At 37.4% G+C, this 72,089-nt stretch overlaps 3 protein-coding genes and 1 non-coding gene across 4 annotated transcripts; 1 reads left to right on the plus strand and 3 right to left on the minus strand.

Moving 5' to 3' along the window:
* The first annotated feature begins 15,899 nt into the window (after nt 1-15,899).
* On the plus strand, nt 15,900-18,259 carry LOC104111350 (premnaspirodiene oxygenase-like). The gene is made up of 2 exons (XM_009621030.2): nt 15,900-16,812; nt 17,455-18,259. The coding sequence occupies exons 1-2, from the start codon at nt 15,904-15,906 to the stop codon at nt 18,073-18,075; spliced, it is 1,530 nt and encodes a 509-aa protein (XP_009619325.1). The 5' UTR covers nt 15,900-15,903; the 3' UTR covers nt 18,076-18,259.
* Nucleotides 18,260-20,161: 1,902 nt separating this feature from the next.
* LOC104111351 ((2Z,6Z)-farnesyl diphosphate synthase CPT6, chloroplastic-like) lies at nt 20,162-22,206 on the minus strand. Its single transcript, XM_009621031.2, has 3 exons — nt 21,862-22,206; nt 21,023-21,078; nt 20,162-20,903 (listed from the first exon to the last, which is right to left on the minus strand). Exons 1-3 carry the CDS (start codon nt 22,198-22,200, stop codon nt 20,456-20,458), a joined length of 843 nt encoding a protein of 280 aa, XP_009619326.1. The 5' UTR covers nt 22,201-22,206; the 3' UTR covers nt 20,162-20,455.
* Nucleotides 22,207-37,234: 15,028 nt separating this feature from the next.
* On the minus strand, nt 37,235-38,656 carry LOC138899354 (uncharacterized). The gene has a single exon (XM_070185520.1). The coding sequence runs from the start codon at nt 38,654-38,656 to the stop codon at nt 37,235-37,237; it is 1,422 nt and encodes a 473-aa protein (XP_070041621.1).
* Nucleotides 38,657-58,141: 19,485 nt separating this feature from the next.
* On the minus strand, nt 58,142-58,248 carry LOC117276014 (small nucleolar RNA R71). The gene has a single exon (XR_004506238.1). It is a non-coding gene; the product is annotated as a small nucleolar RNA R71 (small nucleolar RNA).
* Between the last annotated feature and the right edge of the window lie 13,841 nt (nt 58,249-72,089).

Raw genomic sequence — 72,089 nt, forward strand, 5'->3', positions numbered from 1 at the left:
AAAAGAAAACTCGCAAATGCGAAAACTGTTGGCCCAGCTTCTCTTCGCATTTGCGATGAGAAACTCGCAAATGCGAACCTCTCAGAGGTCGAAATTGCGATGCCTGCAATAATATCAGATGCACCAATAGTATTTTCCAAGCCAAATCTCACTCTGTAGCCTATCCGAAACTCACCTGAGCCCTCGGAGCTCTAAACCAAAGGTGCACACAAGTCTAAATATATCATACGAGATCGCTCGCGCGATAAAATCGCTACAATAACACCTAGAAAGACGAATTTAGCACCAAACCAAATGAAATTCTCAAAAACACATTAAAATTTCTATTTTCTCAACTCGACGTCCGAATCACGTCAAACCAACTCTGTATCTCACCAAATTTTACAGACAAGTCTTAAATATTATAATGAACATGTATCGTACTCCGAAACTAAAATACGGACCCAGTACTAACAATGCCAAACATCAATCAATTCTTAAAAATATTAGATTTTTCAGACTTTTAATTTTCATAAAAAATTCATAACTCGAGCTAGGGACCTCCGAATTCGATTTCGGGCATATACCCAGGTCCCATAATTCGATACGGACTCAACTGGATCGTCATAATATGGATCCGGGCCCGTTTACCAAAAATATTGACCAAAGTCAACTCAACTAATGTTTTAAGGTAAAAATTCTTATTTTTATCAGTTTTTAACATATAAACTTTCTGGGCCAATACCCGGACTGTGCATGCAAATCGAGGAGAAAAGTGAGATTTTTAAGGCTTAAGAGTGTAGTATCGAGTTCAAAAATATAAGATGACCTTTTGGGTCATCACAAGTAGTAATAAAGTTAGGAGTCGTTTGGTATGAGGTAAAAGAAGTTATAATGCTGGTATAAAAATTTAATACCGCCTTAATACTTTGTTGGTTAGCAAACCTGGCATAAGTTATTCCGGGATTAAAATTAGTACCGAGATAACTTATACCTTCTTCTTAGAAATTATGCAATTGTCATTTTTAATACAACATACCAAACAGTGGATAAAAAATAATACCAGGATAACTAATCCCACCATAACTAATCCTAACATAACTTATCCCAGCATAACTTATCCCGACATAAACCGTATTCAAACCAAACAACCCCTAAGAGTGTCCAATTTTTATCCCTCTAGTATGTTCCAAATGATTAAAAACAGGAACTTTAATCTTATTTATTTTCTACTTTGTTATAAATTTAATGAAACTTACCTTTTATTTTTATGTATTTTTAATTTATTATAAAGAAGAAATAGTAAAATAGCAGTTACCAATGAAAAAAAATAGAAAGAAACAATTATTGCATGGAATTGGTGATATTTGAAACCAAAAAAACAGGAAAAAGAAAAACTTAAAAGAAAGGGGAGGTAAATATATTTTAAAAAATAGTGAGGAGGTAAGTGTAATTGCATAAAGTTAGAGTGAAACAACAAGTAAGGAAAAGTTTGTAACTAACTAGTATTGTAGATTACCTTAATCTTCTTCTTTTAAATTGGTTGCGAAGGATTTCCTTAATTTTATTTTAAAAAGAATGAAAATTCAAAATAATATTTTCAATTAATGTCACTTAACCACTTACTAATATTCTATTCCTTGATGCTAATTGCTTTATCAATAAGATCTGAAATTTTGAATGGGCAAATCCTTCATCTGCAACAAATAATGTAGATTTTTCTATCTGATTTCTGATCATGTAATATTTATTATATTTTATGGGAAAGGGTTCAAATATATTCCTAACGTTTTAAATTTATTTTATATATGCACTTCGTTTACCTCCGGCTCGTAGGAACTCCCACTAACGATTTTACACCATCAAAAAAATTAATCCATGTAGGATATATTTGGACCCTTTTAATTATTCAAAGATATATTTTGACATTCGCAATTGTTCTGGGGCATGTTTCAAATTATAGTAGAAGTGTCATGACCCTAAATTCTCACCTTCGGGACCGTGATGGCGCCTAACATTTCACTTGCTAGGCAAGCCAACGTTAGAATAATTTAACCATTTTTAACAATTCATCTTAATTAAATAGTAATAAAATTAATAACTGGAATAATATCCGAATTTAGGTGAACAAACCAAAATAAATACGATGTCTAAATACCATCTCAGAACTGGAGTCACAAGTACACGAGTTTCTAGAATAATACAAACAAGGGTCTGAATAAAAATAAAGTTGTTTGAAAAAAAGTACGCAGCTAGGATAAAGTAGAAGGGGACTTTAGAGCTAAGAACGATGTGCAGCTATACCTCAAGTCTCCTTTGATAGCTGAATTCGAGCAAATCTACAGTACGCTGTTGGGACCAACTCCGGTATCTGCACAAGAAGTGCAGAGTGTAGTATGAGTACAACCGACCCCATGTACTCTGTAAGTGTCGAGCCTAACATCGACGAAGTAGTGACGAGGCTAAAGCAGGTCGCTAATAATAATAATAATAATAATAATAATAATAATAATAATAATAATAATAATAATAATAATAATAATAATAATAATAATAATAATAATAATAATAATAATATGCATAGAAGTAAGACAAGTAAATCATATCAATGATTGAAGTCAATTCAGCAGTCATAAACCTTCAATTAATTTCCGTTGCGGCGTGCAACCCGCTCCAACAATATAAACTTAGAATAAAATTCGTTGCGGCGTGCAACCCGTTCCAACAATAAAATCTTTCAATTTAATTCCGTTGCGGCGTGTAACCCGCTCCAACAATATAAACTTTCAATAAATTCCGTTGCGGCGTGCAACCCAATCCAACTATATAAACTTAAAATAAATCCATTGCGGCGTGCAACCCGTTCCACCAATATAATTAAACAACTATTAAATATAAAAATACTCCAATAAATACTACACTTAATAAGAAATTATTAGGCAACAAAGCATACAATAATTATGATTTATTTAGGAAACAAATAATGACAAGTAGCAATTAATTGTGAAAATTAAGGAGAAAATAGGCAATTTAATATTTAAAATGTTAAATGTCAAATAACAATTATGACACATAATTCAAATAAGCATGTAGCAATTATATCATGAATCCAAGACATAATATTGGACGAGGAATATGATAGAAATAATTAATATAATAAGTAATTTATGATTTAAAATAATTTATGATTTTCATATAAATATGCAAACAATCAATTTGACGACGTATAGGCACTTGTCACCTCGCCTATACGTCATTATACATGAAATTCACTTAACATATAACTCAAGCGTTCTATTCCCTCAAGTCAAGGTTAACCATGACACTTACCTTGCTTCGCAACCAAATTCAAGATTCCAATAAGCCTTTGCTTAACGAATTGGTGTCCGAAAACTTCAAATCTAGTCACAAACAATCCAATATACTCAACATGAATCGTAGGAATTAACTCCATATGAAATTACAAATTTTTCGAATTAAAATTCGAAATTCATCTAAAAAATCAACAGTGGATCCCACATCTCGAATCTCGAAAAAACTCACAAAATCGGAACACCCGTTCCGAGGCGAATCCAATCATACAAAAATAATCAAATTCCGATGTCAAATGGAAATCATAAATTTTTGTTTTTTGGAAAGTTTTACAAAAATTTTACTTTCTTCCATCTAAATTCGAAATAAATGATGAATATAAATATGGATTTATGAAATATAATCACTTTCGGGTATAGAACAATTACCTAAGTCGAAGTCATGAAAAACCCCTTTGAAATCGCCCAAATCCGAGACTCAAAACTCAAAAATGAATAAATATGGCTAACACTCGATTTTTAAGCATTATGTTCAGCATTTTCGCATCTGCGGACAAATTTCCACATTTGCGGACTCGCATTTGCGAGACAAGGCTCGCACTTGCGGAACAAGGCATCCAAGCAGAGGACCGCATTTGTGGACCTTCACATCGCAGAAGTGACTGTGTAGAAGCGCGAAGGAAGCCGCAGAAGCGAGGACGATCGCATCTGCGATCATGGCATCGCAGAAACGGACGCGCACCTGCATCCCAAGCTTCGCATCTCCCCTAGACTCAAAGTCACAGAAGCGACACTACCTCTACAGAAGCAATCACGCAGGTGCAAAACACCAGAACCAGACCTATAAGTTGTAACCAAAATAGTCTAAAACACATCTGAAACTCACCCGAGCCACTCGGGACCTCGTTCAAATATTTCAACAAGTCCTGTAACATATTATGGACTTACTCGGGGTTTCATATCATGTCAAATAACGTCGAAATCAAAATTCATACCTCGATTCAGACTTATGAGTTTCAAACTTTTCACTTTACAAAACTCGTGCCGAAACGTATTAAATGAATCCAGAATGAATTCAAATTTGGCGCACAAGTCATAAATGACATAACGGAGCTATTCCAACTCTCGGAATCTCATTCCGAGTCCAATATCGATAAAAGTCAATTTGTGGTCAAACTTTAAAATCTTTAAGCTTTCAAACTTCTAATTTTCAATAATTGGCTATAACTCGAACTAGGGACCTCCAAATTAAATTTCGGGCATATGCCCAAGTCCCAAATCACGATCTTATTCCACTATATATATATATATATATATATATATATATATATATATATATATGTGTGTGTATGTGTATGTGTATGTGTGTCTGTGTGTGTTGCAGCGCATAACCCGATCCCACCATATAATAAGAATCAATATCAAAATTCACCCTTATTTCACCATATCAATCCACCCTTATTTTACATATTGCGGCGTGCAACCCGATCCCACCATATCAGTACAAATTCACCCTTATTTCACCATATCAATCTACCCTTATTTTACATGTTGCGGTCCCGCCATATCATTATCAATAAATCAATGAGTACAATTAAATTAACAACTCGAATTACAAGAACCTCTACGATTAACGAATATGAAGCTAAATCAGAAAGGAAACCTCGTACCAAATTGAGGATTCACCATATTTAATATTAAACGGTAAGACAAGTCCAGTAAATAGCAATTAAAGGGTGCAAATAAGTCAACTAAAGGTCTAACATTTTTAACACGAGAAAAATGATTAACAAGTAGCAAATAAAGGTATGGAAGGAATTTAAAGCATATAACAGTTAAGGCATAGAAGGAAATAATTAAGGAAATGTGGAAAATCAGAGAAACAAGCAATTCGGCAGCATATAAGCACTCATCACCTCGAATATACGCCGCAACACATTAATTTTACATATCACATAGACCGAGGGTTCCTAATTCCCTCAAATAAAGATTAAACCCAACACTTATCTCACTCTGCAATCAATTCAAAATTCAACCACGGCCTTTACTTTCGAACAAGCCTCCAAACCAATCAAATATAATAAATTGCTGACCAAACGATTCAAAATAAGCTTTAGAAACTATTCACAAATAAAAAAGATTCAATTTAGGTCATTATTAAAAAAAGTCAACAAAAGTCAATCCCGTGGGCCCGCTTGGTCAAATCCCCGAAATTCGGACCAAAACTTGATTACCCATTCACCCCCGAGCCCGGTTATATAATTTGTTTCGAAATCCGACCTCAATTTGAGGTCTAAATTCTAATTTTACAAAAATCCCTAATTCTACCCAATTCCTCAATTTCTACTATGGAAATTCTAGATTTAATGATGAAAACTTAGGAAATGTAATGGGCAATTGAAAGAAAGTAGATTAAGGTCACTTACCAAAGAATTTAAGAAGAAGAGCTCTTGGGAAAATCGCCTCTAAGGTGTTTAGGGTTGAGAATTTGAAAGAATGGGCTAAAATCCCGTCTAACTTAGCTTTTGACCAGGCGCAGATGTGATCCCCTGCTGCCCAGCCATTCTTCGCAAATGTGAGGAAGTAGTTCGCAAATGCGAACTTGGCGGGAATTTTAACAGTTCACAAATGCAAACATGGACCTCGCAAATGCGAGCTCAGAGGTTGCACCAGAACCAGATCCTCACCAGCTATTTTCTTAAGTCCATACTATTCTGAAGCCTATCTAAAACTCACCCGAGCCCTCGGGGCTCCAAACTAAATATGCACACAAGTTCAAAAATATCATACAAACTCGCTCGCGCGATCAAAACACCAAAATAATACCTAGAACTATGAATTGGATACCAAATCGAATGAAACATTCAATAAGGCTTAAGAACTTATATTTTAACAATCTGACATCAGAATCACGTCAATTCAACCTCGTTTTGCACACAATTTTGCAAGCAAGTCATAAATACAGTAATGAACATATACCTAGTTTTGCAACCAAAATCCGGACCCGATAACAATAAAGTCAAACATCAGTCAAATTTAAAATTTCTTTAAACTTCAAATTTTCAACAAATTGTGATAACTCAAGCTAGGGACCTCCGAATTCGATTACACCGGGACCGTCAAAATACGGATCCGGGTTCGATTGCTCAAAACATTGACCAAAGTCAACTCAAATAAATTTTTAAGGCACGAATTCATATTTTAATCAATTTTTCACATAAGAGCCTTCTGAAAAAAGACACTGACTACGCACGCAAATCGAGAAATACTAAAAGGAGCTATTTGAGATTTTGAAATACAGAATTAAAGGTTAAAGCTCTAGATGACCTATCGGGTTATCACAGTAAAAAATAAGTTTTTAAAATAAAATATGAATAATGATATCCTATCCTCGCATATTTTCTAACAAATCTTGTAGGAAGAAGAAATTATGAAAAGAAAGAAAGAGGCTCAAAGACAAGAGAATAAAGCAAATCCATAGTTACACACATCATCTTCATATTCGCAAATGTGGAATATACATTTGGGCTTATGGAAAGAGATAATTAGAGATGAAAAGGAGCATAGTTGCATATGTGAAATCTATATACGAAAGGTTACATTTGCATACATGGAACCTACATTTGCAAGTCTAACTCATGAAGTCAAGAATGGAAGCAAAAGAGTTATAGATGCATGTGTGGAATCTATATTTGCAAAGGTCACATTCGCGTACATGGAACCTACATTTGCAAGACTAACTCATGAAGTCAAGAGTGAAGCACGAGTGACATAGTTGCATATATGGAATCTACATACACAAAGGTTACTTCGCATATATGGATTTCACATTCGCAAAAGTGGAACATGACAAAATCTACTCATCTTTTCCTATAAATAGCAAGCTCTCTTTGTATAAGGACATCCAATCTTTGTAAGACAAGAACTAGTCTTGGTCTTCTTTTCTTTTAGTAAAAATATTTCCTTAGTCTTTTAAATATTTCTAATCTTCTAAATATCTTTTTTAGCTTTTCTTACTCCATAATGGAGTAATCTCTTTTCGTTGGGATAGTTGATGAAGCTTGACATATTTTATAATACTATCTCAGTTTTTATATATTCTTGGCTTGAAACATTTTATTTATATTCCATACTATGTTGAAATGATGGTTTTTAATTACTTTATTATCACGTCAATATATATTTTATCTCTAAGTTACTCATATATTAATTTTGTAATTCTCGCGGGGCAAAATTAATATAAAATAACTAATGAATAAAATAGTAGAGTAAAAGTAATTTTTTAGTAAATTATTATTTCAAGTCAGTAATCTTGCTTGCCTCAGTTTTAATTCTCACGGAGGAATTATTGTAGGCAAGATTATTGATCCTTAATAAAAATATCCTCACAAAGTTTTTACTTTCTTTTAGCATAATTCAAGCAAGAAAAATATTTTTATTTAAACGTCACTGGTCTTAAGTTGATTAATTAACATAATTCTCACAGAGTGTTAAGTTATTTCTTAGTGAGCAAAATATAATTGTATTAGAAATAAGTAATTATTATTTAAATAAATAAATGTAGAAATTGAGATTTTATTATAGTAGTATTATCAAGTGAATTCAATGATTCCCAACTCTTTTTAAAATTATAAATCATTCAAAAGTTATTTGTTTTGTTTAAGTAATTAACAAGTTTTAAACCTCACTCACTTTTCATCAATTTGATTCTCTCAAATAGTAGTTAAAATATTACAAGTCTGTAGCATAGATTATCCAGTCTATGTGGGACAACATCTTAAACTATAATAGAATTTGACAGAGTACGAGCAGGAAATTCCAATACACATTGGCCTTGTCAAGGCCGATCTTTAAAACTAAGGTAGCACGTTTTACTATTTTCTCGTTAAAAATCTTGCTGAAAAACCCACTTCGGACAAAATCGATTCAAGGAAAAAAGAGTACAACACGTGCTTTCAGACCTAATAGTCATATTCGTCCCTAGCCGACTACTTACATACGTTAGTCCGTAATGTAACTAAATAAAAAGAGAATTAAGTTTGTACCTTAGCAGTAGTACCGCTTTAAGTGTGCCACGTTCCAGCTATTCGGTAGTTGTACACTGTTTCCCGATTCGAGTTGATACGAGCCTTTGTCGTCTATTCCGACGACTCGATACAGTCCTTCCTAATTTGGGCCCAGTTTTCCTTCGTTTTAGCTCTTGGTGTGTAGTATTACCTTTCTCAATACCAAGTCCCCGACTTGAAAATATTGGAGGTTGGCTCTTCGGTTGTAGTACCTCCCCACTCGTTGCTTTTGGGCGTCTAACCGGACCAGGGAGGCTTCCCGCCCTTCGTCCAACAATTCCATGCTCGAGGTCATGGCCTCGATGTTTGACTCTTTAGTAGCATACTAAAACCTGAGGCTCGGTTCTCCTACCTCGACTGATATTAAGGCTTCAGCTTCGTAGACTCTAGAGAATGGGGTCGCCCCGGTACTTGACTTCGAAGTCGTACGGTATGCCCACAAGACTTCGGATAAGATTTCCTTCCACTTTCTTTTATAACCGGTCAACCTCTTTTTCAGGTTTCAGAATATAGTTTTGTTTGTCGACTCCGCTTGCCCGTTCCCACTATGGTGGTAAGGATTTGATAATAACTTACTTACTTTGCTGTCGACGAATTATTTTTCGTTATCGCAAATGATCTCGGCTGGTATACCAAATCGATATATTATGTGATCCCATATGAAGTTGATGACTTCTTTCTCTCGGACCTTCTCGAACTCCTGAGCCTCGACCCATTTGGAAATATAATCGGTCATGAATAATATGAATTGAACCTTAACGGGTGCCCATGGCAGGGGACCGACGATGTCCATTCCCACCTTCATAAACGGCTATGGTGACAGGACCGGGTGGAGCATTGCTCCCGGCTGATGAATCATCGGGGCGTGTCAGTGGCACTCGTCGCATTTTCACACGAAGTCTTTTGCATCCTTCTCCATTTCATTCTAGTAGTAGTCGGCTCTAATCATCTTCCGAACTAAGGATTCTCTCCCCGAATGGTTCTCGCAAGTGCCCTTGTGAACTTCTCTCATGGAATATTCGGTCTCTCCCGACCCTAAGCATCTGACCAGTGGACCGAAGAAGGATCTCCTGAACAATGCCCTTCGACTAAGCAAAATCTGGCATCCTTGGTGCGTATGGCTCTCGATTCCTTGGGATCCGAAGGCAATTTTCCTGTCTTCAGGTAGTCTATGTATTTGTTTCTCCAATCACAAGTCAAACTTATCGAGTTTACTTTGGCGTGACCTTCTTCTACCACTATGTTCATCAGTTGTACCACTGCCCCCGAGCTGAATTCGTTGGAGTCTACGGACGATCCCTTGTTGACCAGTGCATCAGCCTAACTATTTTGATCCTATTGTACATGTTGCAGATTCCATTCCTTGAATTGATGTAGGCTCAATTGTAATTTGTCCAAGTACCTCCGCATTCGTTGTTCTTTTACTTCGAACGTTCCGTTGACTTGATTTACTATGAGGAGGGAGTCGCATTTGGCTTCGATCACTTCGTCCCCAAGGTTCTTAGCCAGTTCTAGACTTGCAATCATGCCCTTATACTCGGCTTCATTCTTAGTCAATTTTACAGTTCTAATAGACTGCCTGATTAAACTTCCTGCATGTGGTTTTAACACGATACCGAGCCTGGACCCCTTCGCGTTGGAGGCACCTTCTGTGAATAGGGTCAAAATTCCCAAGTTAGGCCCCGAGATGAGCATTAATTCTTTTTAGACTTCAGGTATTAAGCCCAGCATAAAGTCGGTCACGAAATCTGCCAAACTTTGAGATTTTATGGTCGTTTGGGGTCGGTACTTGATATCATACCCGCTAATCTCCACGACCCATTTAGCTAACTAGCTCGAGAGCTCGGGCTAGTGCATGATACTCCTTAGTGGGTAGGAGGTTACAACACATATGGGGTGGCATTGAAAGTATGGTTTTAGCTTCCTGGAAGCGCTTAACAAGACGAGCGCTAACTTTTCTAGGTGAGGATACCTTTATTCGGCATCGCCTAGTGTTCTACTAACACAGTAAATAGGAAATTCCATACCTTCTTTCTCCCGGACTAAGACACCACTTACCGCCACCTTGGAAACCGCCAAGTACAGGTACAACAGTTCGCCTACCTTCGGAGTGTACAGCAGAGGGGGCTCGTTAGGTATCGTTCGAGTTCTTCCAAAGCTTGCTGGCATTCCAGAGTCTAAGAAAAATTACTCTTCTTTTTCAATAGTGAGAATAACCGATGGCTCTTGTCCGAAGACCTCGAGATGAACCAGCCAATGCAGTTATACGCCCTGTTAGTCTTTGAACCTCTTTGACATTGTACGCTACGGTGATGTCCTCTATGGCCTTTATTTTGTTGGGGTTGATCTATATCACCCGATTAGATACCATGAACCCGAGGAATTTGCCCGAATCGACCCCAAATGCACACTTCTCCTGGTTTAGCTTTATGTTGTATTTTCTTAGTATGTCAAAGGCTTCCTTTGCTCGCAGGTACTTGAACAACATATCGTTAATATAAGCTTCCATTGATTTCCCTGTCTGTTCTTCAAACATCCGGTTTACTAGGCGTTGGTAGGTGGCACCGACGTTCTTTAATCCAAACACCATTACGTTATAGCAGTAGGTGTCGAATTTAGTTATGAAAGAAGTATTTTCTTGATTGTCCAGGTCTAACCGAACTTGGTTGTACCCGGAGTAGGCATCGAGAAAACTGAGTATCTCGTTCCCGGTCGATCATTCGATTGATGTTAGGTAAAGGGAAAGAATCGTTTGGGCATGCTTTGTTTAAGTCTTTATAATCCACACACATCCTTAGTTTATTTCCTTTTTTAGGTACTACCACTACGTTAGCTAACCAATCTGTGCATTTAACTTCCTAGATGGATCCTATTTTTAGAAGTTTGGATATCTCATCCTTGATGAACGCATGTTTGATCTCGCACTGCGAACTCCTCTTCTGCTTAACCAGATGAAACTTCGGGTCCAAACTCAGCTTGTGAGTGGTTACCTCCAGTGGGATACTTGTCATGTCAAGATGGGACCAAGCAAAATAATTGGTGTTAGCTTTAAGAAAATCAATAAGGTTTTTCCTAAACTCTGGGGTTAACCCCGTGCCCAGGTATACCTTTCGATCTGGTAGATGCTCGATTAATATGACTTGCTCCAACTCTTCAACCGTTGATTTGGTGGCGTTGGTGTCATCGGGGCCTTTGAATGATCTCGAGACATCGTAATTATCCTCTTCGTATATTCAACTTTCATTCTATTTCTCCGGTTTGACTAAGGCAGGTATCGGTAATTGCTATTTAATCTCTCCCCTTTTGGTCGGTTCCATGTTCCTTGATGTTGAAACCGCGTGCACCGGGATCACTTCGTCGACGACAAATATTTCCCTTGCAGTCGGCTGTTATCCGTACACCGTTTTGACTCTGGGAAGTTTTAGCGCCTGGTGCAAGGTCGAGGGTACCGCCCTTATGTTGTGGAACCATGGCCTTCCAAATAGGGCGTTGTACCTCATGTCCCCTTCGATCACGTAAAAATTTGTTTCTTGGGTTGTCCTGGCGATGTTTACCTATAAAGTTATCTCTCATTTTGTGGTTTCACATGCCATGTTGAATCCATTCAATACCAAGACTGACGGCAAGATTTGATCCTGTAACCCCAATTGTTCTACGACCCTTGATCTGATGATGTTGGTCGAGCTACCTGGATCAACCAACATACATTTAACTTGAGATTTATTGATAAGTACAGATATTACTAGTGCATCCTTGTGAGGTTGTATAATGCCCTCGGCATTTTTATCGCTGAATGAAATGCCTCCCTCAGGAACGTAATCCCGGGTGCATTTTTCCCTCGTAATAGACACCTTAGTGCATTTTATCATTGGCCCTTGGGGGACTTTGACTCCCCCTATGATCATGTTGAGGCTCCTCTTGTTCGACCTGTTTGTTGGTGTCCCTATTTCTGAAGTGATTTTTGGTTCATTCACTTAGGAAGTCTCGGAGGTGCCCATGGTTGAATAGTCGAGCAACCTTTTCTCTTAGTTGTCGGCAATCCTCGGTCCTATGACTGTGAGTGTTATGATATTTACACATCAAGTTAGGATCTCTCTGGGCTGGATCGGACTGCAACGGTCGTGGCCACTTGATCTCTTTGATGCGCCCTATGGCCGACACGATGCTTACAGCGTCTACGTCGAAGTTATATTTCGATAACCTCGGTGCCTACCTGCTCCCGAGTGACCTATCGAATCAATTCTTGCTCATTAGACCTCAGCCACTAGGCCCTCGATTTCTTTTATTCTCGTTCCTTGTAGGGTGATGCCCGGATCCATTTCCCCTTCAGTCCGCATTGTATGGTTGATACCGATCTCGGACCGATCTTGGCTCTTGACCAATGGATCTCTTAAATCTATCATCGGCCCTGATGGGGTAAAAAGATCCAAAAGGGGCCCCGAGTTGGTCGTCCTCGACCCTGATCTTCGACTGGTACCGGTTGTGGACGTCGGCCCAGGTTACCCCCTAGTACTCCACCAAATTTTGTTTTCGCTTCTAAGAGGCTAGGGAAATTTGGGGGTTGGGCCCCTAAGTGAATGCTTGAATAACCCAATCATCTGCAGCCGGTGGTAGGTCTATCTGTTTCATCTAGAATATCGACACGAACTCCCTGAGCGTATTGTTATCCCTTCATGAAAGCACGGGCCTTTATGAAAGCATCTACAAGCATAGAAAACGAGTCAACGGAATTTGGGGGTAAATTGTGATACCATATCATTGCTCCCTTGGACAAAATCTCCCCAAACCTTTTCAGTAACACTGACTCGATCTCATCGTCTTCCAAATTGTTCCTCTTGATTGCGCATGTATAAGAGGTCACATGCTCATTCGAATTCGTGGTCCCATTATATTTGGGGATGTCGGGCATACGTGACTTCTTTAGGATCGGCTTTGGTGTTGCGCTCGGAGGAAAGAGCTTCTGCATAAAATTTTTGGAGTTCGATCCCTTCAATATCGGAGGTGCTCCCGGGATCTAATCGACCTTGGAGTTGTATGTTTTCACCTTTTTGTCATTAGCCTCAATCTTTTTCTCGCCTGACTCCACCCGTTTTGTCAATGCTTCTAGCATCTTCATTGCCTCGGAGTTTACCCCGGGCTCGGCTTCACCCGGTTTCTCGATAATTTGTTCGTCTCTTCGAGTGTCTTCTCGGAATTCTTCGGGCTCAACCCTGTTGGGGGCGTGGCTTTGATTTTGCAGATATGTTATTGCCGCTTGTTGAGCCTGCAGCATTTCAAAAATCAGTCGTTGTCTCGCCCCATCACCTTCACCTTCGAGCGTTTCTCGGGATGTTGGTCGGGGTCCTCCATGAACACTATTTTCGGGATCAGTTGGCAAATTGATGTTGATGGCCACATGCGAGTTAGCATCGACCGGATCGGCGGCTGGGACACTGTTGGGATCGGCAGGAAGCACATCATTGCTGGACACCACATTATAATTTTCGTTGCAGTGGCCTGATTCAGCGTCAACGTTCAAGTGAGCCGACTAACAGTTTGACATTTTTAGGTTGACCTGGAATTAAGATTTCAAAGAACAACCGTAAAATAGGATTGTGTTATGGAGATTCATGTCAAATCGCCACTATTATCCTCAATCCAACGGCGGGCGCCAAACTGTTTATCCCAAAATTAGATAACAATTAAATTTGTACGTGGTTTAAAGGATACGTGATTTAATTCAATACAAATAATTAAGAATAACAAATAAATGAATTAATAATGATATAAAGGATCAAACCAATCGCAATGTTAAGACCAAGACTGATCTTAGATTGAATAACGAGCTCGTCCTCAGTTGGATCCTCGGTTCAAGCCCAGTCGCGAATAAAGAACATGACAAGTGAATAATGCCTTTAACAGTAACTAGAAGACAAAAGTAAATCTTTATTGCTTTGAATTATGTGATACAATGTGTGAGACTAAAGAGAAACTTTCCCTTTATATAGTAGGAGAGTTTGAGTCCTAGTATAAGTTTAAAAAAGATAAAAATCTTCTTTTCCCGGTAATTGTTGATCCATAATCGATATCGAGCGAGATTCGTGCCGTGATATCCGGTTGAGGGCGAATATTACGGCCCTCTATCTGTCAAGCATAACCGTTCACCGTATCTTCCGAGGTCTAGAACTTATACTCGGCCCGGGCACATCGCTTTACCATGTTCGATGTTAGATATACCGTTCACTCTTTATGAATCTCGATACGAAGGGTCTCTGGCCTTAATTACAATCTCGTGAATCCGTGTTTTTCCTTCGTTCTCTCATTGAAAAAATCGGGATAGACATTACCTCCGATTTTACTCGTACACATATTTCATTAATTATTAAAAGTAAATACTACACGACTCATGATTTCCATGAAATTGTAATATTAACAATTTTCTAAAAACAAAATTCTGCATATGGCGCCCTTGGATCGATAAGAATTGGACCATAGTGGGAAATGACGTATTATAATAGTCACATCAACTGCTAGATTCTTATCACAATACAATAAAATACAGTAAAAAGATGGTAGATATAGTACACTAACTTCCGAGCAGACATGGAAAAATACAATATATTCTTGGAAGTATTAGTTGAGCATCTCAAAGCAATTGACAGTTTCACTCGATTTTTTTATAGAATAAATTTGAATTAACGCCGAAAAGTCTTATATTTACCATAAAGTATTCTAACAAAGGTGACTTTATATCCGAGACTCAAATTCGAAATTTTTAATTAATGATGAATGATTATTTATCACTTTTAATTTACATAAAAAATATAATTCTACCCTTAAACTAGGAAGCCATTATTTATCAATCTTGTCAATATGATTTATGAAGTTGAGACTTTGTCGGCAGATCGAATCCACATATATGTGTGGAAGAAAAAAATCCACATATGTCTAAGGGGCCGTTTGGTTGCGTTTTAGAAAATTTAATCCTCACACAGTAAACTATAAAGTGAAAATGTTCATATAAACAAGAAAAATGGGAGTATTAAGCAAAGTCGCAAGCAAGTACCTTTTAAATAATGTGATCGTCCCATGCATGCATATAGAGAACCTAAATTCCTTTATTAATTCGGTCATTTGGGTATTAGACCATTATTAGTAGAGAACCTATCCATATCCAATAGCTTTGATTTAAATTTTATAATTTTATTAAAAATTTATTTAAAATATAAACTTTGTTGTTTTAAAATTCAGTAACTTAAAAAGATTATAATGTCGAACCTGCAAAATTGAAATACTGTGGGCAGTGGTGGAGCCACATTGAACCAAGGGGTGTCGAGCGACACCCCTTTGTCGAAAAATTATACTATATTATTAGATAATTTTTTTATTTTATATATATTTACTATACGTTGACTCTCTTTGACTTTTTAATGTATCTAATTATTTATATTTTGACTTGATGAAAATTCTGGCACTCCGCGCATGCTCCACCTCTTACCATTTATAAAAGCAGCTAAATGTACCATGAACCAATATAATAAACTCCATTTTATTCTTTCCTAAGTTTAATGGCGATTTATTCTTCTCTTTTCGACTTAGTTTCATTGCTTCTCTTCTTCTCCTCCTTGTTTGTTCTAGTTAGACGATGGAGAATATCAAAAACCAGAAACCAAAACCAAAGATTACCTCCAGGTCCATGGCGACTTCCCTTTATTGGAAGTTTACATCACTTAATTGGAGGAGAACTTCCACATCGATCTCTTAAAAAGTTAGCACAAAAATATGGACCTCTTATGTATTTGCAACTAGGGCAAGTTCCTACAATAATCATATCATCACCTAGAATTGCAAAAGAAGTTCTTAAAACTCACGATCTTGCTTTTGCTAATAGGCCACAACTTACATCCTCAACCATCATATTTTACAATAATATAGATATGGTATTTAGCCAATATGGTGACTACTGGAGGCAAATGCGTAAAATTTGTATTGTAGAACTTCTTAGCTCAAAGATGGTAAAGTCGTTTAGTGGAATTCGAGAAAAAGAGCTTTCGAGTCTCATTTCATCAATTCGATCTATGACTGAAGTTAATATAACAGAAAAAATCTTTATGTTTACCAACTCTGTTACTTGTAGATCAGCCTTTGGAAAAATATGCAAAGATCGAGGCGAGTTTAGGACACTTTTGAAAGAAGTACTCTTATTAGCAGGAGGATTTTTTGTAGCTGATTTGTTCCCTTGTTGGAAATTACTTCACAATTTGAGTGGTATGGAATCTAGATTGGTGAATGCACATCGAAAAGTTGATGAAATTATGGAAAATATAATCAATGAGCATATTGCAAATAGAGCAGCTGGGAACAAGAGAAATGGTGAGTTTGGAGATGAAGATTTGGTTGATGTTTTCCTAAGAATTAAGGAGAAGGACCAACTTCATTTCCCAATCACAAATGACCATATAAAAGCTATGCTTTTTGTAAGTTTGCTTTCTTATTGTTGTTACTATTTCTTTTGCATGGCTTAGGCTCTCCTTCTTTCATTTATTTTTTCTCCTGTCCTTACATTGTTTATATCATTTTTCTGGCCTTCTTGTTGTTATTTCTATTCTTGCTCTCGATCTGAGGGTCTTTCGAAAATAGCCCTTCTTCCCTTTAGGGTAGGGGTAAGGTCTGCGTAGACATTACCCTCCCCAATTTCTACTTGTGGGGTCCCACTGAGTTGTTATTGTTGCTGTTGTATGCTTATGCTTTCTTTGAGTTGAGTGTTTATTGAAAACAACGTCTATACCTCCGCAAGGTAAGGGTAAGTTATGCACATACACTACTCTCCTTAAACCCAATTATGTGAAATTGCACCGGGTATGTTATTGATGTTTTATACTCCTTCCTAAAATAAAACACGGTTGTTACTCTCTTTTAATCTTGACCCGCTCCTAATAAATAACTCAGACTACACACACACACACAAAAAAAAAAGAAAAGAAAATGTAGTTGCAGCAAAAACTACTTATTGTGTGAGCAAAATATAAACTTGTGAAAATCCACTGGATATGTTGTTATCATTTACCTCAGGTAAGAATCGATCTCTATTAACTTTAGTTATATGTTTGTTGATGTAGGATATCTTTCTAGGTGGAACTGAAACTTCATCTACAGTTTTAATTTGGGCATTGGCAGAATTGATGAAGAACCCAAATGTTATGGCGAAGGCCCAAAGTGAAGTAAGACAAGTCTTTAAAGGAAAGAAAATATATGATGAAGAAGATAATATTGTTGAAAAGTTATCATATTTAAAGTTAGTGATTATGGAAACATTAAGGTTACATACTCCAGCTCCACTTATGGGACCTAGGGAATGTAGGGAGGAAACTAATATTGCAGGATATAATATACCTAATAAGACCAAAGTATTGGTCAATGCATGGGCACTTGCAAGAGATGTTGAAAGTTGGAATGATCCCGAAAGTTTTATACCAGAGAGATTTGACAACTCTTCAATTGATTTTATGGGAAATTACTTTGAGTATATTCCGTTTGGTACAGGTAGAAGGATTTGTCCTGGAATACAATTTGGTTTAGCTAATATTGGAGTCCCTCTAGCTCAATTGCTCTACAACTTTGAATGGAAACTCCCATATGGAATTAATCCACAAGATTTGGATATGACTGAAACACATGGATTAACTGGAGCGAAACAGAAAGATCTGTATTTAGTTGCTACGTATCGTGAAATTTTTTGACGTTTTGCTTGAAATGGTAATGGTCAAATGTCAGCACAACCCTAAGCAATTCTCCATCTCCTTTTCGCTTTATTTATGTATGTGTTTTTATTTCCATCTTTAGCTATTTTGGTTGTGTTTCACCATTTTTTTTTTTAATGTATTTCACATTTTGGCATTTCTATTTATTTATTGGTTTTTATGATATTGATTCTACTTTTTAGATTTTTGTTGTTGTTACGGGTCTATTATTTTTTAGCCGATGATCTCTCGGAAACAACCTCTCTATCTCTTCGGGATAGGGATAAGGTCTGCGTACATTCTACCCTCACTAGACCTCACTTGTAGGATCCTACTAGGTTGTTGTTGTTGTGTTTATATTACCATCTTTGAAGAACACCCTTAAAATGCCCAAAGAATAATATGTTCCTCCATTTACTGAAATTTGTAATCTATATATGTATTTGAGTAAATAATATTCGTATTTTGTATCTATAGGAAAAAAATTCCTTTTACTGTGCGCATCAATGCAAATTTTCCTAAATCATGTAAAAGAGTCGTATGGTGTAATGTTATCGGATATACATTTGCGGTAAATTCGGGATATTAAATCATTTAAAAAAGTCGTATACTGTAATGGTATCGGATATATATATATATATAGAGAGAAAGTCCATTACTCAAATGATCATTCAACTATCCCAAATTATCTGTTAAAGTCACTTTTTTTTCGTTTGTAACAACAAAGTCATTTAACTATGCATATAGCACTCATAAGTTCACTCAACTAGATTTTTCAAAAATTTAATTGTCAAATACTTATTTTACCCTTTAAATTATCATTTTTTTTAACTTTTTAAATATTATAAGTTTTTTCTCTTTTTAATCTACATTGTAGACTTACCTATATATAAATATATTTTATTTCTAAAATAAAAAATAAAAAAATAGTTTTCAGCTCATATAATAACGGAATAATAATATACTTGAGCATAATTTTCAACCATATATAATATATATTATAAAAATACCTTCACTTAAATAATTATTTTTATATTACGTGCATGGAATATATATTTTACAACCTTTATTTTCTTTCATTCTCAATTGTGTAAATAATTTTTAAAATTTTTGTTGTTAATACTAAAATTAAAATTATAACGAACAAGTTATTCTAATTAATTTTTTTACTATGCTCATTATTTTGTTATTCCAGCATTATATATGCTTAAATACTTTTTTTTTTTATTTATAAATAATTTTTTTTATTATATAGGTAAGTCCATAATATAAATTAAAAGGGAAAAATCATAATATTAAAAAGTTAAAAAAAATAATAAAAAAAGATAAATGTTTATAATTTAGAGGGTAAAATAGGTATTTGATAATTCAAAATTTGAAAAATCTAGTTGAGCGACCTTCTGATTGCTATAGACATAGTTAAATGACTTTGTTGTTACAAAAGAAAGAAAAATGACTTTAGTAGATAATTTGGGATAGTTGACTGACAATTCGAGTAATGAACTCTCTATCTCTCTCTCTCTCTCTCTCTATCTATCTATCTATCTATCTATATATATATATATATATATATATATATATATGGGGTCAAATTTCACACCCTGTCTTATTATATTTTCCTTTCTTTTCGAGAATTCGGAACACCCCTGGAAAATTGGCATGTCTTGGGTGTCCCTTCTTGCGTTTAATTAGTTTTTTTTTTCATTTTCTTTCTCTCCTTCTTTGTTTGGTTTATATTTTAAAATTCTTAAGTCTGTTCTGTAATTGTAAAATTTTATATAATTAAAATAAGTGTATATTAAAAGGAAAAAAAAACGCGATGGAAAATGTAATATATAGTCATTGGGCTCAACTCATCAAATGTAAATTCTGTATCCATCTCGTCATAAGAATACACCTATCTTCTTAAAATCTCGAATACGTCTCTACTGGACAACCGATGCTGGTAGTACATCGGTGTAAGTTAGTTAGCTAACTTGCAAACGGAATATCTAAACTAGCTCTCCAACAATAGTTAATAAACAACCAAATAGAATCTAAACTTCAACTGTTATGATATATATATAACAATCATTCAGTTTATCAGCCAAAAAATATCCAAACAAACATCATTACATAGAAATCTAATCTTACATCAAAATCATTCTTCCTTTTTTTCTTTATCAAACAAATTGTCACATAAGTTTGTTAAAGAATTTCTCGAACAGCTGCATAAAAAATAAAAAAATAAAAAGTCGCTACTTCATATCATTGATATGGCTGATTATTTTGAAAGGATGCAGATCACAAAATACTAAAGCACATTAATTAAATATGGAAAACCTAACACGGAAATTTTATGCACCGAGCCCCTATAAGGCTAATTAATATTTAATTGGTTTCAATATGTGTGGCCACCAAAACGTCTTTGTCTTTGTTGAAAGGAAAGTATGGCCTCCTTCAGATTATTTTCTCCAAAGTCAGGGAATAAAGTCTTTGTAAAATACAATTCAGAATAAGCCAACTGCCACAATAAAAAGTTACTAATTCTTTGTTCTCCACCAGTTCTTATAAGTAAATCAGGTTTAGCAAACTTGATACACTTCGTAACGAGTTCTCGTTCGAATAAATCGTTGTTAATATCCTCCAACTGCAGAAGACCGTCTTTTACTTTACTAGCAATGCTTTTGGTTGCTTGTAATATGTCATAATACCCTCCATAGTTTAGTGCAATCACAACATGAAGTCCTGTGTTGGCTTTTGTTGCCTCTTCTGTCAACTCTATGCGTTTTTGTAAAAGTGTGGGAAGTTTCGATCTATCTCCAATAATAGAAATTCGCATCTCGATCCTGTAGCGACAATATTTGATTTGACACAAAGTTTAATATTTTTCGTTTTTGAATTTTGTATTCTAAAACATGATATACATATTTGGACTATCGTGAAATTCGCTAAAGAAGTTGATTACCTCATAAATTCTTCAAAGAACTCTTCGAACAGTTGCATCAAGAAATCAACCTCCTCCTACTCAAAATCAAATATATATTTTGTTATTCAGCCTCAACAACGAAAACAGAAATTTTTTCAAAATTAATCATATGGAGCTAAAGAATTAAATTTTCTATATCATGATTCAAGTGACTATGAAAAAGAATACAATAACAACAACAAACTCATTATAATCCCACTAGGGTAATATGTACATAGACACTTGGCTCAAGAAAAGATAAAAAGGAACGAGTAACAACAAACAGTAGCAACAGGAAGATAAGATGATAAGAAAACGAAGCGAAAGAAATAACATATAGTAATAGTATTCTGGAATAAGAAAATATGAGACTAATATTAATACTACCGACATGAAAAAGAGATACGCTGGACTACCTACTCAGCTTTTACCATAATTCTTGACCTCCACATCGGCACACCCTTCTATCAAGGATCATATAAGCTTCACGTCTCTACAATACTTCTTAGGCCTACCTCTATCTCTACCTCTAATCCTCAGACTACGATAAAGAATGTTGACGCTAAAACCAAATACGTCGTTACTAGCATCAGAAAATAATCGAATCAAATAGAAGATCGATCTATATATGCACTAGACGATTTAACTTCAATAGACAATGAAAACGAATGATAACGCTAAAACCAGAAGACGATGCACTAAGCATTATTCACGCATCCTAGGGGTGTAACCCTAATGGAAGCATTAGTTGATACTCGAACCCGTGACCTGTAGGTCACATGGAGTCAACTTTACCATACTAACGTCAGAAAATAATTATATGTAGGATGCGTACGTACCTTGGAGCGAGTCCAGTTTTCAGTAGAGAAAGCAAAAGCAGTGAGAACTTGTATTCCCAGTTTAGAAGAAACGTTACAGATCTGTTTTAAATTAGGAGCAAGATATCTGTGACCTTCTTGCACTGGTAAGCCTCTAGCCTTAGCCCATCTCCTGTTTCCGTCCATTATTATAGCAACGTGTTTAGGGATAAGCTGATCATTAATATTATCAAAATTACAGTTCAGTGAGTTTGAAATCTTCCCTAAACCACGCGCAGATAGTACTAATGATGTATTATTCTGAAGTAGACATGATATTTTCTTGGATGGGAGGGGCTGCCATAGGAACAAAGAGGTCATTATTTTGGGGGGTGGGGAGTGGGGTGGGGTGGGGTGGGGTGGGGGGTAAGCAGCGCAGGTACTTATCTCAGTGATATAAAGAAACTAATCTAGTTGTTTAAATAGACATGAGTGGATAGACGGCGTAATCAGAATGTGAAGTTTATAGGTTCTGAATCGACACGGAATTAATTGGGTTCATAGTATACATATTTAATAGACTTTTAATATAAATTCAAAGTTGATACCTTCTTACGGGCTTTTATATTTTTTCATTTGCTAAGTATTGTTTGTAATAGCACCTAGTGTATCATAAACTCCGTGATGATCATAGAATACCTCGTTTTTACTAGATCTTATTTTCTTCATACCTCATTAGGTTTTGTAAAGTAAATCTTGGCACTCCTTACTTACCCCTATCCCAACCTCGAACCTGTTTTTACTAGATCTTATTTTCTTCATACCTCATTAGGTTTTGTAAAGTAAATCTTGGCACTCCTTGCTTACCCCTATCCCAACCTCGAACCCTGAACCCTAATCCCGACCCCTAGCTCGAACCTAACTGATCTGGACTTTGATCTATAGCCCCGAACCCCGACCTTAGTTAGATTTATAATTTTAATGATGATCAAAAAGAGTTAATCATACATTACTAATGTGGTGCTCCATGTGCAGGACAGTTAAAATAGGATGAAGGAGAACAATGTGGAAAGCCAAATCACTGCTGGATAACGGTTGAAGAGATAACATTAATCAAGGCGCCGTGGTGGCGTTGGTCGAGGTGGTTTGGATAAGGTTGGGGTGCAAGCTGGTAGGTCAGGGGTCCGAGGGCCGGGGTGGCGAAGGTGTAGATTGGGGGTGAGCAGGGGCGGCCAGAGGGTGAAGTCACTAAAGCGGAGGCTTTAGACCCCAGAATTTTAGTGGCCTTAATTTTTATTTTTCAATTCCTATTTGATGTCCGGTATTTAATTTGGGGCATTGAATAATTCGAATTTGTGTCGTGTAAAGTTCATTAGAGTGGGAACTGTTCCTTAGAAGGGATTGTTTTCATTCCAAATACTCGAACCGAGTACTTCCGGTTAAAGAAGGAGAGATGCTATCCATCCCGCCTCAAATCTTCTCGTGAGGCCCCAAATCGTTTTAAGAAAATATTAAGTATTTCAAAGTAGAATATATAAAATATATTATATATATATATATATATATATATATATATATATATATATATAAAATTATATAATTATATTAAGCATTAGAAAATAAGTTATACACTTTAAAATTCTATTTTTTTTCCTCAGGTTTCATCATTGCAACAAGTATATTGAAATAACAAAAAATTCTTTTAATATAAAGTTATCAACTTGTAGAATCATGTTCTATTACTTAATATCATACTGTCACATGAGAGATTAAATGGTTTATGCGAAAAATTATTAAAAATTTATTTTCAAAAAGCTAGAAAAATCTTCTACTAAAAATATGTAGGATTTTTTTAAAAAGGCCTCCCATTAAAGTTTGGTTTTACCAAACTTATTGAGCCGCCCCTGGGAGTGAGGGTGGGATAGGAAATGTTGAAAGTGAGTTTTGAAAAATAATTTTTCCTCTTGGTAGGGAAGTCATTTTCTTCCAATTGGAGGAAAACATATTTATGAGGAAACTATTTTCCGAAACATTTATGCCAAACAAGATATATAAAAAAAACTAGAAAATATTCCTTCATACCAAACAGGCAAACACACCCTAAATGTTAGTAGAATTTGTAGCAGTCGGTTTGTGATTTTTTAAATGATTTTCAATACAGATTTCAAATTTTGGAGTCAGCTGCTAACGTTTATGATAATGACAAGAACAATGTTACTTCTTCTTCGATATTAAATTGTACAATTATAGCAATACATATTATATATATATATATATATATATATATATATATATATGTTAGGAAACAAGGGGCACATGCACCCATCCTCTTGCCAAGTAAAAGTAGATTTTTTGTATAAATTTTCAATCGTTTAGCCATATAGAGTAGATGGTACCATGCACAAATTTTGGCTTGGTCCCTCCGGTCGAACCACTATATATTAGTTTTATTATAAATAATTTATGTGACAATAAGATCTAAGTTCATGATGAGACTTGCTTAAATATTTTTATCCCAATTATAGTTTATCTCTTTGAATAATGTGCAAAATTATTAATATATCATAAAATACTAAAAGAATTACATCTCTTGATATCATGACAAGTATCGTGGTGCACTCATGATCTTAAATCCTGGATCCGCATATATATATATATATATATATATATATATATATATATATATATATATATATATATACTGCTACATGTGATGTTACAGATAAATTTGCCGTGCCTGCCTGCCATTGTTTGTTTATTCTCACTCTTTATTTTATTTAAACTTATGGTTTAAACCTTTAATAGTATGCTTTTTCAACTACCATAATTCCATTCTATGAAGTCACTAACAGTTGGTCGATGTAGGCTGCAGGTTTTTTTTGGTTTCTCATTCGGTGTCCGCTATAATATTAGGGCCCGTTAAAATTTGGATTCGTGCCGGAAAGTCCCACATTGAAGGATAAAGCGTTCCCTAACAAAAATGACTTCATACTCAGGGACTCGAACCTGAAACCTCTAATTAAAGATGAAGGAGTACTAATTACCACTTCACCACAATCCTTATTGGTCAGGTTACAGGCTTATGGCTCAAGGAAGATTTTTTATCTCTGTTAATTAGTTATGTACGTTGGATTTTACCCAATATTATGACTTACTCTCACCTATTGTTTGTCACACCTCCTTTTTTCCGAAGGGGGGGGATAGGGGAGTTTTTCTAATTTAAGTGACATTAATCGAAATAGGATTATTTATTTATCAGAGTCGCCACTTGGAATAATTTATGGTGTCCCAAGTCACCGATTTATTTTAAATTCCAAATCGAGGAAATTTGACTCTATTTATGGTCCGCGAACACAGAAAATCGGGTAAAGAATTCTGTTAACCCGGGAGAAGGTGTGAAGTACTCCCGAGTTCCGTGATTTTAGTACGGTCGAGTCACGTGAAACGCACACTCGAATTGAGGTTACGTATCATAACTATGCCACGGGAACCGTACCCATAGTTACGATGATTTATTATTAATCGCGCCTAAAGCAAAACTACGCATATTCATGGTTTGATTATCCTAAAGTTCGAGATTGCATGTGAGGTACAAACGTTATGGAGATATAATGTAGGAGCCAGATCATTCTTTCCTGAGGGTTTTAGACTATTCAAGATGACATTTAATTTCCAGAAGCAAACATTATATGGAATTATAAACTAACATGTTATCAACTCAATTTAATTTATGAGATAATCGAGAGCCAACCAAGAGAATGATCGAACTTGATTCAAATTTACAGCACAAGTACATTCTGAATTTGTAACACTAGTATAATAACACTTCGGCTACACCAGCTCTGAACAAATACACGATCAGGCCCTATTACTGGGCTCCATACCCCAGTCCCAACGGCCTAAGGTCCAGACTCATTCAAAGGACTCCCAACTGGCCCAAGTTACAAGTCTGGCCCATTTATGAAGTCCATGTTAAGATGAAATCTGGAGAAGAACATCATTCACCCAAATTTCGAAACCATGTGTAAAGCTAAATTAGAGGTTAAATTGACAAAGATAACCTACTCCATAGCTACTGATTACAGTAGCTGAATTCATGAATTATTACAAACCTTTTCAAAACAAATCTTGTACAAACCATTCATCAGCAGGCAACCCTCAAACTTAACGTTACAGAAGACTTAACTATTGCTATCAAGGGCACTTTGCTTATGAAGCCCTTTATTACACAACATAATGCCTAACGTGACCCTGAGCTTCCTATCTGAGGACTTCTGCTTCCAATTACTCTCCCAAACTTACGAAGATATAGCCATTGGGCTATTCTTCATAAACTGTTGGGCGAATCAAATGGCCCACATGTTCAGGTTTGACTAAGGTACTGTTGGCAGTCTCATCCAAACAAAGTCATTTTTTCTTGAGAATATATATTAACAGAAATAGGAAGAAAAGAAAAAGCAATACAAATGGTCAATCCAAGCAAAACAACTTAAACAATATTTAGAACTAACAAACCAGACATACAAGGCTGAAACACGCAACATGTCACTATGAACGAACTAAATTTGCCCTTAAAAAAAATATCAGTAATAAGAAACTATTTAAATACATTAGGATTTAAGTCAATACATCAAAAACACAGTGATAAGTCAACAAAGAGAAAATTAGCAATCCCTTTTGAAGCATAACCAATGTATAAAATTGTGATAAATACCTAACAACAGATAGACCAGCTGAACAGCCAAATAAAGGCCAAGAGAGAAATAAACAACCAGCAGAACTAAGTAGCAACCAAGAAAACCATGCAACAATCCTAGCCTTAAAGTTGAGCCTCAAACACAGCTAGTCAACAGCAGCAGCAAACTAGAGAAAAACAGCCTTAAATCTAGGAATTTCCAGTATTCTCTAGAAGAAATCCATCTCAGAAAATGAGAAGAAGATTCAATTTCAAAGAATTCTCCCTAAAATCTATCTATTCCCGATTGTATTTGAGAGGAATAAAACTCAGTCTAAAAAATTCATCCGTCGTATATGTATGAAGGGTGTATATATAGGCTATCTAAAATCAGAGAAAGTCTGTTTGGGGGGGGGGGGAGGAATATGTCAGCGTGAATTCACGGAAGAATAAAGGAGGGGAGGGAATCTTTTTTCAACTGAAAAATGCCAACTGTCCCTTCTAGAAACAGACTATCTGCTTAGGCTTGGGCCAAATGTTGTGACCTAAATGGCCCAAAACCAAGCCCAGATTCGACCTTAAAGAAAAATAGCCCACAAATAAAACAACACATGCCATATTGGAATTTCAAATATAATTAGAGATTTTACTAAATACTTAAATTTTGATTAATCTAAATCAGTTTATCAGTTGAACTAATTGAGCATGCGATTAAAGACGGAGTTTAATTAACCGACTGACAAAAAAGAAGAAAGAAGGAAAAACAACAAAACAAAAACAAACAAGAAAAACACAGAGCCGGAACAAATGAGGAAAAAGAATACTAATTTAAACGCTAAAGAAATGAGTAAACGAAACAACCCGATGAGCAGTGAAAATGATGAACTCTAGCCGCGAATCGATGAAAGGACCGGACTCCGGTAACTTCAAAACGGGTCGAGACTAGCCTAAAATAAATGCTCTTAACAAGATTACTCAATGCATGTGAGTCTTGAACTAAAATAAACAGAAACACCAAAGTAATTTAGAAATAAAACACACTAGGGTTTATCTGGAATTTTAGATCTAAGACTCGCTAATTTTGGTGGGGATTTTGATGAAATTGATGGGGGATTAGGGATTAGGAGGGTATGAGGGTTATAAGGTACGAGTTTGAGAGGATTTGGAGTGGCGCCGCCGGCGTGGGGATTCTGGGCGGCTAGGGTTTGAGTGAGTTTGAGGGAGAGAGACGAGGGATTTGGGGGGCGGCTAGGGTTTGGTGAGTGAAAGAGAGGGAGAGGAAAATGAGAGGGATCTGTAGGGTTTGGGGGGAATCCGACAAATATAAGGGTTAGAGGGGGGAGTTACGGGCCGTTCGATCGAAGGAGATCAAAGGCTGAGATCGCTGTTAACGAAACGACGTCGTTTCGGTTAAGTGACGAGGCTGGGCCGGGTGAGGGGGTTTGTAGGTGTTGGGTTGGGCAGATTTCGGGTAATTGTTTGGGCCGAAATTGTTTTGGCCCAAATTTGAGACCAAAACGGGTTTTCTTTCTTTCTTTTCTTTTCTTTTTTCTTGATTTTAAATCCTAATAAAATTAATTAAAACCTAAATTAAGTCTTAAATCAATCTAATTTGTAGAAATAAACCTAGTTATCTATTTTACCATAATTAATTAATTTAGACTAATGAAGGAAGAATTACTAATTTGCAATTTAAAGCTAAAAATGTAAAAATGACTCATATATATATATTTTTTATTATTTTCGTTTAATAATACAATTAACTCATGCAATTAAATCCTAAATGCAATTAGACCTAAAATGTTATGCACGAAATACTTTAGACATTTTGGTATTTTTCTTATGATTTTAGCATGTTAAATATGCAACTAAATGCAAGCAACTTTTAACCAAAATTCCTACAAATTCTACAAAACTAAAAACAATTAAGAAAAAATCTATTTGTGAATTTCTATAGGAATATTTTAGTCGGGCAAAAATCACGTGCTCACAACTGCCCCTCTTTGCTTGAAAACACGAAGAATTTTCGGGCAAATATACCTTGAGCAAATACGAGCGATTTTTGACCGTTTGTATACTCCATGGAAGCATAAAAAAAATGTTTGACCGAACCTTGCTTCCGAGGTTGACTACATATCATCGGCTATGGAGGAATCAGGTCAGTGTAGTTCTGGAAGTTTTGGTAGCTGGAACTACCGAAAAGCTGTGATTTCACTGTTGTTGTTGCTGCTGCTCTTTCTTGCTGAGCTCCCTATTACACCAAAGTCAAAATGAAAAAGAAACTAACTAAGCTTATCAGCTACGAGTTACAAGATTCCTATCTATGAGTCTTCTGAAGCTTGATCTTGAGTCTTGAATGGTTCTTCATGCGGACTTTTGACTTGAACCTTGATGCTTGCTAACTGCAGGTGCTAGTTCTTTCTTCTTCAACTTTTTGGATCAAGATGGGACATGCAAAGCTTGCGACTTCAATCATGTATTGAGAAGCCCATATCTTTTTATCTACTTCTGCATTTTGGATTCACTTCTTTTTTTTATTTTTTATTCTGGATTGAGACTTCTTCCTTTGGTTATCTCGGACTGTCAGCTCGCATTCTTGTGGCGAGCTTCTGCTACTTCTAACTTGAATTGAATCCTCAAATGGCTTCCCTCGTTCTCCAGGTGGGCGCCTGATGACTTAAAACTCGAAATAAATTCCCTCATTCTCCAGGTGGGCGCCTGACGACTTACACTTGAAATGAATTCCCTCATTCTCCAGGTGGACGCCTGATTACTTAAAACTGAAATGAATTCCCTCGTTCTCTAGGTGGGCGCCTGATGACTTAAAACTTGAAATAAATTCTCTCGTTCTCTAGGTGGGAGCCTGATGACTTAAAACTTGAAATGAATTCCCTCATTTTCCAGGTGGGTGCCTGCTGACTTAAAACTGAAATAAATTCCATCGTTCTCCAGGTGGGAGCCTGATGACTTAAAACTTGAAATGAATTCCCTCATTTTCCAGGTGGGCGCCTGCTGACTTAAAACTGAAATGAATTCCCTCGTTCTCCAGGTGGGCGCTGATGACTGACTTGAACTTAAAATGAATTCCCTCGTTCTTGTTAGCAGCCTCAACAGCTCCGTTTGCCTTAGGACGATATGGAGTGGAGTTTGGATGCATGATCTTGAACTGTTGGCATACCTCTTTCATCAAATGACTGTTGAGGTTAGCAGCATTATCTGTGATGATTACTTTGGGAATTTCGAACCGGCAAATGATGTTTGAATGAACAAAATCTACCACTGCCTTCTTGGTCACGGACTTGAAAGTTACAGCTTCGACCCACTTGGTAAAATAATCAATGGCCACAAGAATAAACCTATGCCCGTTTGACGCTGCCGGCTCAATCGGTCCAATGACATCCATGCCCCAAGCAACAAAGGGCCAAGGTGCAGTCATTGTGTGCAACTCAGATAGCGGGGAATGAATCAAATCACCGTGCACCTGGCATTGATGACATTTGTGAATGAAGCTGATGCAATCTCGTACCATGGTGAGCCAATAATAACCTGCTCGAAGAATCTTCTTCGCTAAGACATACTCACTCATATGTGGCCCCCAAACCCCGGAATGCACTTCGGCCATGATAGTCGAGGCTTGTTTAGCATCTATACACCTTAATAATCCTAGATCTGGAGTTCTCTTGTACAATATTCCCCCATTTAAGAAAAATCTGCTAGCCAGACGTCGAATGGTTCTCTTTTGATCGCCTGTGGCATGTGTCGGATATACCCCTGATTTGATGTATTCCTTGACATCATGGAACCAAGGCTCGCCATCAAGTTCCTCCTCAACCACATTGCAATAGGCATGCTGATCACGGATTTGGATTTGCAGAGGGTCGACGTAAGTCTTATCTATATGGTGTAACATTGACGCATAGTAGCCAAGGCGTCGGCAATCTCATTATGAATCCTGGGAATATGCCTGAATTCTACCAACCTGAATCGTTGACAAAGATCATGCAGACATTGTCGATACGGTATGAGCTTCAAATCCCGAGTCTCCCATTCTCCCTGAATCTGGTGAACCAACAAATCTGAATCTCCCAAAACCAATATTTCTTGAACTCCCATGTCTATAGCTAGCCTCAAACCTAGAATGCATGCCTCGTATTCAGCCATGTTGTTAGTGCAATAAAATCGAAGTTGAGCTGTTACGGGGTAGTGATGCCTTGTTTCAGAAATGAGTACAACCCCATCAAAGAAAAGTTTCCAACCTAGCTTTTCATCATGATCAGCCTCGTCAACATACATCACTTCTTCATCAGGAAAATAAGTCTTCAGTGGCTCATATACTTCATCCACTGGATTCTCGGCCAAGTGATTGGCTAGGGCTTGGGCTTTCATCGAGGTCCGAGTCACATAGATGATGTCAAATTCTGTGAGTAAAATCTGCCACTTTGCCAACCTCCCTGTGGGCATAGGCTTCTGAAAGATATACCTTAGAGGATCCATGCGAGAAATGAGGTAAGTAGTGTAGGATGACAGATAATGCTTCAACTTTTGCGCCACCCAAGTCAGGGCGCAACATGTCCTTTCAAGAAGAGTATACTTAACCTCATAAGGAGTGAACATCTTGCTGAGGTAATAAATGGCTTGCTCTTTTTTGCCCGTGATATCGTATTGACCCAACACACAACCAAAAGAATTATCCATGACCGTTAAATAGAGGATTAAAGGTCTACCAGGTTCTGGCGGGACCAATACAAGGGGTTCAGCAGGTAATTCTTGATCTTATCAAATACTTCCTGACACTCATCGGTCCACTTAACCGCAACATTCTTCTTTAGCAACTTAAATATGGGCTCACAAGTTGTCATGAGTTGAGCAATAAACCTGTTGATGTAGTTTAACCTCCCGAGCAGGCTCATCACCTCAGTTTTATTCTTTGGTGGTGGTAATTCTTGGATGGCCTTAATCTTTGCTGGGTCCAACTCGATACCGCGTCGACTGACTATGAATCCCAACAGTTTCCTAGACGGGACACCAAATGAACATTTCGTCGGATTGAGCTTGAGGTTGTACCTACGGAGCCTTTGGAAAAACTTTCTCAAATCCCCAACATGGTCGGACTGTTTCTTTGACTTTATGATCACATCATCTACACAAACCTCAATTTCCTTGTGTATTATGTCATGGATTATGGTAGTCATTTCCCTCATGTAAGTTGCCCCAGCATTCTTTAAACCGAATGGCATTACCCGGTAGCAATACGTCCCCCATGGCGTAATGAATGCTATTTTTTCTGCATCTTCCTCGTCCATCAGGATCTGATGATATCCCGCATAACAATCCACGAAAGACCCGATCTCATGCTTGGCACAATTATCAATCAGAATGTGGATGTTCGGCAATGGAAAGTTATCCTTTGGACTTACCTTGTTGAGATTACGATAATCAACACACACCCTCGTCTTACCATCCTTCTTTGGTACTGGTACCACATTAGCTAAACAAGTGGGATATTGAGTGACCCGAATGACTTTTGCCTCCAGTTGCTTTGTGATTTCTTCTTTAATCTTCACTCTCATGTCAGTCTTGAACTTTCTTAACTTTTGCTTGACAGGAGGGAATGTAGGGTCAGTTGGCAATTTATGAGCTACCAAATCAGTGCTCAAACCCGGCATGTCATCATATGACCATGCAAAGACATCTTTGTATGCAAACAGTGTTTTGATTATTTCTTCCTTGATTTGCGGTTCCAGATGCACACTTATCTTGGTTTCCCTGACATTATTTTGATCCCCTAAATTGATTGCTTCGGTTTCATTCAAATTAGGCTTGGGTTTTTCTTCGAAGTGTTTTAGTTCTCTACTGACTTCTTCAAATGCCGTTTCTTCATCGTATTTTGTTTCATCATCACCCTCTACTTCTTGGATCGTTATTTCAGAATTAGATTGGCTTTTAAGATTTGGCTGAAAATTACTCATGCATGTCATGTCATTGAAACCAGCACAAAAAGAACTGTATAGAGAGAAAAAGCAAAAAACAAAAATGAAACGCTATCAGGATTAATGGAAAACTGGAAATTGTATTTTATTGAAAATAAGAGGATAGAAGGGTTTGTACATTGAAACAAGCAAAAACTAAGAAAAATCTGGATTACAACCCTGGAATAACCGAGATGACAGAAAGGAAAACAAAGCAAACCACCAAAACTCCTTTTGGATGGGGAGAGGAGTAGTTTTCCAATTGCTAAGCTTCATATTTGGCCCAACAAGCTGCACATCGGCATTACTGGAACCTTCCCCGATTTCGACCATATTAACCTCATCAAACAGACTCTGGAACCTCTCGATCAGCTCTTCATCAAAGTCGACCACAGGTTTTGGGACCACTGATATTGGGCGTTTGGCGACCCCTGACTTGACGAAAGACTTGGAGATATGTGGAACAGGTTTAGGGAGTGACCATGTCTTTCCTTTCAAACTTTTAGCCTTTTTCACATCCTTCCCTATGAGTGTGAATCCCAAACCAAATGTACCGAAACTTTCACGTGGACACACCGGATGCACAATACCCTGCAGAGATAAACCAGACCTTTGCCCGGCAGAAAATCATTCTTCAACATTTCATTTGCTACCATGACAGACGCGGATGGTATCTTCGGACCTAGGATGCATTCTCCTTCGGGAATTTCCTCGACAGACACTGTTTCGAACATTTGGTAAACCCAAGGCCCTTTATCATCTTCAACTTCAATAAATGGAATGATTGTGTCATTGTAAGCAGATGAGTTCTCATCACCGTGCATAATTATTTCCTGCCTGTCCCATTCGAACTTTACCATTTGATGTAGAGAAGACGGGATTACCTTGGCAGCATAGATCCAGGGCCTGCCCAACAACAGGTTATAGGAGACAACCACATCTAGCACTTGGAACTCCATAGTGAACTCTACTGGCCCTATTGACAAATTGAGCATTATATCACCGATAGAATCTTTCCCTCCTCCATCGAAGCCTCGAACACATACATTATTAGTGTGGATCCTTTCAGTGCCAATCTTCAACTTTTGCAAAGTGGACAGAGGGAAAATATTTGCACTAGAACCGTTATCCACCAGTAACCTTGAGACAGTAGAATCCTCGCACTTCACTGTGAGATAAAGAGCTCGATTGTGTTCTGTACCCTCTATAGGGAGTTCATCATCTGAGAAAGTGATCCTGTTTGCTTTGAAAATCTTGTTAGCAATCTTTTCCAAGTGGTTCACCGTGATCTTATCAAGAACATGAGCCTCGTTCAAAATCTTCATCAGGGCTTTGTGGTGTTCATCTGAATGTATCAGCAAAGACAAAAGATAGATCTGAGCTGGTGTTTTCCTCAACTGTTCTACAATGGAATAGTCTTACATTTTCATCTTTTTCAGGAATTCCTCAGCCTCTTCTTCGGTGACCGGCTTTTTTACTAGGATGTGGCCGTCCTTGAATGGCTTGGTTTTCCTCAGTTCTTCTGGGGTAAAACATCTCCCAGAATGAGTCAGTCCTCCGGTTTCATTGACTTCTTCCTCTACTTCATTCCCTTTTTATGTTACTATCACCTAATTGTAATTACACGGGATGGCCTTTGTGTCAACCATTGGTAACTGGGTCACTGGCTTAATAATAACGAGGGTAACACGAGCCCCTTCCACGATTATGACAGGCTTGCCCGGGACCCCTGGCACGACCACTTTTTGCTTTTCCTGGTTCGCTTCAACATCAACCGGAGGCCCTTTCACAACCCATACAGATGGCTTCACGTTGAGCGTGCTTGGCTTCTCCGACATCCCTTCAACTGTCAAAGGCGTTGCTTTTGCAGAATCTAGAGCTTTAATTGGACCACTTTCGCTAGCCCGGATCATCATGACAGACTTGGAAGAATTCTTGGCCCATCCTTATGAACTATCTCGATCATATGTATCTCTGCATGGCCTGACAGAGGATTTTGGTTGATGTTTGGCGCTTCTGGGCTCTGGACCACAATTTGATTTGTATCAATAAGTTCTTGGATCGCCCTCTTCAAATGCCAGCACTTCTCCGTGTCTTGCCCCGGGGCATCAGAATAATACGCATATCTAAGGGAGTAATCAAGGTTCCTTGGAGGTGGATTTCGTATCTTTGGCTCAATCGGCCTCAAAACGTCCAACTGCCTCAACCTCTGAAACAAACTGGTATAGTAATCTCCAAGAGGGGTGAAGGTTTCTTTCCGCTGCTGCCTCTCTTTTCTGTAATCTGGCCTTGGTCGAAAACTTGGACCAGTAGGGTTTTGGTATGGTTGTGGGGGTGTATAAGGATTTTGTGGGGTTGGAGCACGCCATTGCGGATAATGAGGGGGTTGAGCATATGACTGTGCGTGGTGAACATGGTATTGGGGTAGCCCGACAGAATATCGAGGGTCTTGTGGTGGGAAATAATGCTGAGATGGATTATATGGAGCTTGGGTGTAGGTTTGAGGCCGGGGTTGAGTTTGGGTGTACTGGTGAGGCGGACCCCTTGGGCCATGCCACGATTCGGAGACAAACATAGCGACATCTTCTTTCTTCTTTTTGCCTAACAGGCTTCCAGTGCCACTTTGAATTGCTTGTGTGGTTGCTTTTATGGCAGAGTAGATCATGATCTTGCTTGACTTGAGTCCCTCTTCCACCATTCCTTCCATCTTTACCACATCGTTGAAGGACCTACCTATGGCTGAGATCAAATGGCCAAAGTAAGTGGGCTCTATGGCTTGAAGAAAGTATTCGACCATCTCATCTTCTTCCATCGGAGGGTAGACTCGTGCAGCTTGTTCTCTCCATCTGAAACCATATTCCCTAAAGCTTTCATTGGGCCTCTTCTCTACCTTGGTCAAAGATAGGAGATCCGGGACAATGTCTATATTGTACTGAAAGTGCCGAGCAAAGGCCTGAGCCAAGTCATCCCATGTGTACCACCTGCTAGTGTCTTGGAGGGTGTACCATTCTAAAGCTGACCCACTCAGACTCTGACTGAAACACGCCATTAATAATTCATCTTTCTCGCTGGCGCCTCTCATATTGCTGCAAAAGCCTCTCAAATGGGCCACGGGATCTCCATGTCCATCGTATGGGTCAAACTTGGGCATCTTGAACCCAACGGGCAGTAGGACATCCGGAAATAAGCATAAATCCTTGTAATCCACACTTACTTGGCTTCCTATCCCTTGCATGTTCTTCAAAGATTGCTATAGACTCTTCACTTTCCTGAACATCTCGTCCTGCTCCATGTTCCGGGATGATTTCTCAGTTTCGACAGGAGGTTCAAAGTGAGGGGTGTGGGAATGAGGATCCGCGACTTTGAAAGTTGGTTCCGGGACATGATATTGGGTATCTGGAGCTTGGAACGCGGGTTCACTAGAAGATCTATGAAGAGTAGCTCGCGGAGGGGCTACAAAAATAGGAGCAGATGTCGGAGCATGGTATGCGGTTGTTTTGGCTAGTGGAGTGTGAAAGGTTTGGGACGAGGTGCCAGGGTAATGGTGATAAGGGGTAAAGCCTGGTGCGTGTGAGGGTAAAGGTCAATGGTAGTGGGATCTTGGGCCTGTGACAGCGTATGGGATGAAAGCAGGATTTTCTGTGTAGTTAGCGGGGAATGAAGGTGGAGGATGCCCCCTGATCCATGCTTGATACATTTATGCCATTTGATGCTTCAACCTATAGACCTCCTCTTTCAATTCAGACTCCGATTCTACAATCTCCCTTGGCCCGTGTCCGATTCTTTGCTAGTCATGACTGCCTTGCACTTTGATCTGGTGTTATAGGGGTGACTTGCCAGGATGCCAACAAACTAACCACCTAAAACAGAACCTGTCTTTATGCACACACAACAACTTGGTCAGTTTTAAAGCAAATTACAAATAGGTAATCACATATTGGGGATGCAATGCACCTGAGCAGTTAAACATTTCTAAATGCTTTGCGACAGCTCATATGTTTCATCCCGGCTTTTCCAAATTCTCCAATCCTGATTTTCCCTCTCTCATTTGCTATGTTTCGCTCTTTTAATACTTATTCTTTCCTCTTTTCTTTAGTTTGGCCCCTCTTTTCTTTCTTCCCTCATTTTCTCTCTTTTTCTCTCTCTTCTTTTCTATTTTCTTTTAAGAATATGATCGAATCCTATGGGGATTGCCTACGTATCATGACGCCGCATGAATCAGATCATTACGTAGTTCAGAAAAATAGATACGAAATAATTTATTTCATTAACAAAAGACATCTTTTTGGATTTTCTATTACAAGGACTAAAAGTAGCGATGACTACAAAAAGGAAAATCTACAGACTCGAAATATATTAATAGACAACCTTGACAAAGACGAACAAGACTCGGATAAAGTAAAATACAAACTACTAAAGGAAATCAAAATATATAAGAGCCTTCATTGGTACTCCGGAGGCTTGCGGGACATCAGCCGGTCTCCGCACAGGCCTGCGGGCAATATCTTCTTGAAGGCGGTCTAGGTCAACCATCACCTGTCGGACGAATGTCATTACAGAAGCAAAAAATATAGACTTGGTCATGTCTTCACATTCGTGGCATTTCATTACAACATAATCAGCTATCTCTTTAACCCTCATTCTGATGACACCCTTTTCTTGAAGCAAAACCGTAATCATGCACTTTCCGCCTCAGGTTGGTTATAATTTTCTCATTTCTCTCACTTCTTGCTGGTGTCTCGACGGCTATTTTCATTCTCTGGATTTGGGTTCAAAGGGCTTCATTTTTCTTGGCCAACCTCTTCTTTTCCGCTGCATCTTCAGCTGCCTGCAAACTACTATCAAATTTGATTTTTTCCATTTGTCCTTCTAGCTTGTTTATAGTAGTTCGGTATTCCTTTTCTTTAGCCAACCAAACCCATTGCTCCCGTGCTCCATCTGTGAATTGTTGGACATGGGGCCTTTTGGCGGGCTGTTCTGGCTCTTGACTGGCCCAATTTCTTTTCCTGTACCACGTGGCGTAGTTGGATCCTACTTCACCTATGGACAAATCTTGTACTTGAGTCTGTGGTTCCAGGAACCTGCATTGGTGCCAAATCTGGCGAACCCTTTCTTCTGGAAATGTGGCTTTCGGGCATATTTCAATAACCTGTGGACTCAAATCTTCGTCATAGGGGATTGTTTGGTATCTGCCCAACTGGCGTAGGACCCGATGTGGGGCATATGGTTGAATACTCCGAAGACCCATTAATAAAAGAAAGCACACTCCGGCGGATATGTAGATAACTTCGTCAACCGGGAGCCAACCGAAAGTCCACTCAATTCGATTTGCATTTAAAGAACCCAAATACGTGAACCATGCCTCAGTACCTTCTGGCAACTCATGGCCGTTTGCTCGGTTTTCATATTGTTTGATGCAATTGAGTCCGGTCAGTCCGTAGTTCATGTAACCTGGGTGATGACGAAGATGTTCTACCAACCACATTTGTAAAAGCAAGTTGCAACCCTCGAAAAACTTTGTCCCGGCTCGACAAGCGGTTAAAGCTCGGTAAATTTCTGCGAGAATCATCGGTATGATAGTGCCATTGGCCTTTTTGACCATAAAGTCGGCCACTCCTGCGAGCCCCAATTCTATATGTTTGTCACTCCTTGGGCATATCAGAGTGCCTAAAAATGCCACCACAAAGGCCAAACCCCTGCATGCTTCCCATTTGTCTTTATTTCCCTGATGATTCAAACCAGTGTCCGGAGCCTCAAATCCGTGGGGGTCCCCATACCGGCTGTATAAGAAACGGAATGTGCAGAATCCTCCAGCTAAATTTTCATCTTTAACCTGTCGGCTAATACTGAGGAGGTCCAAAAACTTATGAGGGATTACAGTTCTTGGTGCTACTGGATATTGATACCTTAACTTCCCTTCGAAACCAACATAACCTGCTATCTCCTCTAGTGTAGGGGTCAACTCAAAATCAGAGAAGTGAAAAACATTGTGTGTCGGGTCCCAAAACGGTATCAAAGCTTCGATTATATCAACCCTTGGTTTAATTTCCAGAAGACAAGTGAGCCCACCTAAAGCCTTTGTCACAGAACGCTTATTGACCTCCCCCAGGTCGTTCCACCACATATGGAGTCCTAGTGGAATCTCGTCTACAACTCGAAAAGGTATATTTTCAACAATGCTCATCATGCACATTTTATTTAAGGCGACTGGTTAAAAACAAGTGATTTTTGATTTTTTTTATTTTTATTTTTGACCCCAAAAGAAAGATTATTTGTGCAAAATAAAACTCAAACAACTCAAGGCCACCTTTGCAAATAACGGCCCTTCAGGAATGAAGATTTTAAAGTTGTGCTTGCTAAATGGCTAAAATTAGGAAAATAGCCATAGGTGGCTATTCTGGTAAAACAAACTTCCTGCGTCCCGTCGGGACGTTTCTGGCTATTTGGACAGAAAGTGACATCCCCTAAATTTATTTATGACAAAATGACGCATTTTCAAATTTTCTGGTTATTTTTTGCAAAAACGGGGCCGAACCCGATGAGAGTTGCCTACATATCTCACATCCGGTGAGAATCAAACCCGCGTAGTTCGGTCCATCTTGATGCACAGAAAGATATGATTTGTTTTGAAATGATTTTTTTTCTTTTTTTTTTGAAACTTTGGCAGAGTAACGGGATTTTTGAATATCAGGATTATCAAAACCGGGCATTTTTCTGTCCTACCTCACTCTTGGTTTTTTTTTTTTTTTCTTAATTTTCTTTCCTTACTCTAGAAGTCGGTCAACATAAAAGCCAAGCAAATTAATGCACAAGTAGCACGTAAAGAATGCATCAGGATGGTCTTTTAATTTTCGGGTGCACCTATCCTAGACGGACCCAACCCCTGTGTTGAGTCCCCTAAGTCAAATGTACGTGATGCAAGCAAACGTACCTACTAGGGATCCATCATGAGGCTATGTTATTCTAAGTTTTAAATCCTGGGTGTATTATTCTAGACCTAGCTTACCCGAGCGGACAACTCGAGCCGAGGGGGGCAGCGTACCGGGAATACAGAAGCTTCACCGGCTTTGCAACTTGTCCGAACCTCGTTCTAAAATTAGGATATGACTCTAACAGAAAAGAAGTCACGCGAAGCGCACGCTCCCCAGAAGATTTAGAAGACTCAGAGAGAAGGAGGGTTTCGTAGCAATTTATATACAGTTCAAGCAATATCAAAGCGGTAAAATACGACATTTAGCACATTAGGTTCAAGCACGTAAAAATCAGATAATAGATAAAATCCAAATATAACAGTTATTCTAAACTCGAATTCTGAACCCTGAACCAGAGATTCTGGGTTCGGTCCCCAGCAGAGTCGCCAGAGCTGTTACACCTCTTTTTTCCCGAAGGGGGGGATAGGGGAGTTTTTCCAATTTAAGTGACATTAATCGAAATGAGATTATTTATTTATCAGAGTCACCACTTGGAATAATTTATGGTGTCCCAAGTCACCGGTTTATTTTATATCCCAAATCGAGGAAATTTGACTCTATTTATGGTCCGCGAACACAGAAAATCGGGTAAGGAATTCTGTTAATCCGGGAGAAGGTGTGAGGCACTCCCGAGTTCCGTGGTTTTAGCACGGTCGCTTAACTATTAATAATTTGGCCTAATTATCTGATTTATTACATATTTGAAACTTACGGTACATTGTTTATTTTCTAACCGCTTTTAATTGTTTATGGAATTATTTTTGGAACAGGTCACGATGTCGTACACTTATCATTTTGGTACACGTTGCAAACCGCGCCACATGAAATGTACCTGCGATTTACGACATGCTTGTTTTTATTATTGTTTGAAGTTGTGGTCGAGTCACGTGAAACGCACACTTGAATTGGGGTTACGTATTATAACTATGCCACGGGAACCGTACCCATAGTCACGATGATTTATTATTAATCGCGCCTAAAGCAAAACTACGCATATTCATGGTTTGATTATCCTAAAGTTCGAGATTGCATGTGAGGTACAAACGTTATGGTGATATACTGTAGGAGCCAAATCATTCTTTCCTGAGGGTTTTAGACTATTCAAGATGACATTTAATTTCCAGAAGCAAACATTATATGGAATTATAAACTAACATGTTATCAACTCAATTTAATTTATGAGATAATCGAGAGCCAACCAAGAGAATGATCGAACTTGATTCAAATTTATAGCACAAGTACATTCTAAATTTGCAACACTAGTATAATAACACTTCGGCTACACCAGCTCTGAACAAATACACGATCAGGCCCTATTACTAGGCTCCATACCCCAGGCCCAACGGCCTAAGGTCCAGACTCATTCAAAGGACTCCCAACTGGCCCAAGTTACAAGTTTGGCCCATTTATGAAGTCCCTGTTAAGACGAAATCTGGAGAAGAACATCATTCACCCAAATTTCGAAACCATGTGTAAAGCTAAATTAGAGGTTAAATTGACAAAGATAACCTACTCCATAGCTACTGATTACAGTAGCTGAATTCATGAATTATTACAAACCTTTTCAAAACAAATCTTGTACAAACCATTCATCAGCAGGCAACCCTCAAACTTAACGTTACAGAAGACTTAACTATTGCTATCAAGGGCACTTTGCTTATGAAGCCCTTTATTACACAACATAATGCCTAACGTGACCCTGAGCTTCCTACCTGAGGACTTCTGCTTCCAATTACTCTCCCAAACTTATGAAGATATAGCCATTGGGCTATTCTTCATAAACTGTTTGGCGAATCAAATGGCCCACATGTTCAGGTTTGACTAAGGTACTGCTGGCAGTCTCATCCAAACAAAGTCATTTTTTCTTGAGAATGTATATTAACAGCAATAGGAAGAAAAGAAAAAGCAATACAAATGGTCAATCCAAGCAAAACAACTTAAACAACATTTAGAACTAACAAACCAGACATACAAGGCTGAAACACGCAACATGTCACTATGAACGAACTAAATATGCCCTTAAAAAAAATATCAGCAATAAGAAACTATTTAAATACATTAGGATTTAAGTCAATACATAAAAAACACAGTGATAAGTCAACAAAGAGAAAATTAGCAATCCCTTTTGAAGCATAACCAATGTATAGAATTGTGATAAATACCTAACAACAGATAGACCAGTTGAACAGCCAAATAAAGGCCAAGAGAGAAATAAACAACCAACAGAACTGAGTAGCAACCAAGAAAATCAAGCAACAATCCTAGCCTTAAAGTTGAGCCTCAAACACAGCTAGTCAACAACAGCAGCAAACCAGAGAAAAACAGCCTTAAATCTGGGAATTTTCAGTATTCTCTAGAAGAAATCCATCTCAGAAAATGAGAAGAAGATTCAATTTCAAAAAAATCTCCCTAAAATCTGTCTATTCCCGATTGTATTTGAGAGGAATAAAACTCAGTCTAAAAAATTCACCCTTCGTCTCTGTGTGAAGGGTGTATATATAGGCTATCTAAAATCAGAGAAGGTCTGTTGGGGGGGAAGGAATATGTCAGCGTGAATTCAGGGAAGAATAAACGAGGGGAGGGAATCTTTTTTAAACTGAAAAATACCAACTGTCCCTTCTAGAAACAGACTATCTGCTTAGGCTTGGGCCAAATGTTGTGACCTAAATGGCCCAAAACCAAGCCCAGATTCGACCTTAAAGAAAAATAGCCCACAAATGAAACAACACATGCCATATTGGAATTTCAAATAAAATCAGAGATTTTACTAAATACTTAACTTTTGATTAATCTAAATCAGTTTATCAGTTGAACTAATTGAGCATGCGATTAACGACGGAGTTTAATTAACCGACTGACAGAAAAGAAGAAAGAAGGAAAAACAACAAAATAAAAACAAACAAGAAAAATACAGAGCCGGAACAAATGAGGAAAACGAATACTAATTTAAACGCTAATGAAATGAGTAAACGAAACAACCCGATGAGCAGTGAAAATGATGAACTCTAGCCGCGAATCGATGAAAGGACCGGACTCCGGTAACTTCGAAACGGGTCGAGACTAGCCTAAAATAAATGTTCTCAACAAGATTACTCGATGCATGTGAGTCTTGAACTAAAATAAACAGAAACACCAAAGTAATTTAGAAATAAAACAGACTAGGGTTTTTATGGAATTTTAGATCTAAGACTCGCTAATTTTGGTGGGTTTTTTGATGAAATTGATGGGGGATTAGGGATTAGGAGGGTATGAGGGTTATAGGGTGCGAGTTTGAGAGGATTTGGAGTGGCGCCGCCGGCATGGGGATTCTGGGCGACTAGGGTTTGAGTGAGTTTGAGGGAGAGAGACGAGGGGTTTGGGGGGCGGCTAGGGTTTGGTGAGTGAAAGAGAGGGAGAGGAAAATGAGAGGGATCTCTAGGGTTTGGGGGGGGGGGAATTCGACAGATATAAGGGTTAAAGGGGGGAGTTACGGGCCGTTCGATCGAAGAAGATCAAAGGCTGAGATCGCTGTTAACGAAACGACATCGTTTCGGTTAAGTGACGAGGCTGGGCCGGGTGAGGGGGTTTGTAGGTGTTGGGTTGGGCGGATTTCGGATAATTGTTTGGGCCGAAATTGTTTTGGCCCAAATTTGAGACCAAAACGGGTTTTCTTTCTTTCTTTTCTTTTTTCTTGATTTTAAATCCTAATAAAATTAATTAAAACCTAAATTAAGTTTTAAATCAATCTAATTTGTAGAAATAAACCTAGTTATCTATTTTACCATAATTAATTAATTTAGACTAATGAAGGAAGAATTACTAATTTGCAATTTAAAGCTAAAAATATAAAAATGACTCATATATATATATATATATTTTTATTTTCGTTTAATAATGCAATTAACTCATGCAATTAAATCCTAAATGCAACTAGACCTAAAATGTTATGCACGAAATACTTTAGACATTTTGGTGTTTTTCTTATGATTTTAGCATGTTAAATATGCAACTAAATGCAAGCCACTTTTAACCAAAATTCCTACAAATTCTACAAAACTAAAAACTATTAAGAAAAAATCTATTTGTGAATTTCTATAGGAATATTTTAATCGGGCAAAAATCACGTGCTCATATTGTTTATACAAAATGGAACTAATTTACCGTGGTTAAATTATAAATCGAACTAAGCTATGTATTCATTTGGTTTAGTCTAAACACCGGATGCAAAAATATTTTACCATAAAACTAAGTGAATGAACTGAAGGGAAAAAATAAAAATATGTAAAGAAAATTAATGATCGTGGCAGAATCTCTGGCAGTGAGGATAAATGTGAAAATGTTCACCCCATTAAAATCTAACTCCTCATTAACCATAGTTAGAATAAAGATAATATCAAGTCTGGTCATTTCGCCAAAATTTGTGAATAAATTAAACAATACAAACAACTCTTGTCAATCCATTGAAACTTGTGAATAACTTAATAAGATTGGTATAACTCATGGTGTAAGGGTCGGCAACAACTCCCCTCGAAAGGAATCGATCGTCACGTCTTTGGTTTCCTTCACCCACCGCTTTCGGTCAACTCAAACAATAGGTCAGGAAGGACATTGTTGAAGGCTCACTGAGTGCTTCTAGGTTAAAGAAAGCACTAGACTCACTCCACGAGAACTAGCTTTTCGATTTGCTTCATATTTGGCATTCATTCTCCCACCTTCTTGGTTGTTCGATCGAACCCAGTAATTTTTGCTCAAACAATATAATTGTGTTAAGAAATTATTAATAAGTATTAACTAACTTAATTAGAATCTAATTATTACTAACACTTAAAATCGTTTCTAAAATTCAGAACCCATAAGATTAAAATTCTTGCTCCGCTTGTAATTGCGGAGTGTTACTTTTAAAAGAAATCTCGACAGCATGTAGGGTGTGTTTGGTATGACGGAAAATATTTTCCAATTTTCCATGTTTGGTTGGTTTAAATGTTTTGAAACATTTTCCTCCAATTGTAGGAAAATATTTTCCCTATCAATAGAAGGGAAAATATTTTTCAAAATTACTTCTCAACCTTCCCCACCTTATTCCCCATCCCACCAACCCACCCCTACACCCCCACCTACTCCCACCCACTCAACCCATACCAACCCCCAACCCCACCTACCCACCCCACCCCTCACCCTCAATAAAAATATTATGAATATTACTTTTTTTCATGTTATAGATAAAAAAAATTCATTTCTACAAATAATTTTTTTTTCATGATATAAAAAAGTATCTTTTTCATTTTAACAAAAAAATAATTCTACTCTCTAACCAAATATTAAAAAATATTTTTCGAAATAAATTTTACACTCACCAACTAAACAAGAAAAAACTCATATTTCATAAAAATATTTTCTAGGAAAACATTTTCCTTTCCGAGACACACCAGTAATTAGAAATGAACGCATCCCATCTTTAATTGCACATGGTTTCTTATCATAATCGTCCATTATTGCATATGTTTGTTATTACTATTAAATTAAATAATTTGAATAGATAGAGGGCATATATTAATTATGAAGCATCATCATAAAAAGACAGTGAAATTAATAAAATAAAATAAACACATAGATTTCGTGATCTGGAAACGTCTTTGATTCTTTGGGAGTTGGGACGTCTTTTGGAAATGCTCAGGAGCGCCTAAAGTGGAAAGTCCTATTGTCGTTTCTATATATTTTAAAGGGAAACAGACAAATTTTGCCCGTAAATGATTGGGAAACTTTGTTATTGTTTGGTTAACCTTTTCTGCTAAATTGAGACATAATAGGACCTACAACTATATTCTAAATAAAAAGTAAGATCTTGGTTAATATTTCTAATGTTTAATATCTGTTATAAAATAAAAAATATAAAGTAAAGACATGTATAGATAGAAATTGATATATTATTTAAATTTCAAACTTATGTAAATAATGAACTGAAAACTCATCTATTTATAGAAGAAAGGAAGCAACTGTGAGGTTTTTCACGAAGCAGGTGTAAAACTTTTTTTTAGCTACTTGTAAACTGTCTGGATGAGCTGCTTGCAACCTGCCTGTTTAATAAGAAGTTGCTGCAAATCATTTCATTGAGCTGCTTGCAACCTGCCTGCATCAGCTGCTTGTAGATAAATTTCAACAGAGTACTAAATGGATAATCTTCTTTAGAAAGATTATCTATAGCGGAGTAATAAATGGACATCCACAATATAATTATTTTCATAACACCCCCCTTGGATGTTCATTAAAAGGCATTGTGCCTCATTAAAACTTTACTAGAAAAAATTCAGTGGGAAAAATCTTAGTGAAGGAAAAAGAGTACACATATTTAGTAATACGCATTTTTAGCTGCCTCATTAAAAACCTTATAAGGAAAACCCTGTGAGAAAAAACCTTAGTAAGGAAAAAAGAGTACATCGCGTATTTTACTCCCCCTGATAAAATCTTGTTTCAAATATTTGAGTCTCTGCATTCCAATCTTGTATACCATCTTCTCAAAAGTTGAAGTTGGTAAAGATTTAGTAAATAAATCTACCGGACTGTCACTTGAACGGATTTGTTGTAAATCAATGTCACCAATTTTCTGAAGATCGTGTGTGTAGAATAATTTTGGTGAAATGTGCTTCGTTCTATCTCCTTTTATAAATCCTCCCTTCGATTGGGCTATGCATGTAGCATTGTCTTCGTATAAAATTGTGGATCTTTTATCACACTCTAAACCACATTTTTCTTGAATAAAATGAATCACTGATCTCAACCATACGCATTCTCTACTTGCTTCATGAATAGCTATTATCTCAGCATGATTTGAAGAAGTAGCAACAATTGACTGATTTGTGGAGCGTCATGATATGACAGTACCTCCACATGTAAACACGTACCCGGTTTGAGATCGAGCTTTATGGGGATCAGATAAATAACATGCATCTGCATAACCAACAAGATCTGCACTACCTTTGTTAGCATAAAACAAACTCATATCAAGAGTTCCCTTTAAATATCGCAAAATATGCTTAATCTCATTCCAATGTGTCCAAGTAGGAGAAGAGCTATATCTTGCTAGTAAATTAACAAAAAATGCTATGTCAGGCCTTGTAGCATTAGCAAGATACATAAGTGCACCAATTGCACTAAGATAGGGTGTTTCAGGACCAAGGAGTTCCCCATCCTCTTCTGGAGGTCGGAACGGGTCCTTATTCACTTCAAGTGATCGAACAACCATTGGCGTACTCAATGGGTGCGCTTTGTCCATGTAAAAGCGTTTTAAGACCCTTTATGTATAGGCAGATTGATGCATAAAGATCCCGTTTGCTAAATGTTCAATTTGCAATCCAAGACAAAGTTTTGTTTTTCCAAGATCTTTCATTTCAAATTCTTAAGATATTCAATTGCCTTTTGGAGCTCTTCTAGAGTTCCAACAAGATTTATGTCATCAACATAAACAACAAGTTTAAAAAATTCTGATGTCATTTTCTTTATAAAAATACATGGACAAATAACATCATTTATGTAACCCTCTTTCAGTAAATATTCACTAAGGCGATTATACCACATGCGCCCAGATTGCTTTAAACAGTACAAAGATCTTTGTAATCTGATTGAATACATTTTCCGAGATTTCGAATATGCTTCAGGCATTTTAAATCCTTCAGGGATTTTCATGTAAATCTCATTATCAAGTGACCCGTACAGATAAGCTGTAATCACATCCATCATATATATTTCAAGATGAATGAATATTTACCACTTTTGATTTACATAAAAAAATATAATTCTACCCTTAAAATAGGAAGCCATTATTTATTAATCTTGTCAATATGATTTATGAAGTTGAGACTTTGTCGGTAGATCGAATCTACATATATGTGTGGAAGAAAAGAATCCACATATGTCTAAGGGGCCGTTTGGTTGCGTTTTAGAAAATTTAATCCTCACACAGTAAACTATAAAGTGAAAATGTTCATATAAACAAGAAAAATGGGAGTATTAAGCAAAGTCGCAAGCAAGTACCTTTTAAATAATGTGATCGTCCCATGCATGCATATAGAGAACCTAAATTCCTTTATTAATTCGGTCATTTGGGTATTGGACCATTATTAGTGGAGAACAGTATCCAGTAGTTTTGATTTAAACTTTATAATTATATTAAAAATTTATTAAAAATATAAATTTTATTGTTTTAGAATTCAGTAACTTAAAATGATTATAATGTTGAACCTTCAAAATTGAAATACTACAGATAGTGATATATTTAAGTATTTATATTTTGACACCTTTGATGAAAATTCTGGGTCCGCTAATGCTCCACCTCTTACCATTTATAAAAGCAGCTAAATGTACCTTGAACCAAAATAATAAACTTCATTTTATTCTTTCCTAAGTTTGATCACAATAATGGCGATTTATTCTTCTCTTTTCGACTTAGTTTCATTGCTTCTCTTCTTCTCCTCCTTGTTTGTTCTAGTTAGACAATGGAGAATATCAAAAACAAGAAACCAAAACCAAAGATTACCTCCAGGTCCATGGCGACTTCCCTTTATTGGAAGTTTACATCACTTAATTGGAGGAGAACTTCCACATCGCACTCTTAAAATTTAGCACAAAAATATGGACCTCTTATGTATTTGCAACTTAATTGTTGTTTCCACGGTTTTTCCATTCTTACATTGGCACTCTATTTTGAAAGAGGACAGTTAGATTTACATACTAGTACTATTCCATATGTACTAGCATCCCTTTTGCCGGGGGCGCTCCATCTTCAATGGATGCAGGTGATTCAGCAGCGGGCAACTTTGGTCCTCGTTAGCAATTACTCCCTATTTAGCAAGTTTTGATGAGCCCTACTCTATTTCGGGCCCGATATCACTTGATGTTACACTTTGTGTCTTGAGGTATAGCCGGGGCCTTGTTGCCGGCACTTCCATACTATTCTTCTGTCATATTTAGAGGCTCCGTAGACAGGTTGTGGGTGGTGTATGATGTCGGGAATTGAACTTGAAAATAATCTCATATCGATAGTCCCTTTTAGATACCGCAATATGTGTTTGATTCCATTCCAATGTCTAATTGTAGGAGCAGAGCTATATCTTGCTAAGACATTAACTGAAAAAGTTATGTCAGACCTTGTAGTGTTATCAAGATACATAAGTGCACCAATTGCACTAAGATATGGTACTTCAGGACCAAGAAATTCTTCATTCTTTTCTTGAGGTCGGAACGGGTCCTTATTCACATCGAGTGATGAACAATCATCGGAGTACTTAATGGATGTGCTCCATCCATGTAAAACCGTTTCAATACCTTTTCTATGTAGGCAGATTGATGAACAAAAGTCCCGTTTGCCAAATGTTCAATTTGCAAACCAAGACATAATTTTATTTTTCCGAGATCTTTCATCTCAAATTCCTTCTTTAAATAATCAATTGCCATTTGGAGTTATGTAGGAGTTCCAATAAGGTTTATGTCATTAACATATACAGCAAGTATAACAAACTCTGATGTTGTTTTCTTTATAAAAACACATGGACAAATGGTATCATTTATATAACCTTCCTTTAATAAATACTTATTAAGGCGGTTATACCACATTCTACCTGATTGCTTTAGACCATACAAAGATCTTTGCAATTTGATTGAAAATATTTCCTGGGACTTCGAATTATGTGCGTCAGGAATTTTAAATCCCTAGGGAATTTTCATGTATATCTCATTATCAAGTGAGTCGTAAAGGTAGCATGTAACCACATCCATTAAATGCATGTCAAGCTTTTCATGGACATCAAAACTAATGAGATAACGGAACGTTATAACATCCATAACAGGAGAATACGTCTCTTCATAATCGATACCAGGCTTTTGTGAAAATTCTTGTGCAACAAGGCCTGCCTTATATCTTTGTACCTCATTTTTCTCATTCCTTTTACGTACAAAAACTCATTTATAGCCAACAGTCTTAACACCATTTGGTGTTTGGACTACAAACCCAAAAACTTCACGTTTCGCAAGTGAAGTTAATTCTGCATGGATAGCATCTTCCCATTTTGGCCAATCATTTCTCTGTCTACATTCATCAACAGATTTTGGTTCAAGATCTTCATCTTGTTGCATTATTTCAATAGCGACATTATAAGCAAAAACATTATCGATAACAATATTATTTCAGTTTCATCTTTTTTCCGTTAAGACATAACTTATTGAGATCTCTCCATTCTTATTATTTTTAGGTACCTGAACCTCCCTCGAGGTTTTATCATTTGTTATGTCTTTGTGCTCTTCTTGAGTCACTACCTCCGTATTATGATCACTTTGATCATTTTCTCCTTTTCTTTTTCGAGGATTTTTATCCTTGAACCGATAGGTCTACCACGTTTCAAGCGTGGTTTAAACTCATTTGCTTTAATTAATTATCCTACCTGGATATCCACTCGAATTGGAGCATTAGCAGCTGAAATATGTGACTTAGTCACCTTTGGTAGGTCAGTGAATGCATCTGGCAGTTGATTTATAATATTTTATAAATGAATTATCTTTTGAACCTCTTGTTCACATTGATTTGTTCGAGGATCTAAACGAGATAGTGATAATACATTCCAATCTATCTCCTTTCTCAGCTGCTTATTTTCTCCTCCTAATATTGGGTATACTGATTTATCAAAATGACAATCAGAGTATCTTGCTGTAAATAAATCTCCAGTCATAGGCTCCAGATATTTTATAATAGAAGGAGATTCATACCCAACATATACTCCCAACCTTCTTTGGGGACCCATCTTTGTGCGTTGTGGTGGAGCAATTGGAACATATATCGCACAACCAAAGATTCTAAGATGAGAAATATTTGGCTCCTGACCAAAAGCCAATTGCAATGGGGAGACTTTATGATAACTTGTGGGCCTTATCCGCACAAGTGCTGCTGCATGTAAAATAGGATGACCCCATATTGAAATGGGAAGTTTTGTTCTCATAAGCATTGGTCTAGCAATTAATTGGAGGCGTTTGATCAATGATTCCGCTAGACCATTTTGTGTATGAACATGAGCAACCAGATGCTCAAGTGTTATCCTAGTTGATATAAAATAATCATTAAAGGCTCGGGATGTAAACTCACCAGCATTATCAAGACGAATTGTCTTAATTGCATAATCTGGAAATTGTGCTCTCAGCTTTATTATTTGAGCCAACAATCTCGCAAGTGCTATATTGCGAGTTGATAGTAAGCACACATGTGACCATCTTGTAGATGCATCTATCAAAACCATATAATATCTGAATGGTCCATATGGAGGGTGAATGGGCCCACATATATCACCATGTATACGTTCCAAAAATATAGGGGATTCCATCCTAACTTTAATAGTTGTTGGTCTAATAATTAATTTGCCTTGAGAACATGCAGCACAAGAAAATTCTTTAAATTGAAGAATCTTATGGTTCTTCATTGAATATCCATGTGAATTCTCAATTATTTTACGCATCATGGTAAAATCAGGATGACCCAACCGGTCATGTCAAATAATAAAATTATCTTGATTAGTAAACTTTTCATTTACTATGGCATGCGTTTCAATCCTGCTAATACTTGTGTAGTATAAGCCAGAGGAAAGAGCAGGTAATATTTCAAGCACATATTTCTTACCAGACATTATTGTAGTAATATAAAGATATTCAATCTCTTCATCATTTGTAGTCTCAATATGGTAGCCAATTTGGCGAATATCTTTGAAACTTAATAAGTTTCTTTGAGATTTACTACAGTATAATGCTTCATCAATAGCCAAATTTGTTCCTCCTGGTAGTAATAAATTGGCTCTTCCAGAACCTTCAATTAATTTTGTACTACCGAGTATTGTATTAACATTGGCTTCTTTCATTACCAAATAAGATAAATATCTCTTATCTCTTAAAATAGTGTGTTGTAGCACTATCCAGAAGACATATATCATCTTTATTAATCTTGAGTCCAACTGAAGACCGGAAAATTTTATATTCTTCATAAAAAAAATCAAAAAGTACATTATAAAAAATATGAAAGACAAACAAAATATATATTAAGAAATACATTAGGATTGTAGAAACTAGCAACACATGATACATTAGGAAAATACACTTAAGAAAAATAAACTAGTTACAAACATAACAAAATGACAACTTTATTATAGCTTCATTCCTAATAAGATGATTAGTTCTTCAGTTAATATCCTCAAAGAAGTCTCCAGCTTCTAAATGAGTAATATTTGTTAGGCCTCCAAAATCATCATCTTTATATGCAAGATGTGTCTCAGAATCATATTTGTTTGAGGGACCTGCTTCATCATCATTATTTTGAAAGGTCAAGTGTGCCTCCACATTATTTTCTTCCTTTCTAAGGGAGGCTTGATAAAGTTTGATAAAATAATCTAGCGTACGACAAATGCGTGCCCAATGACCTTTCATACCACATCGGTGACACATACTAATTTTACCTTTTGAAGGATTAATTTGAGAACCCTTATTGTTCTCCTAATTATTTTTACCATAATGACGATAATTGTTTCGTCCTCTGCCACGTCCACGTCTACGACTATGTCCACGACCACGGTAATTATTTTGTTTTCTTTCAGACTTATCATATGCTGCTACAGCATTCACTTCCGGAAATGGTGCTGACCCAGTGGGACGGGTTTCATGATTTTTCATTAATAGAGTATTATTCTGCTCTGCCACAAGTAGGCATGTGATTAACTCAGAATATTTCTTAAAACCCTTTTCAAGGTATTGCTGTTGTAGCACCACATTTGAAGCGTGAAAAGTAGAAAATATTTTTTTCTAATAAGTCCTCATCTGTGATAGTGTCTCCACATAATTTTAATAGAGAACTTACTTTAAAGATAGCCGAATTATGCTCACTTACGGTTTTAAAGTCTTGCAACCTTAAATGTATCCATTCATACCGAGCTTTCGGTAATACCGTAAGTTTTAGGTGGTCATATCGACCCTTCAAATTAATCCATAACTCAAGTGGATCTTTTATAGTTAAATATTCAGTTTTTAACCATTCATGTAGATGATGACGAAGGAAAATCATGGCCTTCGCTTTATCCTGATTTGATGCTTCATTTTCTTGTATAATAGTATTTTCAAAACCTTTAGCGTCAAAGTGAATTTCAGCATCAAGGACCCATGATAAATAATTCTTCCCGATAATGTCTAGTGCCACGAATTCAAGCTTTGACAAGTTTGAAATATTGAAACTGAAGGAGAATCGAACACAACTAGGATGTGATTGTGAAAATGAATGTGACAATCGTGCTGATAACGCGTTATAAATATAACTCAAAATAACAATATCGAACAAAGAAAAACAAGCTAAGAGATATAGAGAGAAAGAGAGGAAGAGAGATTCTTATTTCTTCTTCAATTGTGTCTTTTTTCTATCTATTATAAGGTATTTATATAGGCATGAAAAATAAATAAAAATATATTATTGAATATGTCATTGAATATGTCATTATACATTTGAGAAGGTCCTGAAGGAAGAATAAACATCCAATATAATTTGATTTATGCATATATATATATTGATTATGAAGCATCATCATAAAAAGACAGTGCGTGAAATTAATAAAATAAAATAAACACTTAGATTTCGTGATCTGGAAACGTCTTTGATTCTTTGGGAGTTGGGACGTCTTTTGGAAATGCTCAGGAGCGCCTAAAGTGGAAAGTCCTATTGTCGTTTCTATATATTTTAAAGGGAAACAGACAAATTTTGCCCGTAAATGATTGGGAAACTTTGTTATTGTTTGGTTAACCTTTTCTGCTAAATTGAGACATAATAGGACCTACAACTATATTCTAAATAAAAAATAAGATCTTGGTTTGTATTTCTAATGTTTAATATCTAAGCTTTATTACGATCCAATTTATTAATGATACTTGACCCAAATGAAATCAAAAAAAATAATAAATGAGATACAAGGCAATATGCAATAATAATAAAGTCTTGACGGAATAGCATATATGGGCACATAAAATCATAGTTTCTCCATCAAACTAAGAATTTTTATGTACATATTTTGTAGAATTGGTCTAACATTATTTATTGATCCTTATATTCCGAAAAGGCTAAGTGGTGCACTTGGTTGAATGTTAAGTTATTGACCTAGGGGAAAAATGATCAATTTTTACGGACTAACTTATGCAGGTACTCGGCCAAGGGAAAATGTGACTATTAGGTCTGAAAGCACGTGTTGTACTCTTTTTTCCTTTAACTGATTTTGTTTTAAAGTGATTTTTTCGGCAAGGTTTTTAACGAGGCAACAGTAAAACGTACTACCTTAGTTTTGAAGACCGACCTTAAACCGGAATTGTTGATCGTTTGCACTAAACCAACAACATCCTAGCCCTCACAAGGTCAGCCTCAAATACCGGAGGCCATTACCCCTAGGATAAGATCTTTAGAAAGGGCATATTTTGTATGTCAAAAGCCAAGACTTGGTGGTTAGGATTCATCGTAAGGGTCAAACGGTCAAACGAACTGTGGCCATATAGCCTACTCTAGCCACGACATAAGGCTTATGCGCCTCTGATTATGTACTCTACATATAAAACAGTGAAAAAAATCTTTGCTTTATTCATACTTTATTACTACGCATTTCGCTTTGTCGATGCTTCTTAATGGATCCCATATCCTAAAGCTCACAAGCTACCCCGACTCGGGGACTTTCGTCTGATAAAACAATTAGACGGGCAAGGCCATCGAATCCCGTAGGCACCAAGCTCATTAGAATGGAATATGAAAGGCTACGGCCACCCTAAAATGACTCGGAGACATCCGAAATCCGTACTCAGAAAGTAAGACCCTTACGTATAATCAAAACCTATTAAAGGGTTGCCCTCGGCAAAAATATCGTCATATATGACTAAAACACTTAAGCATCTTATAGGCCTTTGATTTTATCGAAATTTCAAAGCCACGAGTAATCCAGAGTTGCCATCGAAATTGGGCCCCATTGGGATCTCCAAAGAACGGATGCTCTAGATTACGTTCGATTCTATGCTAAGGAATTAGGGACGATATGCAAATAAAACAAAAAATGACAAACGAATGATGAAAAGTAAAAACACGATGTTGCCAAAAGGAAACTTTTATATACATATCTCAAAAAATATTTACAAAGGCATGATAAAATAGTCTCAAAATCAACAAGAAAGAAAATGTACAAAAGGGAAATAAAAAAGAACTAAAGCATCTACGCCTGATCTTCACCGGAGCTCCACTCGGCAATGGAACCTTCGGAGCCTTTGAGAACTTCGGGCTCATAAAGTTCTTTTGCCCTGGCCTCGAGCCTTTTGGCTTCTTCAATCTTGGCCGACAGGTCAAATCCTCGGGCGTGAATATCCTCGAGGGTCTCCCTCTAGGACAACCTCTTTACATACTCGGTCTTCGTCCTTAAACGGGCCTCGGCTACCTCCACATTAGCCTTATACTAGGCCAGCATTTCCTCTACTTCGGAGGAATCAATCGAAATATCCTCCAATTTGGACTTCAGCGCAGTATATTCCTGGCCAATGGCATCCCGTTCTGAGGCAACTGAATTTTATTGTGCCCGAAGTTCATCATTTAGCTATGACCACTTGTCGGCCTTGTCCTTCTCTATCCGGAGCTGGTCCTTGACCGATGCCAGCTCCTCTTTTGTAGCCTCTTTTTCGAAGCCAGCAGGTCCATCCTGCCCCCCAGCCCCTCGGTCGTGGTCTTGACCTCATCCATCTCGGCCCGAAGCTGGTCAGTCAAGTTTATCTTCTCTTGGACCTGCAAAGTTGCGTCGTTAGTCATCACGAGTAGCCTCTCATTTTTAGCCTCAAAGCTCCTTACCATCTTGATCAGATCAGCGTGCTTCCGTTTCATGGACGAGGCCTCCTTTTGTGCTTTCTCCAACTCGGCTCGGAGAGTTAGGAGGTCCTTGAGAGCCTCGTCTTGTTGTTCACTGAGAGACCTGTACATGTCCTTCTTTCGGACCTGCTCCTTGAGCTCAAACTCGAGCTGGATGATTTACATTCGGGACCGAAGGAAGCTTTCATGGTGGAGCACTGAAGCCTGAAAAACAAAACGATAAGTTCGTTAGAACATGCTGAAACTAAGTAAGATTCGCAAAGGGTATAATGAGTAGACATCTTACCTGGTTTAATACATGATGTGCCTCATTGAAGAGGCTCGATGTGCCAAATTCGTTCATCTTCACCTAGTCCTCCTCGATCCCCAGCCAACGAAGATAGTTGGCCATAGCCACCGGAGCAGACAGTACTCGGGCGTTCGCCGAGATAGTAAGAATGACCATTCTTTTACAATCGATCCACACTCGGGGTTGGGAACTGCCTCACTAGCTTTGGGCTCTAGCTCGGCTTGCCTGCTCCCGATGGCACGTCCTTTGTTGGGACATCCAGGTGACCAAGCCCGGAGTAGTCCTCTAATGCGCTCATGTCCATGCCGGCGAAGAACATGTTGCGGGCATCATTTGTGTCTGTTGCCGTCTCATTTGATTTCTCTTTATTGGCTTGAGGCTCTTCGAATATAGATTCTGTGTGGGATGGCGTCTCCGCGATGTCGATGACATAGGCTACTTCCTTCAGGGCAGGAGCAACTTTTCGGGAAACTGTGGCCTCCGATTCTCTTTCTGGTTCCCGAACTAGAAGGGGATCAGCCTCTCAGCCACCTTCTCCGGTTGTCGCCTGATCTCCTTCGTCGACCGTCGACCGATGGGCGACAAGCTCTAGATAATCATCCTATGGGTAATCTCTGAGCCGGAAGAGGGAATCGGGGTCTGATACCCTGGCTTTGGTACTCTTTTTATTTCTTTTTCGGACCCAGACAACTACCCTCTTCTTCTTCACCTCCGCATCAGGGGAGCCAGAGGATTTCCTCTTTTTCTTCTTGTTTTCCTCCTTCGCGGCAACTCCGGGCTGTCCCAAAGCGGAGGGTTCAAAATGCGAGGACGGGGCCTCGTCCTCATCTAATGGCCGAAGCTCGGTGGTCTCTGGAAAACCTGTGAAAGGGAAAAAGACTTAGCAAAATTAAAAAGGTTATGCAAATATAATTATTCGGGAGGAAGACTCACCATGGGAACGGGCCTCCCACTTGCCCTTCGAGAACTTGCGCCATTCGCGCTCGAAGTAAGACATTTGTTTGCAAATCTCCTCGATCCACTCCTTGAAGCGGGGGACTGCATTGGGAACTTGAGTGACCGCTGCACAACGGTAGACACATGCAATTAGAAAAAGAATAAAAGAAAGTACCAAGTACTTCTTTCTTCCACTAAACTTAATAAGTTTTATATTTCTTTGTATGATTTGTTGTTTGGCTACCATATCTATATGGAGCTAAACTTCACATTCTAGGGTTGTGGTTCTTTCATGACTATTGTTATTTGGATATTAATTTTGATTTATTTATTTATTCAATCTTGCGCTTAACTATTTGATTGCTTGATCGCCAATTAAATACTATCCACGAATCTAAAGTTTAACTCGAAAGTGGGAATTCTAGATTGCACATAGGATTGGGTATAGCATTTTCTTGAACCCCGAGCATTGGGGAATAGATTCGCGCTTAGGATAGACATATGCTAATTGTCTTGCTTGGTTACTATACGGGAATTACGAATGCATTCTTGTTGATTCTAACTTTATATACATATATGTGTTGGTTTAGCTTGAATAGGCGAGTAAGAGATCGACAAATTCTTATGATCAATATTTACTGTGTCAACCAATAAATCAGATAAATTAATTAGTCAATTTAATTTAAGAATACAATAGGATTGTTAGATAGCCCATGAACCTAGATCGTTTTCATCATATTGATTAACATAAAAATATACTCTTCTTTTGTTCAAAGTTCACTATTTATTTCCTTCTTAATTAATTAGATTAAAGTCATATACTTCTAGGTTTAATTCTTACTTAGATAATTAGGATAGTCTAATTTAGTTAATAGTTAATCACAAGTCCTCGTGGATTCGAAATCCAACTTTTAGTCACTTTATTACTTGACGACCGCGTATACTTGTGTGTGCATTTGGACCCAACAAGTTTTTGGCGCTATTGTCGGAGATTTAGAAATTAGCTACTTGTCTAAAATAAGCTTTTAGTTGTTTTTGTTCGATATTTAATTTGTTTTGTTATTTCTGACTCCACAGTTGTTCACATTGAATGTTAAGACGAAGTAACAGTTTGAACGATCTTCCGCCTTTTAGTCCTGAACTCGGAAGACTCGTCCACAGGTTAAAGAGGGAGGCGGAAGCAGGAGCAAGAGCAAGAATTGTAGAGTTGGGCATCGTAGTCCAACCACAACCAATCGAGATGGCGAAAAATGAAGAGCGATCGGTGATTGAGGCAGCGAGGCCTAGTCTCATGAACATGACTCAGGCAATTGTGAAGCCTGACATCACGGGACACTTTGAGCTCAAACAGATGGTGCATTTGATTCAGTCCACAGGGCAATATGTGGGTCTATATCATGAAGATTCGCAGAGGCACATATAGAATATTTTGGAGATTACGGATACATACATTCGAACATCCCCATGGACTATGTCAGATTGGTCTTGTTTCCTTTTTCTCTGTTGGGGGAAGCAAAGTAGTGGTTGAACAAAGAGCCAACAAACTCAATCCGAGCATGGGATGATCTAGCACGGAAATTCCTTATCAAATTCTTTCCCATAAAGAAAACAAAGTCACTAAGAAGCCAAATTCTGGGGTTTCAACAAAAATATGGTGAGACTCTACGTCAAGCCTGGGAGAGATATAAAAAGCTACTCAGAGATTCCCCACATCATTGTCAGACTGATGAAGTCCTGGGCCAAACTTTTGTTGATGGGTTAGACGAAGCATCTAGGATGAATCTTGATTTAGCATGCGGAGGTAGTTGCATGGCTAGGCTGTACACTGAAATCCAAATCCTTCTGAATAATTTCACGGCTATCAATAACATTTGGCAAGGAGACGGGTAACCATGGAGAGCACTTAAACAGAAGGCATCATGTATTATTGAGCTTGATGATTTCTCATCCATGAGAACAGATATAGCAAAGTTAGCCAATCACGTAAATAAGATGATGATACAATAAGTGCAGCAAATGCATCAGGGGCAACAAATGTCTACATATTATGAGATATATGGAGAAAGCCAAATGAGTAACCATTGTCCATTGAATCCTGAATCTGCTTATTATGTGGGGAAACACAACAAGGTTTCGATGAACCAGAATACTCAGTATGGGAACACTTATAATTCAAACTGGAGAAAACATCCCAACTTCTCTTGGGGTAGAAATCAAGCTAGTCAAAATCAATATAAATCCCAAGGAAACTACAATCAGCCCGAAAGGCCACCATAACAGGTAAAAGAAAGCACTAATGATTTGTTGAAAAAACCGTTACTTGATAATTAACAACTTCGAACATATAATCAGCAATTGAGGAGTGAATTTCAAAATATAGAGAGGCAGATTGGGTAGTTGGCTACACAACAAAATACTCGACCTACAGGGGCCCTTCCTAGTGATACCGATAAGAATCCTCAAGTAAATGCTGTAACTTTGAGGAATGGCAAAGAATTAGAAGAAGTCCCAAAAAGAAAGAAAGAAAAAGTCAGTCCTAAGGGTGAACTGATCCCCAAAACTGTGGGAGAAGCTGAGAAAGAAATTGAAGAAAGTGAAAAGACTCCAATTGCAAGACCACCACCTCCCCTCCCACAAAGATTAAATATGAAAAGTGATGACAGGATGTTTAACAAATTTCTTGATATGCTGAGCCAAATTCAATTGAATCTTTCATTGGTTGATGTGCTACGTGAAATCTAAAAATATACTAAGTACATCAAAGATATTGTGGTAACAAAATGAGGTTGACAGAGTTTGAGACAGTGGCACTTACTGAAGAGTGAAATGTTAGGGTATAGAGTAAGCTCCCGTCTAAGTTGAAGGATCCCGGTTATTTTACAATCCCCTTGGAGATTGGAAAACACGAGGTTGGTAGATCCTTATGCGATCTGGGAGCGAGCATTAATTTGATGGCATTGTCAGTGTTCAGGAAGCTCGATCTTGGAGCCCCAGACCTACTACTATAACTCTACGGCTATCAAATCGGTCATTAATAGTGCATGAAGGAATTATTGAAGATGTGCTCGTGCGAGTAGGGAAGTTCATCTTTCCGGCAGAGTTTATTATTCTTGACTACATAGCCGATGAGGAAGTTACAATTATTTTGGGGCGACCATTCTTGGCCACTAGAGGGGCACTTATTCATGTAAGGGAGTTCAAGCTAAAGATGAGAGTGCGTGATGAAGAAATCACATTTTATATGTACAAGGCGCTCAACCTTCCTAAGCATTATGAGGATTTGTGCATGATCTCTATGGTAGAATCGAAGTTGATAGAGCAAGGTTCTTATATGGAGCCTACTGGCATGGCAAATAAAATCGAGTTAGAAGAGGTGGTGTTGCGAGCTGAATGTGTAAAGATAAAAGAGAAAAGGGCCAGAGAGGAAAGAGGAGATCCTCCTAGAGCGCGCAAGAAGGCAAAACTCTATGGAAAGAGGAGGAGGCAAAAGTGCCATCCTGAGTAGAATAGCAGAGTCGTACCACGACTATAAATAAGGCGCTTGTTGGGAGGCAACCCAGCATGTATTTTTTTTTTTTTATGTATTGTATTATTTTTATTTTTTTTATTTTGCAGATTAAGGAAAGTTTGAGTACCCGAAGTTGAAGCTGAGGAGCATGTTGCGCCTAAGTGTGGGGTCGACCCGACCCTTAATATTGGGGATCATGTGCTAGCTAGGCCCTAGAGGGTCTCATGGGTATTTTTATCCTTATTTTAATATTTTTTCTATGTGATCATGCATCGAGGACTATGCATATCATAAGTTTAGGGGTGAGGAAACTACTTTTTGACTTATAATTGTATACAACTATTTTTTATTAGTTTTATTTTAGAACCCATAGTTAGAAATAGTCTAGTTTACAGTAGTAGACTTTAAAAAACAAAAATAAAATTAAAAAAATCAGAAAAATCTCGAACTTTTTCCAACGACGGATCTTTTGGACAGTTTTCTTGAGGGATTAACGTCCGATTAAAAATACCAAAAATAATTTATTTTATTCTTTTGGATATCTAGGTAGTATCCCTTAGTTTTTCTTTGGGCGCCGGTTCTTTTTCAAGGGTGTAGCTTGAATCGAGTTTTTTTAAGGAGTAAGATAGGAAGAAAACTGAGTTGCTCTAAGATACTTGTTGACATGTTTGGTGCTGGTATATTAGGCTATGGAATGCGCTCTGTCTTTCTGTTGTATTTGATTTTAATTGTGATTCTTAAGTAAAATAAAAAGCCTACTCTGTGATACATGTTTCTCAGTTGTTTGACTTGTATATCACTTAATGCATTATTGCTTAAACATTTTCAACTATATGTGCTTACTTGACTTGAAAGTTGAACAAAACTGTCTTGATTGAGTCATGTGCAATGTGTGTGTGAGAATTTGTGTTATTTTGTACTATCCTATGTAGTCTTGAACTTGCCATGTATGTTAATCGTAGCGAAATTATTAAGTTGTGTTAGTGTAGGAGATGACATAGGCGTTTCTTGCTTGATACAGATGTGCTTGTCACTTACAAATAAAATTTTCCTGTTGCTAGCCCCTTTGAGCCTATAGATCTTTTCTTTGGCACCCACACACAATCTGTATCCCTATTTTGTTCTTAATTTGAGCTTGTTAAACCTTTACCGCCGAAGGAACTTAGGCGCTAAAAGAAGTAAGGTGAGAGATTTGGGAAGTAGCTTTCGAGTAAAATCATGAAAGGGCCCATATGGTGCACTAAAGTTGTGAAAAATACCACAAGCCAATGAACCTTAATGTATGGAGTGTGTGTAGAAAACAAAAGAAAGAAAAGAAAATTGCAAGAAAAAAATAGACAATTAATGTTGATAGTCAAAAGGAAGAAAAACACACATCTCCTAATCTTACTAATTCGTGCTAGTGGAGATGTAGAAGTGCTTAATCGAAGAAAGGGTTATGTTTTGTATGATTTGCGGCGAGTGAATTGATTGAGAAGAATATATGTTCAATTCTTGAATGTAGTGTATTAAAGTACTTACGAGGGTTAGTCATTATTCTTAAATGTGTCCTACCTGTCCCTTAGCCTACATTACAACCCATAAAGTCTTAATTGATCCTAGACTTGGCTAGCTTAGATTAGTAGAGATATACACTACAGGAAAGCTTATGGTACAGCCACGGGAAGCACACAGATTTTTTTGTGAGAGTGAATGACTTTTGTTCAATTTCGTGATCTCCTTAATTTATTTTCAAAGTCATATTTGAATGTGTGGACAATTTATGTATTCACTCTCTTATTTGTTGGTGAGGGAATATGATCTCATGACAGATTGATAATGTTGTGAACTTCTCTTGTTGGGTGAGTGCGCGACTTGAGGGTGCTTAGTGGTAACGAGTCGGCTCTTGAGGTAGGGTGGTTGTGGATAGGTTGTTTGAATTGGTTAAATTGCATTGTGTATACTTGGGCATGTTTAAAACGGGAAGAATGTGAATTTCGTATGTCCATGCTTGATTGCCGGTATCAATTATAGTCAAAGGTAGAGTGTATGATTGAAAATTGAATTGCTCCTCCCTAGTTGAGATGTACGTTGCTGGGGTGTAGTTTGTAGTTCCATTGCTCGAGGACGAGCAAGAGCTTAAGTGCGGGGTGTTGATATTATATTTATGTGAATATAACCTCATAGTTTACTCATGTTTCGTAGACTTTGGATGTGTAATGTAATTATTTGTGCTAATTCGTGGTATTTTTATGTATAGGAATCATCCGGAGGCAATGTGGGACAAAGATACATGATTTGAAGCAAAAAAGGAATAAAATAGAAAATTGGTACATTGTAGCACCCATGTTAGCGTGGGGCGCTACATGTGGCCCAAATTCAAGCAACTCAAAATTCCTAGCGCCCCACGCTACCCTGGGCGCTGGTGACGGGAACTTATCCTATTTCACCTAGGACTTGGTTATTTCGACCCAAGACGGCCCCAACTCATATAAAAGGGGTCCTAAACCTATTTTGGGGGGAGAGGATGTTTTTAAAGTAACTTTTGATGAGGAGAGAGCACGGAGCTGCCGTGGAGGCCGGAATTTATCAGATTCCAACTTTCTTCCACCAAACTTAGTAATTTTATATTTCTTTGTATGATTTATTGTTTGGCTACCATGTCTATGTGGAGCTAAACTCACGTTCTAGGATTGTGGTTCTTTCATGACTATTGTTATTTGGATATTGATTTTGATTTCTTGATTTATCATATTGGTTTATTTATTCAATGTTGCGCTTAATTATTTGATTGTTTGATCACCAATTAAATATTATCCAAGAATCTAGAGTTTAACTCGAAAGTGGAAATTTTAGATTGCATATAGAATTGGGTAGATCATGTTCTTGAACCCGGGTATGGAGGAATGGATTCGCGCTTAGGATAGACATATGCTAATTGTCTTGCTTGGTTACTATACGGGAATTACGAATGCGTTTTTGTTGATTCTAACTCTATATACATATATGTGTTGGGTTAGCTTGAATAGGTGAGTAAGAGATCGACAGATTCTTATGATCAATATTAACCCCGTCAACCAATAAATCAGATAAATTAATTAGTCAATTTAATTGAAGAATACAATAGGATTGTTAGATAGCCCATGACCCTAGATCATTTTCATCATATTGATTAACATAAAAATATACTCTTCTTTTGTTCAAAGTTCACTATTTATTTACTTCTTAATTTAATTATATTAGAGTCATATACTTCTAGGTTTAATTCTTGCTTAGATAATAGGATAGTCTAATTTAGTTAATAGTTAATCACAAGTACTCGTGGGTTCGAATTCCGACTTTTAGTCACTTTATTACTTGATGACCGCATATACTTGTGTGTGCGTTTGGCCACAATACCATTTTTCAGGGAAACAATAGAAATTTGGGGGGAATGAGGTCTTCAGTTTTTACCCGAACAAACCTCCCCTGCCAACCTCGATCTATATCTCCATGGATGCTCGAGAATGGAGATTTACTTGCTCGATGAACGAGCTTGATCAACCCCCCTCGAAAGATTCGGGGACTGTAAAGACGAAGCAGGTGGCCGAGGGTGAACCGAGGTGCTTCAATGTTATTTATGAAGTGGCGGAGGAGGATTACGATCCCCCAAAAGGACGGGTGAATCTGCACAAGGTAAACCTCGTACCTTTTGCAGGAGCCGAGGATTATAGGGTCCACCGGGGAGAGCGTGAAGGGGTAAGTATAAACACTTAGATACCCCTCCACATGAGTGGTGATGTCTTCATTGGGCCTGGGAACGACCACCTCCTTGCCCTCCCAGTTGCAGTTCACCCGGACTGTTGGGAGTGTGTCCTTAGTAACGGAGCATATGTACCTCCATACTCCCTAGCCTCGGTCTTGTTGACTATAGGCCTTCTCGACTTTGAAGTCATTTTCAATGGAACATTCCCCGAGAACTAAACTCTTCAAATGAGGCTTAGAGACCAACTCAGGAGCGGTCACCTCTGCATCTGTGGCCGGGTTGGAAGTTGAAGGGGCGGTTTGTTGAGGCACGAATTTGGAAGTTTTTGCCATCAGATTCTAGAAAATATGAAGGTTTGAAGATGAGGATAAAGATTTGAAGATGGGGATGAAGGTATGGAGGTCTAATTTGAAGATTTGAATATGAAATATGAAAATTTGAAGATGAAGATGAAGATATGAAGATCTAGAAAGCAATGTATGAAGATTTGAAGGGGTTAGAGTTAGGTGGAGAATTCGAGGGTAACTCAAAGATCTCTAGAGTCGGAAAGTAAAAATATGGAAAAGGGGTTGGAGTTTTTATAGAGAAAGGATAGCATTCGAGGACAGTCAGCCGGCGGCTGACACGTGTACGAAGTCAGAATGACACGACTAACAGGATGTTTCGCTGACCCATCAACTCAGTTGTAACGTACGAAAAAAGGAACCGGGGTTAATTTATCGCTTCCCGTCGCTTCGATAAATCTATTCTCCGGAAAATGAGAGGACTATCTGTGTACGGGTAAAATCGGGGGTAAAGTTTTCTCTGATTTCCCGATGAGAGAGCAAAGGGGAAGCACGACTCAGCGTGATTATAATCGGGAGTCGCAGTGAACAGTTATGCATGACAGATATGGGGCCGTAATATTCGCCCTCAAGCGGATATTACGGCACGATTCCCGTTCGATATTAGTTATAGATCAACAATTACCGGGAGAAGAAGATTTTTACCCTTTTTTAGACATGTACTAGAACTGAAATTCTCCTACTATATAAAGGGGAAGTTTTTATTTAGTCTGACACATTGTAACACACAATTCAAAGCAATAAAAATTATTTTTGTCTTCTAGTCATTGTTCAAGGTATTGCTCATTTGTTCTTTTCTTCACTCGCGACCGAGTTTGTACCGAGGGTCCAATCAAGGACGAGTTCCACTTTTCAATCTAAGATCAGGCTTGGTCATCACATTGCGATTGATTTGATCGTTCATTTTGTCTTTAGTTCACTTATCTGTTATTCTTAATTATTCGTATTGAATTAAACCATGTATCCATTAAACCGCGTACAAATTTAATTATTACTCATTTTTGTGGTAAACAATAAAGAAACTTCATTCCTCTCCCAATATGCACGTAACTTTCACATCTACCAAATGTTAAAATTGGAAATAATTGGCTAAAGGTAATTACGTGTAGCTTGTGACAAAAGGCCTATTTCAGCTTTGTGAATGAAATGAAGATCATTACAGTGATTGGGCTCATTAGTTTATGAACAAGGCTTTAAAAGGCAAAAACGTGAAACGAGACATGCTACCTAAGCGATAACTAAATATAAATATTTATGAGTTTTTTTACACATTTGATCATTTTTTAACTATTATTTTAAAAAATAGCATCATTTATTGTTTATTCCATAAAGAACACTTTTTTTTCATTATTAGCATATTACAAAAATTAAGCCCAACATTCATCTTCTTCACACCATTTTTTAAAATCTGATGCATATGTGAATGCCACCTAAATTCAAGATGTATTGATTTATACGTATTTTATACTTTGTATATCAAGTATCACTTTAATTCACAATGTATTTTTATGTATATAATTTTTGTATATTTATTTTTGAAGTGACATCATATTTTAGGATGTATTTTTAATGTATATTTCAAATATATTTTATATGTCAAGTGTCATTTTAATTAATTCAGGATGTATTTATATATATATATATATATTTTGTATATTTATATGCCATATTAATTAAATTTAAGATATATTTTTATGTATATTTCACATGTCTAAGTGTCATCTTAATTGAAGATGTATTTTTTATGTATATTTTTTTGTATATTTTATATGTGTTAATTCAATGTATATTTTTTATATATATTTTTATATATATATATATTTATATACGTTTTGTATATATTAACGTATATTATTATCGAACTAAGATCTTTATGTTAAGAAAGGAAGAAAGAAGGAAGAGAAAAACTTAAGAAAGATAATTAAAAAGAAACGAATGGAACAAATTTAGAAAATATATTGGTTTCGACAGAAAATAAAATAAGAAGATGAAGAAAAAGAAGGAAAGCTAATAGATAAAGAGAAAAAAAGGCATAATTTTTGTACCAAGAATTATTGACTTTCCATTCAAATTGTTTATGTTTAGAGATTAATAATTAATATTCCTATTTTAATGGAACTATGTGCTATAAATATAAATTTTTTCCTGCCACAACTGTAATATTGGATTTCATGCTACGAATTTGTTATATTTCTTTTAAATTGTGACAGTTAGGTAAAGTTATTGATATTTCTATTACAGGCTTCATTAATTATTAAAAGTAAATACTACACGACTCATGATTTCCATGAAGTTGTAATATTAACAATTTTATAAAAACAAAATTCTGCATATGGCGCCCTTGAATAGTTGAATTGATAAGAATTGGACCATAGTGAGAAATGACGTTTTATAATATCACATCAACTGCTAGACTCTTATCCCAATACACCTAATACAATAAAAAGATGGTATATAATACACTAACTTTCGACAGACATGGAAAAATACAATATATTCAAGTATTAGTTGATCACATGGAAAAATACAATATATTCTTGGAAGTATTAGTTGATCTCAAAGCAAGTGACATTTTTTTTTAGTTTTCACTCGATTTTCGGTATCCGAATAAATTTGGATAGATAATTGAGATGCGTGAACCCATGATCATGTGGTATCCGAATTTACCGCATAAAATATAGGACATGTGAACACATGATCTCTCCGTTAAACTAAAAAATTTATCTACATATTTTATAAAATTGATCTAATATAATTTATTGGTTCCCAGCTCTAAAAAGGCTGAATGATGCACTTGATTGGATGCAAGATTATTTACCTAGAGGAATAAAGATCATTTATGTAGTAGTAAACCCATATTATAGGAATTCTAAATCGGCATCTGTCTCTGAGCAAGTTGCTAAGCTCCTTCATGAATGTCGCTCGTACTAGGGTAAATCTGCACAAAATATGTAAATATATAACAGAGAAAATGTTTCTTGAGCCGAGGGTCAATCGGAAACAGCCCCTCTATATTTATGAGGTATGATTAGTCTGCGTACATACTACCCTCCCCAAACCTCATTTATAGAAACAAATTAGGTTTTTTGTTGTTGTTGTTGTTGTTGTTGTATATAACAGAGACAAAATACAAAAACAACATAATAGAATATGCAGAGTCTTGATAGTGGTTAATTAACAGGTTAAGCTGAAAGTGTTGAGATAGTTTAAGTTCATAAAAGTGCGAGTTTGTATTTCAATATATTTTAACATCCGATCTCTCCTTATTAGCGTACATTAAATGTTTTATTTAACTTTATAACAACAACAACAACAACCCAGTATAATCTTACTAGTGAGATCTGGGGAGGATAGTGTGTACACAGACCTTACCCCTACCCTGGGGTAGAGAGGCTGTTTCCAAATGACCCTCGGCATCCTTCCCTCCAACAACTCTCCACCTTGCTCTTGGGGTAACTCGAACTCACAACCTCTTAGCTGGAAGTGGAGGATGCCTACCATCAGAGCAACCCACCTTGTCAGAGCATACTATGTGAATATCATAGTATATTTTTAATTGACAATAGAATTAATTAAGAATTTGAATTAATTTGTGTGACGATTTTTTAATCAAGAACAACGTTGGCTCGATATTCACTACTCAATCGCAAAGAAATGAAAAGAATTGTTAGGTTATTTATAATCTTATAAAAAAAGACTATATGCTCGATTTCATTTGGTTTCAAATATTTGGGGATGATATGAAACTGAACTGTAGGGAGAGGAGAAAAAAATGAGTCTGCAAATATTTCTTCTATTTTATTTTTAAGTTTCTTTTTGTGTATCTCTTGGACGCACTAAAATAAAACTAAAAAAATAATTGCTCACCAACCAATTGACCCCTCATTCTACTTCTAAGACGCCATCCTCTTGTGCAAATCTCAGTTCAATTATCTAAACTGCATTTTATGAGTATTATGTCACGTCCTTAGTCGTTAAATAAGTACACGTGTGACACTTATCAACTCACTCACGATTTTGTAAAACTTGCTCACGTTCTTGTTATGCCAAGCCAGCTTTACTACACTCAAGATCGCTAAGGGAATGTTAGAAAGAACACAAGAGAATTGTTAAAAGAGGCTTTGTATTAGAGAAAACTTGAATTGTTTTGCTTGATAAGTTACAAACGAATATCCTCCTTTATATACTAGTCTCATAGGGGCTAGTGAGTAAATAATTATTATTATACAACGCCCTTATTATTTACAAGTAAGTTTGTTCTCTAGAATTTTCTACATTGCTAGAATCTTCTAAGGACTTTCCTAACAATTACATAGGGTTCTAAGGTCTTACATAAGAAATCTCCATATTTCTCTAGAACCTTCCTACATGTGTTAGTCTATTTCATAAGTAAGCTTTCTATATGGCAAAAATATATACCAATCGGCACCTACGTCGCATGATGATGTGGCTGACCATAACACTTTCCCCAAACCTAATTTTTTGCCGCCCTCGGCACAAAGCATCGACACGTATGCGTGCATCTCGCCTTGGCGTTGTCAGATATCTTTGTCCATTAGCCATGATGTCGTATGGAGTGGTTCATCATCCCATGTCACAAGGTACTGGTCACATTTCTTCTTGCCCTTGTACTTTAGACAGCAAGCAATGGTGGTCTTGATCCTCCGCCCATCGAATGCCTCTCCTTGATCTTGGACTGAATCTCCCGATGACTCAACCAAGTCTAGCAGCTTCTAAAGCATTGAGTACATGCTTCAACTCCCTATTTGGCTGCCCTTCATGGTCCCAACCTTGCTAGCAAACTTGACTCCTCTACTTGGTGCATCGTCTAAGTCCGATAGCATTCCATCACTTGTAACTCACCAACCTCTTCAACTATGTCGACCATGCTTCATTTGTATGTCGCCAAGATAGGATTTGGAATCCCCTACTTTCGGCTTAGATTCCAAGAGCATTCCCCCAATGCAGGCGTGCCTGAGAAAAGTTCCCGATCATTGCTGCAAGCTTCCCCAACTCTGGACATTCACTTGTCCAATGTGATGTTTTACAGAAGTAGCACCCTCCCTTAGGCACGTACTCGCTACTGTTTTTTGGCCCCTTGTTATTTCTCTTGGACCTTTGTCTGTTATGGGATGTCCCCTTGCCATTGCCCATGTATACCACGACTATGCCTTCCCCCTCTGTCATTTTAATGATCTCCCCCACCCTTCTCTGCTTTACCTTCTTTGGACTTGGAAAGCTCCATATTGAAGTCAACGAGCGACTTGGCCGCAGCTATGGCCTCTTCCATGTTGGCTACTTGTTGTCTTCTTAACTCCTGCTTTGCCCAATTTTGCAACCCTTAATGAAGTAGAAGAGGGAATCTTTCTCGAACAACGATGAGATTTGCAACATTAAGGTAGTGTACTCGCGCACATACTCCCGAACTGCGGCCGTCTGTCGGAGCTCCCTTAGCTTCTGCCTAGCCTCGTACACCACATTCATCAGGTAGAATTGCTTCTTCAACTCCTTCTTGAACTGCTCCCACATCTCAATCTTGCATATCCCCTTCTCCATGCCAGCACACTTTCGATGCCAGCATAATACGGCAATCTCTGAAAGGTACAATATAACAGTATTGATCTTAGCGTTAGGGCTGCTTATCGGGCGGATTGGGCGGTTAATTACTCTTAACGGTTTGGCTTAACGGTTATCGGTTTTTAAATGTATTAATCCGCTAGCCACCCGATAAGATATCGGGCGGATTGGTAACGGTTTAGCTCTTATCGGGCGGTTATTGGGCGGTTTATCGGCCTAATTCAATCTATATTGCGTTCATTAATTGTTTGTTGACCGCCTAGCATACAAATTCAAAATAGAAAATTACACATTGAATCCATACATACATGTTTGTTAACGCCTATATAAGAATGATGTAGTGTGTCATGTATTATAGAGTGAAAAAAGTTGTGGCACAACACTATTGTTCTTCTATTAAACATAGACAGCAGGCATTAGTTTTAAAAAAATAAAAGCAGAGGTGAATCATAGAAAGCAGCTTAAACAATCTTGTTGTAGGGTGGGAGAATAAGCTAAGCTAAGCCAAGCCTGGGATCTTCTGATGCATAGTACGTAAATGTTCTGATTATTTAGGAATAAGGCGTTAGAACTTAGAGATGGAGTACTGGAAGAAGTGGAAAGGTTTTTGATATTTAATATATATATATATATATATATATATATATATATATATATATATATATATATATATACATGGATAAAAATGAAATTTATATATATATATGGAAGAAGTGGAAGGGTTTTTGATATTTAATATAATATATATATATATATATATATATATATATATATATATATATATTCTTAACGGGTTAACGGATTATCCGTTAAGAAAATTAAATAATCCGCCACCAAACCGATAAGCCGTTAATAAAAAAATTTCAATCCGTTCCCCGTCCGTTAAGCCGTTAACCCGATACCAATAAGCCATTAAGCTTCGGTTTCGGTTCGGTTTTTGGTTTCGGTTCGGTTTTGAACACCCCTACTTAGCGTCATCGTCCCCCACTTTGCCATGCTTGAAGTAGTTTTCCATGTGCCAAAGAAAGTTTTCCACTTCTTGTGCGTCACGAACACCTATGAATTTCGGTGGCTTGGGAGCCTCGATCTTGGCCTCCCTCGTCACAACAACATTGTTATCTGCCTCGGTCACGCCAGTATCGACATGCTCATCGCGTGACACTATCTTTATCTTCACTGTATCGATAGTACTCAAGGCCTCCATGAGTCTGCATTCCAAGGCAGTGCTAGTTTGCCTTAACTCCATCTCAGTCTATGTATGTCTCTCCAAGTCATTTCAGATACTCTCAATCTCCTCAAGAGTGTGTTCCTTAAGAGCACTTAGGGTGCCTTCTACCTTCCCCAAGCGTTGGCCAAAGATCTCGACGGCGTCCATCCCTGCATTCACCTTCATCACCCACTCTTTACCGAGCGAGACGTCCTTCGGCAGGACCTCCACTTCATCCTCGCTCGCCTCAGTGGCAAATAGTTCTTGGGATGTAAGCCCTTCGTTTGGCACAACCTATGGAGGTACCTCCTGGCTCTTATTGGTGGCATTCCTTTTTTTCTTACGGTCGTTCTTGCCAGCAACATCCTGGATGATATTGGCTTGGGTGTTAGCAACATTAATTTCTCTGTCGTTCGCCATTCCCTTAATTACAACCTTTTCTCTGATACCACGTTGTAACATCCTTAGTCGTTAACTAAGTACATATGTGACACTTGTCAACTCGCTCACAATGTTGCACAACTTGCTCATATTCTTGCTATGTCAAGTCATCCTTACTACACTCAAGATTGCTAAAGGAATGTTAGAAAGAACACAAGAGAATTGCTAAAAGAAGCTTTGTATTAGAGAGTACTTGAATTGTTTTACTTGATGGATTACAAATGAATAGCCCCCTTTATATACTAGTCTCCTAGGGGCTAGTGAGTAAATAATAATTATTATACAAGACCCTTATTATTTACAAGTAGGTCTCTTCTCTAGAATTTTCTAAATAGATAGAATCTTCTAAGGACTTTCCTAGCAATTCCATAGGGTTCTAATGTCTTTCACGAGAAATCTCCATATTTCTCTAGAACCTTCCCACATGTGTTAGTGTTACGACCCAAAATTCCTACCCTCGGGACTGTGATGGCGCCTAACATTTCACTTGCTAGGCAAGCCAACGTTAAAATAATCTTAGCCATTTTTTTAAACAAATCAAATTAAATGTAAGTCAACTACTGAAATAAAACGCGGAAGACCATAACAACCGAATCATCAAATACATCCCCAAATTTGGTGTTACAAGTGCACGAGCTACTAGAATAATACAAATAAAGGTCTGAATAAAATTCAAGTTATTTGAAAGATAATACACAGCTAAAATAAAGTAGAAGGGGACTTCATAACTACAGACGTTATGCAGTTATACCTCAAGTCTC

Source organism: Nicotiana tomentosiformis, chromosome 9 (assembly GCF_000390325.3).
Source record: "Nicotiana tomentosiformis chromosome 9, ASM39032v3, whole genome shotgun sequence".
Lineage (NCBI taxonomy): Eukaryota > Viridiplantae > Streptophyta > Magnoliopsida > Solanales > Solanaceae > Nicotiana > Nicotiana tomentosiformis.

Bases quoted from the DNA above. Each gene is read 5' to 3' on its own strand.
- LOC104111351 (XM_009621031.2), bottom strand. From the start codon at position 22,200: ATGACCTCTTTGTTCCTATGGCAGCCCCTCCCATCCAAGAAAATATCA. The intron at 21,079-21,861 runs GTACGTACGCAT...GATTTTGAGTAG, and splicing joins AAAACTGGACTCGCTCCAAG to GAGGAGGTTGATTTCTTGAT. The intron at 20,904-21,022 runs GTAATCAACTTC...TTGTCGCTACAG, and splicing joins TTCTTTGAAGAATTTATGAG to GATCGAGATGCGAATTTCTA.
- LOC138899354 (XM_070185520.1), bottom strand. From the start codon at position 38,656: ATGTGCATGATGAGCATTGTTGAAAATATACCTTTTCGAGTTGTAGAC.
- LOC104111350 (XM_009621030.2), top strand. From the start codon at position 15,904: ATGGCGATTTATTCTTCTCTTTTCGACTTAGTTTCATTGCTTCTCTTC. The intron at 16,813-17,454 runs GTAAGTTTGCTT...TTGTTGATGTAG, and splicing joins ATATAAAAGCTATGCTTTTT to GATATCTTTCTAGGTGGAAC.